Here is a 72089-nt window from a genome sequence, read left to right on the forward strand (position 1 = left end):
TAAGTAGGGATTATCATGGGAGATCCAAGATAGTATGGTATGAGCCAAGAGGTAGGATGAAGTATGGAATTTGAATCGCTACTTCCATGCCATCCTATCTTGTGGACCATATGGAGAAAAAAGAGAGTTCATGCTAGAAGTAGATATACAAGTCAGTAATTTTGTTGATGAATGTGAGAATTTGAGGTTCTGGGTTGCAAAAGTAGAGGATGTTAAGTAGGGATGATCATGGGAGATCCAAGACACATTAAAGCAGTATGGTATGAGCCAAGAGGTAGGATGAAGAATATGGATAACAACATATTGTATACCAATTGTAAAAAAAATAATGGCTCCTAAACAATGAACTGGTATAAGAGCCACCAATAGAAACAATTAGAGTGGCTTCGAAAGCAAAGGCTAAGAAAACTAAGAGAGACATTCAGAAGCATTATGTGGTTGAAGAAAAATAGAATATTAGAATACTATGTGGGTGTATACAAGAGCTTTTAAGATGCTGGTTATAGTCATCCCTCCATAATGGGTGCTCCCATTATAAGCCTGCATTATTTGTTATTATTGAAAAAAAAAAATATTAAAAAAAAAGTCAACTCATGATTGTGAGAATTATGTATGAAATATGAGAGGATTCTTTAAATGGCTTTTTGTTTCTTTTATTTATTTATTAATTACAAGAAAATAATTGCAATTGTGATGATGTGAACTATGTCTGCAATATAAGAGAATTATTTGGATGGCTTTTAATTTAATTTATTTATTCAATTATTTAAAAAAATCACAACCACAACCACGTGGATTCTTTAAATGTAAGAGAATTCTCTTAAAGAATTCTTTAAATTTATTTATTCAATTACAAAATATAAGAGAATTCTTTAAATGTAATTTTATGTATTTTATTTATTTTAATATTTATCCTTTAAAAACATGAAGACATATGTGGTCAAAGACAAAATAAAACTGATGAATATTGTGTAGGGCATAGATAAAATTTTTAAGATGCTTGCGAAGGAGGAAGCAAGGCCTATACAAGCATTTTTAAGATCACTAGAATATTATGTAGAGCATATACAAGAGTTTTTTAGGATGCTCGTAAAGGAAAGTCTTATACTTCCAATTGTGGGATTCTAAAAACTTCTCGACTAGTGCTCTCGGCTAGAGTAGGAGTACCTTGTGAGCTACATGCTTGCTGCATCCTCGATGGTAGTTCGCACATCTCTTATTCCTATCGATGGAGTGAGGTCCATATTCCTTACAGAGGTGGGCCTTACAACACTCATTTAGGGGTGGCTTAGTGCAGGTTTTGATGTAGGAGAGTTTTTCATGAATAAAATGACACCTTTTTCTATATAAATCTATGTCTTGTTTTTTTTAACAATCACTTTAAAATTTCCCTTCTATGATTGTATTGTAAAATTTCCTTGTAAATTTAAATTACAAAAGTGCTTCATTTGAACTCACATGTTGACTTACACATTTTTAGGTGAACCCTCGAGATTGATGAATCTACAATTGCAATTCAACAATTCACACCAGTTAAACCCTAAAGAAAATGTTGATCAAGGGAGAAAGAAAGAAAGAAATGCCACCTAAGGGGGCCAACCTATGTCTTGAGATCTGGATATACATTGCACTACTACCATTAGCTCCTTTTACGATGCTTTTTTTTAATGCATATTACTTAGTTTTTTGGCCAAGAAGCGTTTCGTTTTGATATTACAGCCAAAAAGTCATAACATCCATATTAGCATTATCTACTTGGGTTAACATCAATATTTCAGTTTGAAAAAGCCTCCAAAAAATACACAGCGTCAAAATAAGTGTGGATAGTCATCCTTGCCAAACCTTGTAAAATTATAATCAAAATTTTCACATAATTTGCAACATATATTAGATCAATGTTCTCCACTTCTTGATCAATTGAAATGTCACTGGAATATTCATTGTGAACAGCACATGATATGCTTATACCATAGGTGTATATTGTTAATGGTCACAAAACTTTGCAAATATTTTCTAATGAGTAAGACTCTTATGCTTGCAAACATTCTTAATAATAGAAATTCATTTATATGGAAATACATGCGTCTCACACATCTTCAGCATGTAGATGGAGGTCTCCCAAATCAATATCCAAGAAACCCTCTAAGGAGCTCAAACTATATTCACTTTCCAAAACTCTGATAGAAGGGGTATTGGAAGTGCTAGCATCCAACCCATCCATTTCTTGCTCTTCCATTTCATTCTCTAGTTTCACATCTTGAAATACATTTTGAGTTTCTAGGTGCCACTTGAATCACAAACCACCACCACTAGATCAGGTCTAAAGACCACCTAAAACAAAAATCCATAATATGTTCATACAATCTTTGATGAAGTTGAAAGAAAATGATGTGGACCTACAAGAAATGCTTACTTGCTCGCAGTGCATGGGTAGCACAAATATGTCACTAAGGTCATCCAAGATTTTGTTGAGTCAATGGCAAAAAATCCACTTGGATCCTTCCTAACCTGAGAACCTCTACAAACAACTTTGAACCATTTCATATCAAGTATAAATACTTAAAATTTCCTAAATTTCCCTTGCAAAATATATAGTATGGTTCCAACATAATCCATTTAGCCTATGATGAGATTTGTACCCCCTCTCTTATGAAAAATTGGCCATGACTCGATCAAATGTGTTGTGCCTTACATCAATTTTCTCTACTCAATAATGATTACCATATGCCCACGTTGCATTGAACAAAACAGTACTACAAAGGTCTCTTTAGATTATACAAAAAGGATGTAAACGAATGTTAATAAAAGAAAAATGATTACATACCTTTAGATCATAGCCTCGTGCAAATTCTGCCTCACTATCTATCACAATCTCCCCTCTTCGACTAGTAGCTTCAAGAGCATCTTCCAATCAATCAATGGTGCATTTGCATGTCTGATAACTCCGGGGGATACTTCTTACCTCTATTGGACCTTCGTCAATAGAGGCAAGAAGCCACAATCTCCCCTCGTGCAAATTGTGCCTCACTTTCTATCACAATCTCCCCTCTTCGACTAGCAACTTCAAGAGCATCTTCCCAACTAATCAATGGTGACAAATTGACTACATAGTGCCATAGCCTTTTGATTAAGCTCCTTCAAATGAGGACTTCTTGTCTTGTAATGGCCTTGCATTTGCTTTATAATAAGCTGAGAATCTCCTCTTACTTCCAATTCTTTAACTTGACTTTGAAGACAACCCTCCAAACCAAGAATCGAAGCATTATACTCAGTTGCATTGTTAGTTGTGATACCTGGAAGCTCTTGTCCTCTTCCCCACACCTCTTGACCTTTAGAATTCATCAAGACTATCCCCCCTGCTCCTTGTTGGCATGAAGGACTAAAAGCCCCATCAAAATACAAGACAAAAGCTATTGGTGGTGTCTCCCTTTCATCATTAATATTCTCCTTATATTTCTTTTCTTCTCTTAGATCCTACCGTCCTATGAGCAAATCTGCCATAGTGGACCTAGTGGTATTTTCAGTGACAAAAGAGAAAGAGGACTCTTGAAGCTCTAACAACCATTTTCCAAATCTCCCTCCAGGATTAGGCTTGCAAACTAGATATGCTAATACAAACTGAGAGGTAAGGAAGAAAAATGGCCAAGGTAATAAATAGGAGTGAAACTTTCTGATTGAAAACACCGAAGAGAGGGCTTGCTGCTCCATTTCTTCATACCTTGTTTCCACCTCTATAAGCTATCGGCTGGCATAATAGATGGGTTGCATTCTACCTGCCTCTCCTTTTTGTAGAATACAGCACCAACTGAATGCAAAGATATACTTGGATTTACATAAAAGTCTTGAGACCAATTAGGGGGCTTCAATATTGGGCCCTTACTCATGGCCTCCTTAAGTTGCTGAAAAGGCTCTTGTTGCTCCACACCCCATTAGAAAGAAACTCCTTTTCTTGTCAAGAAGTTCATGGGATGCACTATCTCTATGAAATCATCACAAAAGCTTGATAATACTTGCTCTTTCCTAGAATTCTACGAACACCAATGACTCTTAGGACTTGGCAATGCCATGATTGCTTGAACCTTGTCAGGATCCATTTGCAAGCCTTCTTCAGACACAATATGCCCCAACAAGACTACTTTTGTTTGAGCCAAATGACACTTGCTAGGATTTGGACACCCTTTAGCTTCATCAATCCTAGCTAAGGCCATCTTTAACTTCTCCATGTGATTTATGCACCGAGAATAAATGCAAAAATCATCCAAAAACACCCTTATGAACTTTCCCAAGTAAGGCTCGAGCACTTGACTCATAAACCTTTGAAATGTAGCTAGTGCATTGGTCAACCCAAAAGGCATGACTCTATAAGCAAAAACTTCCCAAGGTGTGACAAGTGATGTCTTCTTTTGATCTTCCTCCCGAATACAAATTTGAAAGTACCCAGAATACCCATCACATACAGAATACATCTCATGCCCTGCTACTTGGTCTAGTATTTCATCTTGGAATGGCAAAGGAAAATGATCCCTCTTAATGCATGCATTCAAAGGACGAAAGTTCACACAAACCCGCCACTTATTTCCTTTCTTTGGTGTGACAACTATAGGAGATATCCATTCTGAATCATCAACAGGAAAGATGAATCCCGCCTCAAGTAGTTGTGTTACCTCTTTCTTTAGTGCCTTAGCTTGGATCACCCCCAATCGCCTTAAGTGTTGCACAACTGGCTTGCTTTCTGGCTTCAATTCAATCTTGTGCTCCACAAGAGAGACTGGTCAAACATGTGAATAGCTTGTTGCAAAGGGATATGAAAAATCATCTAACATATCCAAGTACTGGATCTTCTTACTACTTGATAGAGAATCACCAAGAAGCTCTTCATTGCGTTGGCATCGTTTAGTGTGCTCCACATCCCCCACATGAAGTGTCTCTACAGGATCTTCTTGCACCATCACCTTGTTCCTTCCTGACCAAAGGCCACTCCTTCCACATCACCCTTTGAGCTAGTCTCCTCGGAGCTACACCCTGTCTCTTCTTCTTCATCGGTTAAGTCAGAGCTTGAACTCTCTGATGTTGAATACTCCTCCTTGAGAACTTCCTTTTTGCGCCTTCTGATGTTGTAGCGCACCTTCTTATCATTTCCCTGCAAAATAAATTCTCCAGTATCCCACTTTTGAATAGCCTTTGCCTTGCATAGCCAGGGCCTTCCCAAAATCAATGGATAGGCACGTGCATTTGGCTTGGTAGGGATCACCTGAAAAGTAGTTGCCACAGAAATTCCACATACATCCACTTCTAGATTCTTCACAACTCCCAAGGTCTTTACCCTAGTGTTGTTTGCCAATTTGATACGATAAGGAGAGGTAGTACTAGAGTATTTTAAATCAGCATCTATCATGGTCTTCTCACTCATGACATTAATCGATGCACCTCCATCAATGTACACATTAGAAATCACTTGACCATCAATGATCACATCAACCACAGGTACATCATCACCAACATCTATATCTACCTTTTGAACAATAGGAATGGCACTTTTCTTCTTTTTCTTCTTTGACATTCTTGTGCTTGCTAGCTTTCTCCATTCTTTCCGTAGTTTTGGAGACAAATCAAGTAATTGACCAAAGGTGATATGAGCTTCCTTTTCTTTAAGTTCGGACAAAAAGTCATAACTTCCAATGCCTTGTCCTAAAGGAAATTCTGACTGGCTAATTATGCTTCTAGATGCCCCCTTTTTCTTAATACGGTGTTCCTCTTCCTAATGTTCCTCATCCACTTCTTCCTTGCTTTCTTCTTCTTCTTTTCCTTTACCATGCCCCTGTTTAGCCATCATTACCTCTCTTTCCTCATCCCCTGAAAAGCCCTCTAACAAGGATACTTGTTTTTCTTCTTTCTTTCTCAATCTAGGACACTTGGGGCGATAGTGACCTTTTTCATTACATTCATAGCAAGTGACCCCACTCTTATCTCAAGGCCTATCTTCACTCTTTGGTGCTCCAGGTTGTCATGCATTAACCAAATGCAATTTCAAATCAGCAAACTGTGGCAGCAATTGGGAGATATTATGATATAACTCAGAGGACTTTGGTACCTAAGGATTGCCCATTACCTCCACCTTAGAAGTTGAAGCTGTTGAAGACACAAAAGAGGATTTGATCTTTAGAGAAGCTTCTTTCTTGGTTGCAATGCAAAGTGCCTCCATGTATGTTGTTGGATCTTTACTCATTACTTTCGAGCAAAGATTAGGCTCCAAACAAATTTGCTCATCTTTAAGTGCTCCATCCCTACAAGACTTTGAGGGCTAATGATGCAGATGCCATAGCTCGCAAAGCTACCCTTTCATACTTTGTCCATAAATTTTCATATCGGATTGCCAAGGTAGAGGCCATCTCACCCTCTCCTTGATAGAACTGGTCTAACTGCAGCATCAAAGCATTTCGTAACTCCACTGCCCCAAATCTCTGCTTCATTGTAGCCACCACTTGGTCCTTGGTAGAGTTTGGCAAGGCCTCATGCCAACTCAAGCCTACATCTTCAAGAAAATTAGGCAAAATCTCCGCCCGATCCTTCATTGACCATCCATAAAGCCGGCATCCTCGAACAAAATCTTGAAGATAAGACTCTGGGTCTTCCTCTTGGGTCCCTTGAAACATTGGAATCTTCACCATGATGAAACACCAAAAGGAAACACCAAGATCCAAATAATATCCCAAAAAAGATCCAAATAAGATCCTACAGAGCCTTAGTATACCAAGACCAACTTATTATGCATAACCACTTATTGAAAGCCCTTCACAATGTGATCCTCAACAAAATCTTCAAAAATAAGTGACCAACCAGCACGATGAAAACATTGTGTATACATGCATTTAAGAATCACCCTTGTCACAATTGGAAGTGCACATAATAGCTTCAAGATATTGTAGTCTTCATCATTTGCATAGCAAAAGAAATTGAAAGCATTGAGAATCACCACTCCACTATTATAGTCAAAAACTACCCAAAGACTCAACTTTTCTTCACACCAAGCTGCCAGTGCATGAAACAATCCCCAATATATCATTGTGCCTACTGTCGGCATTGTCCATTCACCGACATATTCAAGAGTGCAAACATAAAGGATATGATCATAATGACCATGCGAATAGCTTGAGCATCACCTTCACAATCTTTTATTACTCTTAAACTAGCTGCAATCTCTTCTAACAGAGTTCTTCTAGGCATCTTCTTTATCACATCAAAAAACACATGCCTATACTAGGCATAACATGCAATCCAGTACACCCAAGACCATTTAGTGAGGTGGGATGAATCCAATACCAAACATACTCAGCGTCTCCACCAAAAAGATGTGACATGAAGTTGGGGGTAATAAACTTCACGCACCTCTTCACTTCTTGCTGCTTTCGAGCTAAGTGATAGAGATATTCATCACTGGAAAAGGGACATTAAAAATAAGCTTTTATAACAAGAGACCACACCATACTATCCTCCCTTATATGCGAATGAAGATGGTAACATCCCAAGTGATGTTGTACTCAAGCATAGGGAGAAGGAAAGGATCAGCGGAGGCCATAATCTCAACAAGCTGGTCTGCACCAAAGAGAAGAGTGATACATTGTTGAAAGAAGACTCGGGGGGGTCACTCATCATATGTAACCCTATCACGTGAGTTCAACAGAAGGATATTTTTTATTTTTAAAATTTACAGAAATAAATATACATAAGGGACTATTTAAAATAGTTTTGGAAAAAATTTACAGATTTGTATAGAAAAGGGGTACATTTTATTAATGAAAAAATTTACAGATAAGGGATTTTAAATATAGGCCTTGAACGCACATGATATAGAGGGTTTATACATAGTGACCCCCCTGAGAAAGAAGATCTTACAGCTCAACATAACATGAAGTGATATATATCGAGGAGTTTGAAGGGTCTGATTGGGTCAGATGGGTAGGTTTCGAGGAAACATTGCACTTCCTTCATAGACACCTTTACACTTAGCTCAAAACACTCTCCAAACTATCATAAGACACAGAGACCCATAACTTCCAGTAGAGACATGATATAAAATATTAAATCACATATTGATATGTGCCTTGAAATGGGCTTCGCTCTGATATAAGTTTCGTAAGAAATAGAGAAGCGGTCGGAAAGATATGGGCAGTTTACTAGACCAGGGTAAAAACTATATGAAAAAAAATAGTCACACACAAAGAGTCATATATTTTTAATTCTCGGGGGGGTCACTCATCATATGTAACCCTATCACGTGAGTTCAACAGAAGCATAATTTTTATTTCTAAAATTTACAGAAATAAATATACATAAGGGACTATTTTAAATAGTTTTGGAAAAAATTTACAGATTTGTATAAAAAAGGGGTACATTTTATTAATGAAAAATTTACAGATAAGGGATTTTAGAAATATGCCTTGAACGCATGTGGTATAGAGGGTTTATACATAGTGACCCCCCCGAGTTTTAATTTGACATCTAATATAATAGCTGAAGACACTAGATGATGCTCCTTGAAGAGATCTTCATGCTGATATAAGTTTCAAACCACCGAGCAGAAAGTTATGAGCAAAATAAGTGAGAATCCACTCTAATGCAACTCAAAATACTACAAACACAAGGGAGAAGAAGAGGTTTCATACGTACAAGAGGGAGCAGAAACTCCAAGACTATTCATAGAGAGAGAATAAACTAGAGAGAGATGGACTCAAGAGTCTACATAAGAGAATCTCGGGGGGGTCACTCATCATATGTAACCCTATCACGTGAGTTCAACAGAAGGATATTTTTTATTTCTAAAATTTACAGAAATAAATATACATAAGGGAATATTTAAAATAGTTTTGGAAAAAATTTACAGATTTGTATAGAAAAGGGGTACATTTTATTAATGAAAAAATTTACAGATAAGGGATTTTAAATATAGGCCTTGAACGCACGTGATATAAAGGGTTTATACATAGTGACCCCCCTGAGAAGAGAATATCTACAAGAGGGAGAGAAGGCTCATGGAAGAGGCTTGAGGGGACTAGAGCTACAGCAACATGAGGCTTAATGGTGGAAGATATGATGAACAAGGGAGAGGAGGGCTCCTTTTATAGAGATTTTGTCACCCTCCTTCACCCATTTACAATTGCTACCTGTAGATTCCTTTCCCCATCAATCACATAAGCCTGTATGTCACCATCCTTGTCCTTTTTGGCTAATCTTACCATGTGTCCCATCAAAAGATGCTCAAGACTTTTAAAATATTGAGCTCGGGGGGGTCACTATGTATAAACCCTCTATATCACGTGCGTTCAAGGCCTATATTTAAAATCCCTTATCTGTAAATTTTTTCATTAATAAAATGTACCCCTTTTCTATACAAATCTGTAAATTTTTTCCAAAACTATTTTAAATAGTCCCTTATGTATATTTATTTCTGTAAATTTTAGGAATAAAAAATATCCTTCTGTTGAACTCACGTGATAGGGTTACATATGATGAGTGACCCCCCCGAGATATTGAGAAAGTCAAGAGTCTCCCCACATGGAGCCCATAGGGACCCTCTCTTTTCCATATGTCCACATCCTCCTTATTCCACATAGGAAATCTAGAAGGATTCCTCTTGACTCCACACTCCTCCACATGCCTTCCACACGCTTGGCATGTGACCTCTCTTATATTATTAGAATACATGGACATGAGCCCATCTCTTTATATGACTCACTCTTCCTATTTTCCAAAAATCCCATAATATCCTATACACAAATAACTATCACCTGATACCAAGGTATTTATAATTCATACCTATGGTATTTACAATGATCCATTCCACTCATCCTCTCAATCCCATACAATATCTTAGAAAATAGAAATAAGTGAGAGCCCCTAGGCTATCACCTGATACTCAAACTCTTATCAAACATAGAGAAAAACAATACCAATGTCAAACAATACCGAGCAAAAAGTTATGAGCAAAATACTAACATGGGGTTAAACTATCATGAAAAACACCTACTCCTTCTACTAGTGCCGACTTGGGAGAATACTACCTCCATGCTTAGACTTCATCAACGATCCAAGTCCCATAGAGGTCACCTAGGAGGGAAAAAAGAGCCCCCTTTGTGGCTTGGGAAATAGATAAACCATGTATGCACAATGAGCGGCCAAATAGACAACACTTCTAAGCACTTTGGAAGAGAAAGCAATGGAAAAAGGGAAGAGACACTCAAGAGAGAGAACCTGAAGTGACCTTCATTACCAATAAAGTGAGAATCCACTCTAATGCAACTCAAAATACTACAAACACAAGGGAGAAGAAGAGGTTTCATACGTACAAGAGGGAGCGGAAACTCCAAGACTATTCATAGAGAGAGAATAAACTAGAGAGAGATGGACTCAAGAGTCTACATAAGAGAATATCTACAAGAGGGAGAGAAGGCTCATGGAAGAGGCTTGAGGGGACTAGAGCTACAGCAACATGAGGCTTAATGGTGGAAGATATGATGAACAAGGGAGAGGAGGGCTCCTTTTATAGAGATTTTGTCACCCTCCTTCACCCATTTACAATTGCTACCTGTAGATTCCTTTCCCCATCAATCACATAAGCCTATATGTCACCATCCTTGTCCTTTTTGGCTAATCTTACCATGTGTCCCATCAAAAGATGCTCAAGACTTTTAAAATATTGAGAAAGTCAAGAGTCTCCCCACATGGAGCCCATAGGGACCCTCTCTTTTCCATATGTCCACATCCTCCTTATTCCACATAGGAAATCTAGAAGGATTCCTTTTGACTCCACACTCCTCCACATGCCTTCCACACGCTTGGCATGTGACCTCTCTTATATTATTAGAATACATGGACATGAGCCCATCTCTTTATATGACTCACTCTTCCTATTTTCCAAAAATCCCATAATATCCTATACACAAATAACTATCACCTGATACCAAGGTATTTATAATTCATACCTATGGTATTTACAATGATCCATTCCACTCATCCTCTCAATCCCATACAATATCTTAGAAAATAGAAATAAGTGAGAGCCCCTAGGCTATCACCTGATACTCAAACTCTTATCAAACATAGAGAAAAACAATACCAATGTCAAATAAAAAGTATCAATTTTTGGCGTCACACCATCCCTTCCCTTCTCTTCTCTTTTCTGCTTGTTCTATTTTTTCCTTTTCTCATTTTCTCTCTTCTTCCCTCGGCCTTTCATTATTCCCTTCTCCCTTATCTTTTCTCTTTCTTCTCTTTTGTCCATATTCTCCCTTTTCTTTTCCCCTTTTCTCTTTTCTCCCTTCCCTCTCTTTCCCTTTTATCTTTTTCTATTTTCTCTTTCCTCCCTTTGTTTCAAAATATATGTATGTATAATTAATTGAATTTACAAATTACAATGAGTGTTAGGCTTTATGAATGTATGCTTTTTAGAAATAGGCTTGGAAAATATGATTTCCCTTTCTTTCCAAAATGCACGCTTCCATATCGCTCCATCTGGATCCGCCGTTGTGCCTCCATGTGCTGTATGAATGTGTGTTTCATAAGCTGAATTTACAAGGCCTATAGGCTCAAAGCATATGCATATGCATTTAGCATATGCTTTAAATCTTTAATCTTTATGCATAAAGCTTTAAGCATATGCTTCAAAGATTTATGCATATTCTTTAAAGATTTAAATCCTTTCAAAGCATATGCATATGGCATAAAGCTTTAATGCTTTAAAGTTGTAAGCATATGCTTCAAGCCTATATGCTTCTCGAATCTGGAAGCATATGCATAAAGCATATTATTTAAATATTTAAGCTTTATTCATATGCATAAAGCATATGATCCAAGCTTATATGCTTCTCGAAGCTTTAATAATATGCTTTAAGCATATGATTACCTTCCCTCTTGTTCTGCTTTATGAATATATGTTTTTAAAAATTAGCTTAAAGCATGCTTTTTGAGTTGCGTGTTGCAGTTCTTTTTTATTTATTAATGTTTTTTTAATTTTGTGTTTGAGACTGGCACTCATCTCTCCTATGAGATTTGTGTGTTGCAGTTTCACTTTCTATATAAAGATTTTTTTTTAATCTGAGGCTAGCACTCATCTCTCTTGAGAGAGTTGTGTGTTGTAGTCTCAATTTTGATAGACATAATAGTTTGTAGGATCTCTTAGTATGGCACTCATCTCTCTTACAAGAGATATGTGATGCAATATAAGCTTAAAAATGTTTTCATAGATGGTTATTCTGGCACTCATCTCTCTCGTGAGAGTTGTATGATGCAGTCTAAGTTTAGAGATGTTTTCATAGACACTTATTCTGGCACTCATTTCTCTCTTGATAGTTGTGTGATGCAATCTAAGTTTGATATCATGCGATGTACTCATAGACACTTAGTCTGGCACTCAACTATCCCTTGATAGTTGTGTGTTGCAATTGAAGCCTAGTGTTAGATGTGAAGAAATGGTTAGTGAGTGTTACACACTCAATGTCACACATTAACTAGATTTTTTATGATTTGATTTATTGTAGTCTGTTACATGAGTTGAGTTTAAGTTGAGAGATTATATCTAAGTCATTTTTGGAATTTCTTGCATTGTTAATTGTCATTGCTTGCTCAGTTTTTTATCATACCTAGGACTGAATTGTTTTTTAAATTATGTGTTGCACCTTGTTGCATACATGATACTAGATGGCTCATGTGGGTGAGAAGAGAAAGTCTCAACATCCTAAATCTCAGTCAAGCTAAGAAGAAGGTGTAGAAAAATAAGAATGCGCACTTCTTAATGAATGTTGATTAGAACATCATTGAGATGGCTTTCAACAATGGTGAAAGTGGTATACAAAATCCTCGGGGGGGTCACTATGTATAAACCCTCTATATCACGTGCGTTCAAGGCCTATATTTAAAATCCCTTATCTGTAAATTTTTTCATTAATAAAATGTACCCCTTTTCTATACAAATCTGTAAATTTTTTCCAAAACTATTTTAAATAGTCCCTTATGTATATTTATTTATGTAAATTTTAGGAATAAAAAATATCCTTTTGTCGAACTCACGTGATAGGGTTACATATGATGAGTGACCCCCCCGAGACAAAATCTGGCTAGGACCAGCGTGGAGTGAGGATCCTAGGTGAACGATTTCTAGATGTTTTTCCAGCTGAATCTATAGATCAATTCATGCACCACTTCACCTTGGATATTCGATGATGTCTTAGTCAAATAGATCGAGACCACCTCTTGTGACACGAAGTGGGAGGGTCCTATTGTAGAAGCCAGGGTCGCATACATTAAGAAGGTGTGGCGAGGTTTCAAAGGCAAAGGAGTTGCCTCATCCTCCCTTCCACCAATGCATCTATGCTTGCAAGTACCACCACATCCACAAGCATCACTACAGCCATGATGTCCACATGCACCAATGCATCCACCACAACCCATCTTCTCTCGCATCGCTTTCCCCGAAGTTCTTCCTATGCACGGTCTCCCCTATCCGACCCCATCATATCCATACCCACAAGAAACTACTCCACTTTTGTTCCATGTCTCCCATCACATTCACATCCAAATTTTGCAACTTCTTTTGCACATCCATTTGTGCCTCCTACCACACGCGCTGACCAAGTTCCCTCTCTTTCATACTCACTTGCACCACAAATGAACAATCCTACTGCACGTGTTGATAGGCTAGCCTCTCCATCAATCTCGTCTTCATACTCACCTGCACAAGCACCACCAATAGCACCCGCACCACATGGCATGCATGAACCTGAACAAGTGGCAACACCCATGTGACCCACACTGCTTCAACAATGTGACGTTCGATTCACACTCAATGCAGCTATGGGCACATGCGCACATGGAACTGTAAACATGTGCAATATTCTCATCTCACTATTTGATCCCTGTACAATTTATGCATGCAAGGTGTTGAAGAACTCTGTGTCTACCGATGAGTTGAAGGCAAAAGCCTTGGAGGAAGCCACATGCCTGGGCAATGTCGTATATCCGGGCATCATCCGAGCTATAGGTTTAGTACATGACAATAATCCAATGATAATATTTCCACTTTGGAATGGACATCATTTGGAAAGATGCTTGACCTACCTTGGACATGATGCAAAGCAACTCTTTGGTGGGATACAAAAATGCCTACTAGAGCTCCACGAGTCCCCTCACACGTTTTTGATATTTTAAGTGCACTTTATGCACTATTCATTACATGCACCAACACAATGTCCTACATAATGATTTGCATGCTCAAAACATTATGCTACATTTCTCCGAGTCATCTAAGGAAGTGTATCTGGGCATTTGTGATTGGGGAATGATGACACCGACAAGAACTAGCAAGCATTATCTAGCATTACTCAGTATAACAGTCCCACCACAGTGTCGACTTCCTGTCAAAGATTTTGCCATGTCGCTCCAAAGTGCATATGCACCAAGCCATGACCTTTTGATGTTACACAAGATGTGTACGCAATGCCCCACCACATTTTGAATTTCATGGACATTTGAGGACCATCTACTAGTACTAGACCTGCAAAAGCTTTAATAGGGTGGCTACTATGACTTGCAACTCAAGGAAAGTCTACACAACCAAACAATTGTCCAAACATTGCTGAATTTTGTGGTGTTTTTGGTATTGCTATACATCTCAGTCCCCACCAAGGACTTAGATGAGAAAATGACTGAGTCTCTCCTGAACAATTTGTAATAGCTATTTTGGAACATGATTACTTGAAAATTACTATTTTTGTATATCATTGAGTCTCCCATTCCATGATTTAATGTGTATTATTTAAATATTTAGAGGATAAGTGTCATGTTGGATTTAATTATTTAATTTGGTATACATGATATAAAACAATTCTATCTTCATGTCATTTTTAATGTTGGATTTAAATATTTAGAGGATAAGTGTCATGTTGGTAAATTGTAATATTTAAGGCGATAAGTGTCATATCATTGCTGGATTTAATGTTGGATTAACTATTTAGAGGATAAGTGTCATGTTGGTAATATTCAAGGCGATAAGTGTCATGTTGATTTTAATTGTTTAATTCGGTATACATGATATAAAACAATTCTATCTACATGTCATTTTTTAGGTTAAATATGAGTAGGGAGGGAGAGAACGTTCTCCCACAGGATCCTCCCCAACCACAAGCACAACCAGAGGATCCTCTAATTCATGAGGATCTAGAAGCACCATTTGTGCCTCAAGAGGCCAATTTAGTGGACTAACTACATCACGCTGAGGCTCAAGCTATCTTGTAGGCCCAAAGCCTAGCCCAAGAGAGATGTTAGGGAGGGAGGGAGTGGGTATGTTTGCCATCACTGCTCTAGTGGATGATGACACCATGCAAGGCGACACGCTCTCTCTTTGACAAGTATAAAGGCTTTGTCCATTGAAGTTCCTAAGAAAATATACCTTGTTTCTTTGAACCAGAAATGCTAGAAACAAATATGCATAGCCCAAGTTGTCACACCTGCGGTACAAAAACCTTGCCCACATCGTACCAATATTCTTCATTCATCAGGTGTACGTTGGTGACATCTTGCATCAATGTGTGGATTGGAATGACAAGAATGACCTATCAGGAATAGGAAAAGGACATCTTACCAAGCACAAGCAAGCAAGAGAAGAGAACAGAGAGCCCATGTCTCAAAGGCCTTACGTGCTAGCTCCCCAGGCACATAGTGACCTTGCTAGCCTGGCAACATCTGTCAATATTCTTCATTTAGCCGGTGTATGTTCGCGACATCTTGCATCGATGTGTGGATTAGAATGATAGGTATGACCTATCAAGAACAGGAAAAGGACGTCTTGCTAAGCATAAGCAAGCAAGAGAAGGGAACAGAGAGCCCATGTCTCAAAGGCCTTACGTGCTAACTCCCCAGGCACATAGTGACCTTGCTAACCTGGCAACATCTGCCATACCTCTTTGTCAACAAGGTGTTATTGCCGAGGAGTTACAAGCCCGCCTTGCATCTCAAGCCAAAGAGATTGAGGACTTGCAAACATGCATATACATGATGCAGGCTGATCTTGCGTGCTACAGAGATTCTTTTGGGAACTTGGATGCCATTGACACATTTGATTTTGAGGACCTCACCAATCTAGATTCTCAAGTTGACGAACCAAGCACTCACGGAATGGCAGATGTGGGACCTAGTCTTGATGAGGTCTCGACCTAGTACATCTGACCTTGCTGAGGATTTTATGCACCAATTGTAATACAAACCAATTGTACTTCATACATAACTCTGTAAAGTTCATCTTGAAATATTTAAATCCGGATTAAGTGCATAGTGTGGATTAAGCAGATTCTGTGGATTAAGATGGATTATGTGGACTAAGTGGATTATGTGGATTAATTGGAATTAGTGGACTAAGTGCATAATGTGAATTAATTAGATTAAGTGGTTTAAGTGGTTTAAGTGGATTAAGTGGATTAAGTGGATCAAGTGGATCAAGTGACTTAAGTGTATTAAGTGGATTAAAATGGATTAAGTGGACTAAATGGACTACATGGATTAAGTGGATTATGTGGATTAAGTGAATTAAGTGGATTATGTGGACTTTGTAAAGTTAATGTTGAAATGTTGAAATATATTGAAGTGGATTAGTGCACATTAGATCGACCCTTGTGACTTGAAAATATAAACTTCGATTGTACATATATGATTGTTCTCCTCTTTCTCTCGATGTTCCCTTCAATGTTGCCTTGAAAGTATATGCAAGTCACAAGGTTATATCTAGCTATTATGTATACCAAATCATCCACAAACTGAATAATTACAACATAACAACATAACTCATAGCCCATAAGTCATTAGCTTTCAAGTACAAAATGAGACAAGATGGATATGAGCATATGTGCTTTTCCATCGCTTAACATCTTCTCTTATCCATCCCCTCACATTCAACATAACAACCTACATATTTAGAGCTTCATCCCTTCACTTTCAAGTACAAAATGAGACAAGATGGATATGAGCATATGTGGTCTTTCATCGCTTAACTTATTCTCCCATCCATCCCCTCATGAGCAACATACCAACCTACATATTTAGAGCTTCATCCCTTTTCTTTCAAGTACAAAATGAGATGAGATGGATATGAGCTTATGGTTATTCAATCACCTAACATATTCTCCTATCCATCCCCTCACGTGTAACATACAACACTCTCTATTACATTTAACATAGGTATGATATCGTTGATCTCTTCGACTTCATTGTTGTCACTCAGTAGCTCAAGCTCATCTTCTTCTTCGCTAAATGCTCCCTCAGTAACTATTTTTGTAGTCAACCGTTGCCCAACAATTCTCATTACATTGGATCCGCTTGCTGCCCTAGCTGCAACATTGAACCCTTTCAACAATCGTAGATTCCCAAAGCAAAAAACCAAATCTATGACTTTTGATGGCTTTAACAGATTGCATCTCTTCGCATGAATAAAATCATATGCACTCCGATTTTGTTCACATGCACGCAATGATGTAGCAACAGAGAGCACACGTGTTGCAACATGTTGTAAATCCAATGTCTCTCCGCCATATTTCTTTTACCAAGTAGGTGCAATCATCATCTTAATAGCATCAAGATTCCAAGGATCTCCAAAAGATCCTTCATGGTTCGTATACCTCACTCGTTGTTGGTAGGCCAATTTGTCTTAATCTCCTAGAAGCAAGTTCTTACTAACCTCTCGAAAGTTATTTATGACTTCTGGATTCTGCAATTGAGCATGCATTTGATATTGTGGATGTAATGAAAATGTGGCTCCATGCAAAGGGGTGTGCATTTGCTTCCATCTCTTATTAGCCAAATATACCAACTATTACTTTTCCCTACGTCCAAAGTGCATGAATTCTTTAACCTATCGTATTGCTTTGGATATTTTCCAATACACTTTACCCGTAACAAAGGCATCGGAATCAACCATGTTCAACACTATCACAAATGGCTCTACACCTTCTTTTATTCTTTCTACATTTTTCCATAATGCTGATGATTACGCAAGATGTACACATTTACTGCCTGGTGTTGTGTACTGCGTATTTTTCTCGAGCCAATTTACCCATCATCTATGAGCAAACAGTCTCCACTAAAGCTTGCCACACTTTCAAAAATCTAGCAAGAACCAGAAAAGAAGTGGCAAATCTATTTTGACAAAACTACCTTAGTTGCTTCATAGAGTGCTCTCTAAATACTGCATGCAAGTATTGATGGATCTTTATAAAACTAACTACATTGTTAGCACCTTATAGCATTGGTTGCACAAATGAAAATCATCCAATATCTTTCAACAATAAGTTGAGAGTATGAGCACCACATGGCACCCATGTCAGAGTGGGATAATTTTCCATGATCATCTCATGTGCAGTCTTATAATTCGATGCATTATCTGTTACTTATAATGTAGTAACATTTTCACTGCCACCAACTTTATAAATTGCTCTTTCATATATTTTTAAAATATATGCTGAAGTTTTTTTCTTTTAGAGATGTATTAATACTCTCAAAAAACCTTGTTTCCTTGGGAGTAATGCACATTACATTTATCAAGGGTATGGCTTGCTTGCTAGCCCATCCATCAAAAGCAAGAGTGCACCCATATGTAGGAATAAAGTCTAATATCTTTTTCTTTAAGCAATCTGCCATAGTCTGTTTAACTCTATCAAGATGATCCGTATGCATTTTTTTATAATCCGGCAAAACAAATCCTAGTCTAGCACATGACTTCAAGGCATTACAAAATGTCTCATCTCTCATGACATTGAATGGTATGCCATTTTTTACAAACGCTTCTGTCCATCTTAAGTGCTCTTCATGCACTTGTTGTCAAAGAAAACCATCCTCCATAGATCATTGTTCTTCCCTTTTTCTCTTCTTTACCTGACTAACATTAGTCATATCAAAACTCACATGCGACCCACTTGCTAGTAAACATATATCCCCTTCATGTACCGATGCATCCATCACATTTAAAGATGCTTCTCCTTTAATGGTTGCATTATAGAAGAACATCAGACGGAGTGCATGAGCAAGCTTCAACATCACCTGCCAATTCCTAGAAATATTTCTTGATGCGAGTAGAACTACTCATGAGCTTGTGTCCACAATATTTACATTGCACAAAAGTGACCGAGACATGCACTTTCCATATCTCCATCACATATGCTCAAATCTTGCCGTGCACCATGCTTTTGAAGTTTCAAGGAAAAACATAAACCTAAAAAATTAATTCACTTATGCAAAAGAAACATACTGCAATACATATTATTTTGAAAGCAACAAATATGCTTTCAAAAGGACTTTCAAGAATGCAATATATTAATTGCCATTCATTCACGTACCATTATTAAAAAATAAGACTATTTTCATTCATCAAAAATTATATTTCATTCACATAAGATTATATCCTTAGTGGATAATTATATTTAATTTTCTAACATTCTTTTAAAAGAATATAAAATATTCTTTCAAAAAAAAGGGCAAGAATGAGTAAATGCAAATTGTATTTAATTCATTCACATTATTTTAAAGACTATAAAGCATTCACTCAAAAGAAAGTGTAAGAATTAGTATGAAAATTGAGAGACATGCATTCATATTCTTTTGAAAGAATATTAAATGATTCATTCAAAAGAAAGTGTAAAAATGAGACTGTAGGTGTTCTAATCAACTAAGACACAAAGCAACAAATTTATTCCTTTCAAACTCTAAAATCATAGACACAAAAAAGAACAAAATTACATTTAGAGATCTAAGAAATTCTTTGTATTCATTCACATTCTATTGAAAGAATATTAAATATCCATTCAAAAGAAAGTGTAAGAATGAGACTCTAGGTATTCTAATAAACTAAGACACAAAGCAACAAAGTTATTCTAAGATCATAGAAATGAACAAAGAACAAAATCACATTTCCCACAAGAGATCTAAGGAACTCAACAAAGAGATCCCAGAACTCCCACAAATAAATTCCATAGACACAAACAAAGACCAAAAGCACATTTCTCACACGAGATCTAAGGAACTCAACAAAGAGAACCTAGAACTCCCACAAACAAATTTGATCTTAGTTCAGACCTTCTAGATTGCTTTTGCAACCTTTGAGGGTCTTCCTTCTTTCTTTTCCTTGTTTGATCTCTTTTGCTCGGCTAGAGAACCAAGCATGAGATAAAGTAAACTGGCAAATTGTGAGCTTAAATACAGGAAAAGAAGCCCATAATCGTCCTAATACAAACTTATTCATACAAATAAGCTATTCATATAAATATGTATTCGTACAAATAATCTTGATTTATACGAATATGTATTCGTACAAATATGATTGGATGATGTATTGATTTATGAAAAAATGTGATGTGTCAGTGCTTTTTTGCACGATTTCCCCCCCTTCGAATCATTTGTGTCTAATCTAGTCTAAGACTTAGTGCATAACATCATGTGAGTGCAAAATACAATGTCATCATTTTATGGCTACATGCTAGGGCTAGGAACCCATCAAGTATAACATCATCCATACATGTTGATAGAGAATGAAAATATAGAACCACATGAACATATGAGTATGTCTAGACTCCATAATCATGGAGTAGACATGGTGTAGGCATAGCACTACTAATAAAAGTATGTTGATGAATCACGAATAGCTGAAACATAAGTATCCATAAGATCCATGAGAGCCATACATGCATCATAAGAAAAATCTCCATCAATCAGCTCCATCTTCCTCATGCGCTGGCATGCATGAGGGAGGTCTTCAATCAACACAAGTGTTGAAGGCATGATAATACCCTCATCAAAAGATATAGACACATAAATCCATAAATATATCATGTATGCATGCCAATAGCAGAGGAAAATCCATGCTATCCCACCATGCCATATCATGCATAAGCATGATCCTGAACATTCATCCATATGTAGCATGATACAAATAGACAAATCATCCTTATCATGGCTACTCAAACAATGGTAGAGATCCTCAATATCATGGTGTAAACCAACAACCTACATCTCATCATGCATGGAATATATATTATCAAGAATCATGTCATATCCTTGAGAAACAATGACCATATGCTGAGAAATGGCATCATCACATCATCCTCATGTAAAGCATAATCCAATGGAACATCAACACATAAAGGCATATCAACCAAATCATAAACAACAATATCCATGTGAGAAACATGAGAATAATCCTCATGAGCATGAGAAACCTGTAATATTTCCTCATCATGTGACACATGCATATTAGTTGAAAGTATAATTGTACAAATCATATCATCGTGGTGATCTCATAATCATCTACCAAGTCATGGGAACTATCCAATGTGAAGGTGGATACCACTGAGATACCTTCTTGTCTCTTTTGGCTCATTGGGTTCTCTTGGGTACTCTCATCCATCATCATGGGGCTGGCCCAACGTATTGGTAAACAAAGTAATCATCCTCTCTATCATCACTATCATCATCACTGGAATATGTGTCCTCTCACTCCTTTATGGTTGATTGCAATGTTTCTATTTTGCTCAAACTTGAACATCATTTGTGTTTATGTTCATCAACATAAGCATAAGCATGACACAATGTTTCAGAAAAATCTGCCAACTTGCTTTTGGCTTTTTCCAACTTCCTAGATGAAGAAACTTTTCTCACTACCTTTGATGATGCAATACAGTTCTTCAACCAATTTAGCAAAGCAAAAATACTTGCATTTATCCCCTTTTCGTCATGGTTTTCTCAAATATGAACATGTGGAAGTCCTAATAAGATTCTTTTGCAAACAAAGACTGTATTTTTTCTTTCCCCTTTCACCAAAAATAAAAAAATATTGAGGTTGAGAAAAACCTTCAACAATTGTTGTAGTATTGACCTCAGGGGGGTCACTATGTACAAACCCTCTATATCACGTGCGTTCAAGGCCTATATTTAAAATCCCTTATCTGTAAAATTTTTCATTAATAAAATGTACCCCCTTTCTATACAAATCTGTAATTTTTTTCCAAAACTATTTAAAATAGTCCCTTATGTATATTTATTTCTGTAAATTTTAGAAATAAAAAATATCCTTTTGTTGAACTCACGTGATAGAGTTACATATGATGAGTGACCCCCCCGAGGTATTGACCTTCACTCTCAGTTTTCTACCTTAGAAAATAGTCTACATTTTGTCAGAACAGTGTCGGACTGCAATCAAAATAATGTCGGACCTCTTTTTATCCAAACATGGTTGGAATGTTGCTTAGATCAGGCCAGATATGTCTCCCTCATAAAATTGAATTTGATTCTTCCTCATGGTTGGATTTGATCCTTTAATTCTGACACCATTTTTTGTCGATCTGTAGCTACGTAGGCTTTCATGGGTTGCTCTTCTTGTTTCTACATATGCAGACATATTTCTCCACAAATTTGTAGATCAAACTATTGAAATACATGAGAAGACTCATGGCATACTAGAATGAATCTGTCAAATGAGTAGATGAATCTCTTGGCACACTTGGACTGAGTAGACAATTGCCTTATGCTGAGTTTATAGAAGACACACAAGAACAGGGAACTCGGCCCATTTCTTCATTCTATAGGTGGATTCGGCACATCATGGCTGCTCCTTACTGAGAATGAACCGAATTGAGGCTGATGATGTCCAAGCAAGGTTTTGATAGCTTTTGAACCAAACATATCAACCAAGGTATGCATTCTAGCTCTTCTACCACATGGGAATAAAAATTAGTTGGGGCTATAAGTCTTTCACATTATCCAATTTAGTTACAAATGCCTTGCATTCAAGATGCAAAATACCATTCTCAACATGCTCGTCCATTTCTTTGTGGTTACCTTTCAAATAAACACTTGGGAGAGCTTACAAAAGATCCTTGGAATGCTTTCTGAGAAATCCTCAACCTCCACCGTTGTCAACGAATATCGCCCGAGCTAGCTTCACCTAACATTTGCACATGAGAACCATTCTTTGAAATGAATTGTTTGCTTTATATTATCCCACACAAAGGATGTGGGATTGAGAGACCTCGAGCACTGCAGAGCCCGAGGGTGAGGAAGGTTGAATAGCATGGTAGGCCAGCTGCATTGAGAATGGGGTTTCAAGGCAAATTTTCCATGAAAGATGTCTCTACTCAACTTTGGTGACTTTAAATCTGGAGAAGCAAATCAAGATAAAATCAGGGTGCCCTTAATCGATGATTAATCCTTTAGATGGATATTAATAATTTCCCATACCATTGTATCACGGTGTCCTCAAGACATTCATTTCTTGGTCCTCCCATAAATTGCCCTTCTTGCGCATCCAAAAGAGTTTTGAAGCTTTAAACCATTTGCATGGATGCTCTTCACAAATGCATCTCTCTTCTGTTTCTTCTAGGTTATTCAACAAATAGGCCGACCGACCTTCACCTACATCTTCTTCATGTGCTCTTAAGATGCCTTGCACTGTAGGTAGTTGTTGCCAGGATAAACTTGCCGCACCTCTTCTTCCACAGCATCCTTGCACTAGCAACTCTTATGCTCCTTTCTGAAGCAGAACAACGACAAGTCAACAATATTCACAGTAATAGGCTCTTGATTTGACTCCATTCTTGTAGCAATCTTCATTTTGTAGCATCTTTCTTCCAACAATAACCTTGGTTTCTTTGCACCAGCAACTCAAAATCTACAGCAACAATTTCATCAGTTTAACATCTTATGGGCTACTTCTCCTTCTTTTCAACATCATGTTCCACATGCTTGTTCCTTGCAACCATGAAGGTCACAATCCAACACACTCCAAGATCAAGGAACTCGACATATAGTAGGATCACCAAGGTGTTTAGCTTGCTACAACATAGAGAAAACGTTGAGACATGGAAGAGGGAGGAGAAGGGGGAAGCTTGCTTACTTGCTGGAAGAAGAGGCCAATCCCCAAGAAAGATACAAGTTCCAAGAATTTACCCCCAAAAGTTATATGTACCCATGGCCCAATCTCCAAGATGCCCCACAACCCATGGCTATTGTAACTTTCTTCATTACTCCACTAGTGCTAGGACCTTTGACCAAGACCACAATCATACTCTATCTATGCCCTAAGTGTGGTGGCTAAAATCCCCTTAACAAGTGGTGGCAATAAAGAGTAAAGTGGGACAATTCCACATGGGCTCTTGCGAAAGGGCCACCTTCGAAAACTTTTTTGTAAGTACCTCTTCTTTCACTATTTTAGTGTATAATTTTTGTAGCATGTCAATCACTAAACTGATGTGTATTCTTATAATGTTAGTTTATGAAAATGGGCCGGGAATGTACGGATAAGTAGTATAGGTATGCATGCAATAAGAACCGTGAAGCTCTAATGGACCTACTTGAGGAGAGAGGAGACTTTATACCATTCCTCAATGTAAGTCCTTATTACATTTATTGTTTTTTAAATGCTCTCCAAGATATATATATAATAACCATGCAAATCGTGTGTCTGTTGGTTGAACAGGAGGATAGAGATGAATACTTGAGAGAAGCTCACCAAGAGAATGCTACAGCACATGGAGAGTGTGCCACTGGGGATGATGATACTGGAGAGGGCACCAATGGGAGTGGAGAGGATGAGGATGAGTATGGGAGCAACGAGGACTAGCACTACATTCTACCCATCTACTTGTTGATAATAGACATATGGAGATAGTGTAAACGAGTATATAGTGTCAATATTTTACCTCACACGATGTAATAGGATAATTTTGTAATGAACAATCTTAAATAATGCAATACAATGGCCACTATAGTGTAATACACACCTTTATAAAAGGGCAGATTAGGGCTGGTCAAGCCGTAATCTGCCCTTAAAAAAATTTGTCAAAAAAAAGCATTGATATTAGCGTAGATAAACCTTCAAGATGTTTTACCAGCATTCATGTCAGCATCGATATTTCTATCAAAAACTGTGTCCCAGAGTCGATATTACCATCAAAAAAAGTGTCGAAAAAAGAAGTTGAGGAATCGTCGATATTACCATTGCTATTAGCATCGAATAGATATATATCGAGTGAATGACGTAAATAATGATGCTAATATCGATGCTAATAAAGACATTTTTCTCGACGAATATCAAAGTTTGGGGAAAAGCATTGAAAATGAGGTGAATTGTTGTAGTGTTGGGTTGGCTTATTTGTAAGGTGGTTTCTATCAAGTATTAATAGAAGTTTCTTTTTTCTTTTTTCTTTTTGAAAAGGTGACACTGTCGATTAGTTGGGAAAAAGCTCAAATAGTGCACTTTTGAATGAAGACTTACTTACATGTATGTAAAGAGTAAACTTTTATTGTTTGAACAAATTGTTATATCCTATATAGTCTAGGCTACAAATTTCACATGTAATATCGCATTTACAATGGCTTAATGGTCTTATTCAAGAAGAAAATTCCATAAGAAGATACTAAAGAAGAAGAAACTACCTCATCAGAAGAAGATGAGGATGATGATGAATATTCCAAGAAGAAAAAGAAAGAGAAGAAGCAGAAAAACAAAGAAAAATCCACAGCAAAAAAGACAGCAGATAAAATCTCCAAGCTGGAGAAAATGATCAAGGAGCAGCTTCAAAGTTTGAAGCCACCACCTCAAGCACCACAGCCTTAAAAGATTCCATGTGAATTTTGCAAGAAAGATAACCATGACAAACAAAGATGTTGGTACAACCCAAACTACACATGGAGGGTACCACCTTATGTACAATGACACAATCAAGAGCCAGCTGTACCTACCAATCAAGTAGCAGTAGTAAGGCCAACCCAAAAAAGATATCTAAATGCAGCCCCTAGAAGGCAATTTCAGCAACAATGGGGAAATCAACAACAACAACAACAAGGACAAACCCAGGCATGCACTTATTGTGGCATGGATGGCCGTAGGCAAGGCCCATAACAAGTTTGGAAGATGTAGACTAGTTTATGCACCAAGTTTATCAAGATCCATTGAGCAATGCATAAGTTATGGATAGAGCAAGTTACCCATATGCAATATATTCCTTCAATGTCACAAAAGATGGCTAGACCCCATATGCTTTGGCCATATTGCCTACAACCAATTATATAGATAGTTTGTGCCTAAAAACTACTGTGTTTGTATTTTTGGATCACTTATTCTTTTTGTCTTTTGAAGAGACATTAAATTATGATCCCCCTATTGAACCACCCTTTCTAACCACTTTTATCATTTATGATAGAGCTCATCTTTTCATGGTAAACACAATCTTATCACATTTAATGTTGTGTTGACCTTCTTCTCTTTACATATTTATTTCTTTCCTTTGAAGCTAGTGGGTGATGTTAGCAAGTGTTTCTTCTAAGAGTATATAATAGCTCTCTCTAGGCTTTGAGTTCTTGCTTCAACATGTTTATTGGTCCAACAACAATTTTGCCAAACTAACTCTCTCTCTCTCTCTCTCTCTCTCTCTCTCTCTCTCACACACACGTGTGTGTGTGTGTGTGTGTGAGAGAGAGAGAGAGAGAGAGAGAGAGAGAGAGAGAGATCAAAGGCTTTTCATTGTGATGGGGCAATGGTTTGTATATTGAAACTAGGCCTAGTGTTTACAGTTAACTCTTTCGTGACTACTATGGCGACAAACATTGGAATATACATATTCTGCGAGGGATCCTCTTCTCTCAAGGGTGGGAAGAAGAGATAGCCTCGGGCTTCCTTAAATTGGCCGTTTCATACTAGCGGGCGTGCTTAGGCGGTGGCGTCTTGTAGGGAGGAGGAGTAGAGACAGAAGGTTTTGAATGATATGGAGGTATTTCATGGTGAGATGGCGGACTGGGCGAGTAATGGGCAGGAATAGGAGGATACTTGTGAGAATATATTGGTGCAGAGGGTTGCTTGCAAGAGCGAGGGGCGAATGCGAAGGGTCCAACAGAGTAGAGGATCTCGTCAGGAAACACCCTCTGCCGTGTTAGTGGCGATCCTATCATGCCCGAGTTGATGTTGGTAAGCTTGTAGCACGACTGACTTGGAGAAGAAACCAAGTAGACAATGCAGCTCCTGACTCCCGAATGCTTTCTGAAGTCGTAATCCTCAACGCGGATCAAGAAGTATCCCTGAGTGTTCGTGTAGGCCGTCTCGTAGACGAAGGTTTTGTAGCGCAGATCTCTACACGCCAGTCGAACCTTGGCACCTGCAACAGAGCCCATGGAATCGTAAAGAACCAATCCAGAAAGACGCAGAATATAGTCGAATAACAATGCGAAACGTAGGTGTGATTTATGTTTGTACCGGTTTCGCAGAAATTATAAGCCCTGGGTTTTTCAGCCTCTAAAGGTTTTGTCATACCAATTAAGCATCTAAGATTTCTACGGATGAGGACCATCTAAGATGTCTACGAAGCTCAGTTTACGGTACGAGAACGTCTTCGTTTATCAAAGACCGAGTTGAGCTCACACGTGAGCTGTTTATCCAAAGAATCACAGATTGAAAGCAGTTGCATTCGCTTGGTTTTTGCAGAAGCTCGAAATGCTTACCAGCCAGGGGCTTAGCGTCTTGTAAAGAACCGCCGCCCACATACTTGCAGTTCTGGCATTCCACCACGCCCTCTACGGCCAAAGAGAATCCCGTTCTCGGCTTTGGCTTGTCAGAAAAGGGGACAGCAGCTTTGGGGAGCGGAGGAGCCGGGTATGGGCTGTGCGCACCAAAGCCGTGATGGGCGTCGTGGTATTTCCCGAAGTTGTGATGGCGGGAGATGGAGCCGTAAAGGGGCCGGAGGTCGCCATGTTTCATGGTGTAATGGTGCGAGGGGGGGGGTTGAGGGGAGACGAGGGGGGAGGCCAAGAGGAAGAAGAGCAGAGAAAGGAGGAGGGAGGAGGCCATGCCTTTGGCGTTGGAAGAATACAAGGGATGCGAGGAAGGTGGCGATGCAAAGATTTTGTAGGGGAACAATTTTGTCGCGCACGACGGCAGCCAGCGTCGTCGTGCAAACGTGATTGGTGGGTCATCTCCACCAATCACGCTTCCCCAATTCCATGCGCACACACACCTTTTTGGGGTCGACGTGAGCTCAAGTGGCCAAGCAAATCTCTCGAGAGCCTACATGCCAACGCTCAAGCATCACACCCTCCTCCCACCCCACGAATCTGCATGATGTTACATGCTTGCCCCCCCCCCATAAGACATCATTCCCACACGTAGCAAACTGTGCAAATCTGCCAAGAAATGCTTGCGTTCGAGTTATCCCCACAGGAAGCCCTTGGACAGGTTGGATTGTAGGCAAGCTTCGGAATGTCGAGCTGGAGAGTGAAATTTCCCATCTCCATCAAGGCCTGCAAATGCTAGAGTTTGGCATCGCATTTCCAGTGCCTGTTCAGCCTAACGAGGGAGGTCCTACACTCGGGGGGATCACTCATCATATGTAACCCTATCACCTGAGTTCAATAGAACGATTTTTTTTATTTCTAAAATTTACAAAAATAAATATACATAAGGGAATATTTAAAATAGTTTTGGAAAAAATTTACAGATTTGTATAGGAAAGGGGTACATTTTATTAATGAAATTTTTTACAGATAAGGGACTTTAAATATAGGCCTTGAACGCACGTGATATAGAGGGTTTATACATAGTGACCCCCCCGAGGTCCTACACAAAAGAAGGGAGAAATGGGCAGGCACCAAGGTCCCCCTCTGTGCTATTGCAGCCAGTATGGTGTAGCAAGCACTTCGTGGGGATGGATGCCAATCCAAGCTCCCCAATGCCAAGATGATTAGCATATATGCCAGTTCGGTGGGATGCAGGAATGACCTCAAGCAACCTAGCCACATCCCTTCAGGAGAGCTTCAAGTGGGTACACCACCCCGTGTCCACACACATGAGAAAAGGGAAGAGTAGTGTGTGGTTACACACTATGTGCACAACAAAAATAAAATGTTAAAAAAAGGTAATCATAATAAGCAACCCAACATGACTAAGGTGCAGGCTTTCTATTGGCTAGGAAGGTTTAGATCCCCTCATCAGAGCATTTTTTAGATGGGCCAGGGGTGGGTAGCGAGCTAAGGCTACCTAGTTGCATGGGCACTCCCCATTTTACACAACAAATCTGTTAATGATGCATGGTCAACACGTGAACCCAAGCCCCTATCCTGTAAAGTCCCTTAGAGAAGGGAAAACTAGAGCTCGCTGGAAATGATTCAAAATTCATCTTGATGAGATACAAGGGTGTGGGCCATGCGACTTGTTGGATTATATTAGATGGCTCCATTGGATAACTCCTTTCCTCAACATCTCCCCTAGCTTTCAAGCATCCATATTGAGGCTCTTACAAAGTATCATGGCCATTGGGTCCCATTTGCATGGTCATTTCCTTAATTTTGTCCATGCGTCCTCTCTAATGGTATACAAAATGCCTCGGTGGTCTTCTAGTCATGAAAATGGAACCTGATGGCCACGACACTTTGCAAGGGCCTTAAACTCATCTATATTGAGGCCCGTACAAAGTATCATGGCCATCGAGTCCCATTCACATGGTCAAGAAGAATATTTCCATGATTCTGCCCATGTATCCTCTCTGATGGTACAAAAATAATCCTAATATAATACCGCCGTAATGCTATGATTTATGCATCAAATTGCATACTAAGTACATGTTATGGAACCCCCATTAGGTCCCCATTAGTTCAATGTGGTAGATTAACATTTTATTGGATGATAAAATCGAGTGCTCAAAGTCTTATCTATAAAGTAGGTTTTCGATGCTTATTTCGCGTCGAAATAATCAACTCTAGTAAATTTCCATTTAAATGTTTTTCGATGGAAATTTTGATGGAAATAGAGCATTTTCAATTATTAAAAAATATGGGTTCACTTTTTGGCATGTTTTTATCATGTATGGATTATACAACATATAGTGTTGTAACCTTGGATTATGTGTGAACTTTGTAGATGTCTTCAAGCTCATGAGAGTCCAAAGAATAGACTAGTAGAGCAAATCTTTGTCAGCGAATCTTGTGTGATTGTGCATGATGCAAAGGACAAATAAGCAACATATCAATAGCATAGATAAAGAGATGTTCACTTTGAACCTTTACCTGAGATGTACAGTTGAACGATGAGTAGAAGTCTCATTTTAGCTTGTTTGTGAGTGAATTCATTAAATTCATTTCATGTAGTAAATTTCATGCCTCAATATGTGACTTTTTTAGTCGATCAATTAAATTCTTTTCATCTAGGGAGATGGAATTTTTTTGGGAAGTTTGAGAGTACACGCATTGCATAACAATCCTCAAGAGTCAATGTTGACCCAAGGATATCGAGACAATCTAAGGGAAGATGGAGAGCCAAAAGAGCAACATGGGAGAAGCATCAAAGAGGAGGATGCTTTGAATGAGGACAAAATAATGCAAGATATGATAAACACATACTTCAATGCTCCTTCCGAGCACAAAATGAAAGAGATGAAGATGTGGAAGTGAATAGGGAGGATTATGTGAGTCCTGAAGAGGAAAGATTGCAATGTGAAGCAACCCCCATGTTGTATGAAGGGGCAAGCAATTCTGGTCTTGCGACCATTCTTCTGATCTTGAATTTACAAGCGACTTATGGATGGTTAGACACTAGCATTACATCCCTCTTTCAGTAAGAGTTTTGATGTAGTCTAAACTATACTTTCATGCATGTACTTCCAAATTGTTTCTTCAAATTAATTGAATGAATCAATGTCCCAGGTTACTCGAAACACTACTTCCAAAATAAAATACAATGCCCAACTCAAGAAAGGATGGTGGAATCATTAGGGATGGATTACAAGTGAATTCATGCATGTCCCAATGATTGCATCCTTTACAGAGGAACATACGAGCACTCTACAAGTTGTCCACAATGTGGTTCATCTCAATACCGACAAGACACACAAGGAGACAAGATTCTGAAAAAGATACTATGACACATGCTGATCCTAACATGCATCATACACTTGTTTTGTGGTGAATCATTAGCTAGACTTATGAAGTGGCATTCTTCCAACCGCTTGACAGATGAAATATTATGGATCCTTGTGGATGGAAAGGCTAGGAGACACGTAGAGAAGAAGTGGCCAGATTTTGGGCTTGAGCCTCATCATTTGCATCTTGGGTTGGCTATGGATGGTTGGACATCTTTCCACATCCTCAGCGGGTGCACTACTAAGAAACCCTATGTATCATGTGCGTTCAAAGGGTATTAAGAAAACCCCTCAACTAAAATTTCTCACACAATAAAAACACTGGGCCTCTTTACTTATGAACTAAGTGTTTTTTTTTTTTAAATTGAATGAAAAACCCGCTCTTGGTATTGTGATTCTGTTAAATTTTTCCAAAAAGTTGGATTAAAATACACCTCCTTTTGAATGCACGTGGCACACCAAATTTTTTTAGGTGAAACCCCCGAGTCCACATCGTGCTCCAGGTGCAAGTAGTAGTCACAATGTATAATATTCGTCCTTGGATGACCATAAAGAAGGGGCATTTGATGTTGGCACTAATTGTGATTGGAAAGCACAAGGTAAAAAACATGCATATGTATCTAGCCCCTTTGTGGACAAGTTGCAAATTTTATGGAATGGCATGGAGGTTTATGACATTTCAAAGCCTTTGGTTCAACTTTATTTTTGAGTGAAAGGTGGTCTACTTTGTAATGTGGACCATGGATTATTATCCCAGATTGCATGACTGCTCAGGCAAGAAATTTCTATTCCTCCAGATTCTCTTCTGCCTTGGTGGTCTTTCATTTTTGCAAGATGTAACTTGTGTCCTTGTAGTTTCATAGGTCTCCAAGTGTCTAGATACTTTGGGGATACTTTGCATGTCCAAATTGTGGAGACAATTTGTGTAGTCAACACTCAAAAGATCTTTCGAAGGTGGTATATGAGAAGCACATGTGGTTTCTTCCTGTGGACCATCCATATCGAGTGGATCCATTTTTCGGGAATGTTGAACTAGACCCTATTCCTCCAGTAATGAGATCCCCTGATTGGGAGTGACTTTGGCATGATCGACAAGTCAAAACACATCCATATGGCATGCAACATCTCTCCATAATTTACACTCTTCCTTATTAGAGACAACACAAAGTCACATATCTGTAGGACCCAATGCATATATTCAAAAATTTGCCTTTTGGCCAAGACAAAACCATGCCGGCAAGGTGATTTTACCAAAGGCACACTGGGTTTTTACAAAATCAAAGGAAACCTGGGTGAAGAGCATTATTGCAGGTATGAAAACCCCAATCGGGTATATGCATAACTATTAGGGTGCCTTTACTTCAAATGGAAAACTAGAAGTGGTGTGAATTCACATGATTGGTACAAAATGATTCAGGTAACATTATTTCCACTTCATTTTGATCCATTTTTGAACTCTTGTTTGAATTTGATTAACACAACATTGTTTCTATAGTATGTACTTGCAATTGCTTTGCAGGGATGTATCATCCCTTTTGCAAATGAGACTTGTCACAATTGAAGGTGTATGTTTGATTGAAAATGCATTTCCAACGAGTATCATGGATAGAATGTGCACAATTATGAATGAGTGTATGAAAGTGCAAGAAGGGAGAGGACAAGTAGAATCTCGCTTAGGAATGACATGTGGCAAATCTATGCAAGGGCTTAATCCCACATATGAAATGGGTAGCCCAATATCAAGGTATATGACGCCTTGATAGAGAAGATTTTGAATGCCCTAGATCCTTTTAAGTGGATTAGGTCTCTTGAAGTGATAGGTGGTCGAGGATTGGGGATGCCCTTAGTCATGGATCCACTATTGTATATTGTCACATGTCCAAAATATTAACATTGGTCACCTATAGGACAAGAAAAATGACTCTAAAAACATTGGCCACATTTGGCAACCTATACGACAACTAAAATGACTCCAAACTTCCCAACAAATGGTCCTTGTTGACTTGGTCACATTCGATGCTATTGATATCCATGGCCCCCAAACCCTTAGGTACCAAGATAACTCAATGGGAACTCAACAGTATCAAGGGGCATCTTGGTAAGGCTGAAGCAAGGAGTGCTAAGATATGGTGCCATGAGCACATAGATTAAAGGCTAAGGTATGTGCTAAGGAAAGAATTAAAGTAGCCACCCTAGGATGTGGACTACATGATGTGGAGGTGTGGATTGAGGATATCCAAAAGGAGAGATGTAGATGAGAGGATCCCACATGGTTTCACTATTCAAAGGGCACTGTCTATATAAGAGGCCTATCATGTATTGTTGAGAACACACATTGCAAGAGATATAGATTTGCTATCTCCCTCTCATGTCTTACTTAGTGTGCTTTGATCCTCCTTAGTTCTTCTGCTGATCTTGTGTGCACTAGGCTAAGTACGATCCGCACTTTGTCATGGTATCAGAGCATAGGTTTAGCTCTCCTAGTTTAGCTTATTAGTAGTTCACTAGGATTGCTCCCATTCCTAGATTAGTTTTAGAATGTAAGATTAGTTTTAGATCTTGAGAGTTCTTCACTTAGAGAGATTCATTCTGAGTAAGAGATATGTTTAGAGGTTCTTAGAGAATTTCGAGAGAAAGAGAGAAAGGATCTCAGATCTTATAGAGATCTAAGCAAGCTTCAAGACCTTCCGCACACGGGCTGGCAACCTAGCTACAAGGTAAGGCAGCTTCTACTACCATCAATAAGGCAGCCTTCTTCAAAGGCCCTCCTTCAGAATTGAAGCTCTTGCAGCCTCTAAAAACTCCTACATCGACATACTCATAGTAGGCCATCTGCCTCGGGGAGGTCACTATGTATAAACCCTCTATACCATGTGCGTTCAAGTCCTATTTCTAAAATCCCTTATCTGTAAAATTTTCAGTAATAAAATGTACCCATTTTCTATACAAATCTGTAAATTTTTCCCAAAACTATTTTAAATAGTCCCTTATGTATATTTATTTTTGTAAATTTAATTAGAAATAAAAAATATCCTTCTGTTGAACTCACGTGATAGGGTTACATATGATAAGTGACCCCCGGGAGCCATCTGCCTCCCACCATCAGTGTATCCAAAGCCTCTCGGCTCCCAATTATCAATCTCCAAATCCTCCAGCCCATCAATTCCATCTGCATCTACTACGAACGGATCTCCTCCCACGGGCCACTGAAACAGTAGGGAATTGTTGTGCAAATAAGAGAATACCCCAAACACTCCATCGTACAATTGAAGTTCCTTACGCTTAATCATTGCTCTAGGTCGAGACTCCCACGGTGCAGTGACATCGATAGTTCCATTGCCACTCCATTGCCATTCTCTTCTGAATCACCATTATCATCAATGAAGCTCTCGACATTGAGTTCCCTAATACTATAGGAAGGAGATTCACCATAATCAATATCTAATGAATCAGCGTTCCTCTCCTCGCTTTCATCATGCTCATTGCACGTCTTTCTAGGATGTCTATTATTGCCGTGATGAATCGATCTTTTTGGTAATAAGCTAATGAACGATTCACAGATGCAATTCGACTGAGGAGTCCTGCACTCAGTGCAATTGTATGGCTACTGCTGTCCTCAAGTCTGCTCAAACTCTCATGATGCTGCTCCCCTCGCGCTACTACTGACTCCCGGCCTGAATAGCACTACCAAAGCTTCAGCCAAAGTAGTGCTCCTCAATGCCACACAACCAAAGAATTGCCACCAACAACCAACCATGCAGGCAGTCAACAGAATGGCGACCCATGAGTTCCCATAGCTTCGACCTTGGTTTCTGGCATCACAGATTTAAGCAGTAGGTCTCATCTCTAAGCATTGTGATGGCTAACAGGACCCACACCAGCAAACCCACCTCCACAGCGCAAACTCCATCACGGGCAACCCTACTGCTTGACGACCAAACTCCATGCAAGTTGAACACCCGGCTTCTACTCCATACTCCGCCATAGCCAACACGACCGTCAGGACTCAGAATAGCTCGTTCATCAACAGTAGCAACTCCAAGCAGGAAAAACAAAGGCAGATTGCATGAAAGAAACAACAACGGGATAGGCAAAGTATCAAACATGAAGCGGCGTACTTTATCAACAATGATGATAGAAGAAAATGATTTTGCATCCTGCAACCTTCACAAGGTCTCTAGACCTTAGAAAACGACACGTGGCATCACTTTAGCCAACCATGAAGAGATAGGGTTAGTTAAGTTACTTGGGGGCTTAGTCAAGTTAAATTACTTTGATAGTGGTTAAGTAAATCTAACCTTGGTTAGCCAAGGTTTGTTGGTCAATGGTTAGATTTAACCATAGTTCAATTAACCATGTGTTAAAAGGGTTGGTATCCACAGGTGCCATGTCATCATACACAGTCATCAGTTGCCCAATCAGCAACACAATTAGCAAAGTGCCACTTAAGCACACAGAATCCCTTACTAAGCACAGTTTGAATTTTGCATGTGAATCCCTGTGCCACATCATCAAGCCCCCTCTTCTTCACAAAAACTTCGACAAGCCGTAACTTGCAATCCAAGAGGAATTTGCACACGCTCCCGAAAAGAAAAGTGATTGCCTTTTCAAGCTCTACATGCCTATTAAGTCAATATTATTGTATGCAATTAGACAATGCAATTAGACATTGCCAATATTGAAAGAAATAAATTGGTAAGACCTTTGCAACAAATGGAAAAGCGAAGCATGAATGCACACATCACTGTCATAAGCATGCCAAAAGCACAAGTGCATGAGATGACCATAGCACAAAGCATGGCATCCACACATAAAGCATCAAGGAACATGGAAGAACAAAGCATCATGCATCAAGCTACATCGAGTAAAGATGCGAACACCATCGACATCAAGCATTGAGAAGCAACAATCTTGCCACCTTTAGCCCACACGTTTGTAATCAAGCCTGTCCACCTGAGAGTAGCTATGAAAGCACCTAGGGGAGGTATTGACATGTAAACCACACTTGACCACCTTAAGTAGGAATGCATGCACTAAGGGGAGGTGATGGATTTGTAACTCACATTTGGCCACCTTGCAGTAGCCAAAAGATCATAGCACCAAGGGGAGGTGTTGAGATATGGTGCCATGAGCACATAGATTAAAGGCTAAGGTATGTGCTAAGGAAAGAATTAAAGTAGCCACCCTAGGATGTGGACTACATGATGTGGAGGTGTGGATTGAGGATATCCACAAGGAGAGATGTGGATGAGAGGATCCCACATGGTTTCACTATTCAAAGGGCACTCTCTATATAAGAGGCCTATCATGTATTGTTGAGAACACACATTGCAAGAGATACAGATTTGCTATCTCCCTCTCATGTCTTACTTAGTGTGCTTTGATCCTCCTTAGTTCTTCTACAGATCTTGTGTGCACTAGGCTAAGTACGATTCGCACTTTGTCAAGGAGCCTATTTCATCCATGAGACAAAATGAGTGTCTTTAAGTAATGGGATTTTTTTTGTGATTGGCAATGAATGTGTAGTTTATTTTTTAAATGATACACAAGGACAAGGATAACAAAATCCAAAAAGAAAGGGAAAATCTACAAACTTGAAGAAGGTAGAGAAAATTCATAGCACAATTTTATTTATGTATGACTAGTGTCACAATTTAATTTTAGTATGACTAGTATCCCACATGTTTACGAGCCTATTAAGAACAATTTTTTACATGTTTATCATGCCTTCATCTCAACAATCCTCAGCCATTACTTGTGAACAAACTATGCATGAGATTTTTAGCGAGTTTTTAGCATGCCTACATCTAAAGGAGAAGAGAAAAAAATGTATTTGTGCAATCTAGCCTCAAGAGCCCCTAGTCTTTTGACATGGTATGTAATTCCTTTTGTAAAATGCTTGTGAAAATTAGTTCACCTCATTGAAGTACATTTGTATAATCTACTCTAGTCTTTTGGCATGGTCGATAATGTTCTAGGAAAATTGCTTATGAAAATCAATTCATCTCATTAGACTTTATTTGCACAATCTAGCCTCAAGAGCACTCTAATATTTTGACATGATCTATGACTCCCTTGGCAAAATGCTTGTGATAATCAATACATCCCATTGAAGTGTATTTGCACAATCTAGTCTCGGGAGAACTCCATCCTTTTGACATTGTCTTCACTTCCCATAGTAGAATGCTTGTGAAAACGAATTCTTATCATTGAAGTATATTTGTGCAACAAGAGGAGTGGATGATGATGGTGTGGCGATGCATTGGATGAGGTGCACCAGTGGTTTCTTAGGAGCACTCTGAGTCTTTTTACATGGTATGTGCTTCACTTTGTAGATTGCTTGTGAAAATCAATTGCATCTCATTGAACTGTATTGGTGCAACACTCCACTCTTTATACATGGTTTGCAATTTCCCTAGTAGAATGCTTGTAAAAATCAATTCATCACCTTTGAAAAATTTATGCATTGTATACTTTATACCATCCATAAGGTTTGCTAGTTCATGCATTTTTGGATCATGCCCTATGAAATGATAAAAAGTGGTAGCTCTTGTTATGATTGATTATTTCTATGACTGTGAAATTGGCACCTTCCACGTGTCCATCTTGCACATGATACGATCATTAGTCCCAAATACCCCAGTGCTTGAAGGCAAGTGACTGGCTATAAGCATGGAGAGAGAATGCAAAGCATCCCCCGCCCAATACTTCCATGAGCTAACTATTGGAGTGAGTTATAACTCAATCACCTCTTAGACCCCTTGCATGTCCTCGAGAATGTGGGATTCGACACTACAAGGCACAAATCGTTTTTCGACGTAAATACCGATCTTTTTTATACTTTTTTTTTTAAACGGGTGTAAAGGTCGGTATTTACGTTGCTATTAGCGTTGGAAAAGAACGGTCACTATATAGCGACACTAGTAAACATCGCTATATAGTGATGATTAACAGAAGCTTTAAAAAACATTAGTGGGGCTAAAGAGGGCCACAGCAAGCCTTGTTTCGCCCCACTAATGTTTTTTTTTTAGCAATTACAAAAGAATGTTGTTTGTTACAAAATTTCTCTTGTGAAAGGGGTGATACAAAATTGCTCAAATGAGCCGAGCGACAGAAGCATATACATGCCGAAGATATATAACATTGTTTGTTACAAAATTACCCTTTCGAAAAGGGTGATACAAAATCGCTCAAACAAGCCGACATACAGAAGCATATACATGCCAAAGTATATACAAACTACTACTACTACTACTGCTCATCAGAATCATCATCATCGTCCTCGTCCTCATCGCACTGGCCTGATCCCTAGCCCTCGTGAGCTGCGCCTAATCCCTGGCCCTCGTCGAAGCCATGTAAGCCTAATCCCTCATCATCACTGCTCACCTCCACTTGCTCACCTCCACTGATGGGACGTTCAAGCTTGCATTCTAAGAGTGAAACCATATTAATTGAAAATTAGATTGGAACTTAAAGAATAAAACAATTTAAAAAGTGAGATTATAAGTAGGAGTAGACTTATACCGTGCGAGTAGCCACCTTAGCCCAATCGACCATCGCTCCCAATGCCTCCTGCTCAATAAACCTATGGAGTCCAGCTGTCTCCTTGCAGCCCTCCTCTGACCCTCGACATTTCAAGGTGGTCCCTATGCTGCTTCTTGAAAAACTTCCAGTCAGCTTTGTGTGCCAATCTAGGTTTAGCCTTCCCCTTTGTGATGGAAGCATGCAAGGTTGACCTACGATGGCTCAAGACCCCACCCATGTGCTCTCGCATGTAATCCTCATTTAACTCCCAATTTGGGGAGTTAGGGTATTGTCTTTTCAATCCATCGATGATTGCTTGCTTCTTTTGGTCATCGTGGTACCGCCAGCCAGTAGCTATGCTGCTCCTGAAGTGGTGGCTCAATAACCACCTCATGGTGGCCATCACTGCTGAGCCCTTTTTATTTTCTATTCTCTCTCCAGCAACCATGATTTCATAGGATAGGTTCTCAATCGGGTAAGGAGGACTCATGGTAGTGGCAGAGCCAGAGCAAGTGGTGTTACTGCGAGCGCTTACATAGTGAGGAGTAGCAGTGGGAGTAGGAGAGGGCAAGGGACCTAACTGGTACTAGGTCTCATGACCAAGTGGAGACCTATAGGGATGTGAATGTGCTGACTTGTCTATATCTCTCCCGAGTCAGCACAACATAAGTGACCCTTCCTACTCTTCCTTCCCTTAAGAGAGCCTTAAGATGGGCACGCCCAGGTGATGACCCCTCAATCAAAGGGGCTAGAGGGGACGGCTAGACAATAGGTCCAGCCGTCGGTGTAGGAGAGGGATTTGCTAAGGTCCTCTAGGATAGCAGAGAGAAGAATCTCACTGCCTCCGCATCAGTCATCTATGCGACAAACTCATTGGGACTCTCCCGACAAAGCCATGGGCTGCTAGCAAAGGAATTCCCCGAGGGGTAGTCATAGTCTCAGGGGGGTCACTATGTATAAACCCTCTATATCACGTGCGTTTAAGGCCTATTTTTAAAATCCCTTATCTGTAAACTTTTCATTAATAAAATGTATCCCATTTCTCTACAAATCCATAAATTTTTTCCAAAACCATTTTAAATAGTCTCTTATGTATATTTATTTCTATAAATTTTAGAAATAAAAAATATCCCTCTGTTGAACTCATGTGATAGTGTTACATATTATGAGTGACCCCCCCAAGGTCGCAGTGTTAGGTCCAAGAGGAGTCAGGCCAGGGTTAGTCGCAAGGGTAGGCCCCTGAGGTGTTGCCCAAGTGGAATCAAAGTCCTCTGGAGAGTAGAGATCATGATGTCTCCTCCTACGAGGGTTTCCATACTCATCGGATGTGCAACATGATCCCATGTCTAATTTGGGGGGATTGGACAAACGTAGACAAACACGAAGACAAAAAACAAAAAACAAGAGTGGGTAAGAAGCGGAAAGATAATTAATTACTTAAGACAATTATGAAATTCAAACTCAAGAAAGTATGAAAAGGCAATTAATCACTTGTGAAAATTATGAAATGACATCAACGCATAAAGGGTAAATCTAAGGAAAAGGGATCGAAAGAAAGATGAGCGAAGAGAAAATGGAGATGCATGGACATAATAGTCTCCCCTGAAGATCCCACCTCATATCATCGACACTTTGCCTCCTCACAACAAGCATAGGGAAACATATGTGGGTGTGGCACTACATCCTATATCAAATTAGAAAAGGATCATAAATCAAACACTTGAACAACTATAGGTATCTCAATCAACCTCAGTGCTTTAACACTTACCATGGATATGGTCACATTCCATTCTCCGTACTTTGAGATGTGACTAAGTGTAACGTGCATGATACATGTTCCCTCGACATCAATCACACATACATTTGATTTTTCGCTCCAACCACATTTCTCCATGGTGGAGATGGAGGGATTCATCCTCAATGGAGGTTCTTGTTGAAGATGAAGACATCCTACAAATAATAACAACTCAAAATCTTAGTCCAAAATGTTAGTAAAGCCAACCCTTGAAGTTTTTACCCCAAAAATGTGTAACTCTTCTATTAGCATGTTTGGACCGTGAAATGCATCTATAGGTATATCTATTATACATCATAGGCATGCTAAGAGATGCATTTTTAGATGCACTAACAGGTTTTAAAACCTACATGAACAAAACATTTTCCTCACTTTGCTGCGCAAGCTCACTTTTCCACCCTTCTTTATGGTCCTCTACTTTTTGTTGTGGCCATGCAAAGTACTCCATACCTGTAGTCTTTTTAGAAAATCACGAATCCTTTTTCATTGCCTCAGTGATCAGTTTCGTTAAGAAGCAAAAATTTTATATTGGCATCGAAACTTTATATGCCCTAATCAAAATAAATGTTCGAAACATTCACCAGGATTTGAATATTTTATGGAAAAAAATACAAAGTTTTGCTAGGATTTACACCGTTTACTTCAAAATTCCAACAAAAATATATATAAGCATATCATGTTCTAACAGCATTGCAAAACTAAAATAATTAGCTCAATAAACTTTTGCTAGGACTTTATATTAATATATAAGTATAGCTTTGATAAAAACATCCCTGATGATCACCCCCTTCATCATCCATTCCATGTACCAAAGGAAAGATCCACATCCAAGCTCTCATGGCTATCCAATCATCAATTTGGTTGCAAGGTTCTTTTCATTATTTCCTACAACCAGGGTTCTCCATACAAGTGCATAATTACTTTCAAAATATAAAAATAGAGGAGGCCAATGTCATGGTATTTTCTAGTTACTATCTTCTACCCTATCCATGCTAGCTACATGTGCACCTATTAGTGCTACTGCCTCCTACACATGAGTACTCTTATCTATGATTTACATAGCATTTTTTATCCGATAAAAAAAGATACCAATCGCACAAAAAAAGCCCATCATATTTTGCCCTCCCCCCAACTGCTAGAGCATGCACATGCTCAGTAGCACATGTCCTATCCTCCTATTGTCATCCTAGATCAAAAGGAAAAGATGCACTCAACCAATGCTTTAGCTGAATAGAGGAAGTAGATCCTCCTAGATCAAAGACCTGCTGCTCAAGGCTTAACACTTTCCTGCTTCCAATTCTTGCCTTCGTGATGCCATATCTTGCCATGCTTCACTTCATCTTCAATATGTTCCTTCACTGAGTGACCACTTGTATCTTTCTTCTCAACAACATCAAGAAATCTCTCTTTATATATTCTGCTTCAGTGTCTTCCTAATAAAATCATGCCATCGAGCTGATTCCCGTTTTCTCTAGGGCTGCAACGATCTCTTCCTCTGCCCCCCACCTTCCTACACCATGAGTAAGGGAAAGGGTGCATGAGCTATCCAAACACTACCAGGGAAAGGGTTGCTTCTTAGGCGGGGGTTGAGACCACCTGCCCGAATGACTTCGAAAAAGGAATAGGAGGGGCGCTATCTTTCGTGGACGAATGAGTATCACAGGCTCGGATAAGGAAAAACAAAATAGTCGTCTTCCGTAGTGAGGCCGCCTAGACGATGGCCAATTCAAAAAGAAATCGCAAGACGCGATCTCACTAGGTATTGAACCCGCGACGTAGGGGCCAAAAAAATTTCTCCAACCACCAGCATTCATTTGCGTAATAGCTTGTCCACCAGTGGTGTGAATCCACACCCTGTGGCAAACAAGTTCCTTCTTTATTTTCACAAGACCCTCTTCGAGGGGTGGTGTGAAACCACCCTTAGTACCTTCTAATTAGGAGATGATGTAGGGAGTTAGATGGCTTCACCTATCGTTGGACGGTTGTAAATCCCCCGAATTGTAGCGAGATTTTGGAGCACATTTCTCTTGCTTGCATGGGTTTATTAGTATACTAGTGGGTGATGAGATCATGCAAAAAGGGACGTGCACCCTCGCCCTGTCCACGACCTTCAGCTACTCACGCTTACTGATCGCCTTCATTTCCATGATACCAATTTGCACTCCTCATGCAGTCTACGTGCATCCTCGCCCCGCCCACGACCTTCATTCTTCTCACGCTTATTTATCGCCTTCATCCTCTCATTTTCTCCTTGTAACTGTATTTTCTGTCTACGTTCTTGGGAATCATGACCACCTCCATCTCCCGCCTTCCCGTGCCTGCTTCGACGCTGCTATTTCGATCCAGCTTTTGTCTTCTCATCCTGCTCATCTTGGCCACTCCCCATGCGGCTCTGATCCCCTCTCGAGCCCTGATCTTCCCCTATCACAAGCAACTCGGCCTGCTTGTCCAAGGCAAAGTTCTCTGCCAGGATTGCCAGCGGATGGTTTTTGGGTCAGGAGCTACGCCCACCACCCAGACTGCCCTCGAAGGTAATACGCACTATGTGGAAGAATTGCTTTTGCCATTTGCCTCTCGAGCTATCGAAGAATTGATAAACGCTACATCTTTATCAAACTGATCAGTTAACTGTGCGGTAAATCTTTCAGGCGCGTTCGTAGCAATCAAATGCTACAACAGGGCCAAAAGGCTCGTTAAGTACTCAATAGCTAAAACAAGTAAGTCCGGCGCCTTCTCTGCCAATCTGCACAGCTACGGGCACCCTTTGACGAGCTGTAGGGCAACGCTCCTCTCTTCCCCTCTCAAAAGATGTAGTGTGAAGACAGACTTAAACAACGGCCTGGCGGGAGCGACTCCTGTATTCAAAGAGGAGATCTCAGGCAGGCGTGTATACCTTGTAGGGCCGTTTGCTTTCAAGCCATACTACTGTAAATCATCGCCATAAGCACATGCACCTTACTCTTCAGAATACATTGCGCTAAGAAGGCAAGATGTGGATGCCCTTATAGAACGACGCACCATAGTTTACAGCTCCATGGAGGAAAACCAGATGCTGGGGACTCACCCAAAATGTACAGCGGCAGTAACACTGAAAAAGATCTATTTGTTGCAGCTCGGGATCTCTCTCTCTCTCTCTCCCCCCACATACATGCATGCGCGCCACAAGGAACTTTTGACCAATCTCTATATAGTGAAGTGGTTCCAAACTACGAAATTCATGCATATTTGTTAGATAGAACTAACCATTTTGTCCCCCTTGTCTAGAGAATTGTATTTGCTATATAGGTATCGAGTAAATGTGAGCCTTTATATGGAGAATCAAGTGGATTTTGCCTTTCTTATATAGGAAATTTGATTACCTATATTATGCTATCTAGTAAATGTGAGTTTGAATATGGAGAATAGATTGGATTTTAAGTTTGTTATATAGTGAATTGTATTTCCCATATAGTACAAGTATATTGCTATGTAGGAAATGCAAGATTTTATATGGAGAATAATGTGAGTTTTTAGTTTTCTATGTGGGGAAGTGTATTTCCTATGTAGCCCAAGTATGTTGCTATCTAGGAAATGTGAGTTTGCATATGGAGAATGAATTAGGATCTATGATTTCCATATAGAAAATAAGGTTTCTATCAAACAAATTGGAGAGAATATATCTATCTATTACCTATTAACCGTGGACAAAGGAAAAAAGAAGCAAGGACACATGGCAACTTGGAGACCAAGAGCATGCCACATATCCAAAATTTGAGCCTTTGGACCTTTGAAATACTCTCCTTTATTTGAGAAGTCTGAATATGCTTGAAACTACCTTCATGGTTTTTGAATTTGAAGCAGCGCTTATCTCATGACTGTTTACAAAAATTGGCGTTTTAATAGTTAATGAAGTATTTGAAACTTTGCAACATTAAATGTTAGTCTTTCGTGAACACTCCCTGTTCTTGGACATGTGTGCATGTAAGCAAGATAGACCTAGATGGGGTACTTAGCTCAGATGTGAACTATACGTATAAGTGGCAGCTTCGTTTTCTTTTCAACATCTCAAGGTTTCCTCTGTCTTAGACATTAGATATGCCACACTACATTATTCATGACAACTCAATGGGTGTGTAAGGACAATATTTTTAAAAGAAAATAAAACCGTGTCATCTATCTTAGACACCAGATATTCCACAATATGTTAGTCATGATGCTTAATATATTAATACCTTCATGCACCTAGAGGCATCACATCCGTCCATAAAAATAACCAAGGTTGGATGCATATATATCCATTTATGACATTGAAGGGACAAAACGTGGGTTTTGTAAGAGATATAACTAGATTGCATGTGTTTTGTAAGAGACATAACTAGATTCAAGGATGATTCCTTGATGATTCACGTTTGAAACATGCATAATGTGACTTCCTATCTAGTGTTGTAATGATTTACATGTTGAATGTGCATAATGCAACTTCATAACTTAATCCAATTCTACAATGTCATTCAAGATTGATTTCTTAACCCTCTATTCAATTCACCTTGTATCACAAATAGCCTCGAGGGGTCCAACTTGGGAAATGTAAGTGTACCATGAGAGTTCAAAATGTGGGGTATTTTTATTTTTCAAACTCACATAAATATATTAATGACGAGTAATTTTATGCAATATTTTAAAATTAACAGGTAGGGTGCATTTATTCCCCAAGTCCCAGAAGCAAAAAACTTGAACTTTTCGTCTTCAAAGCACTTCGATAAGCCAAACTGTTGAAATTTTTGCTGAGTTGACCTTCATTTTACACCACCACCAAAGACATTGAACTCTTGGGATTCATACTATTGATGATGTGCAATGCTAGTAGTTTTAAGGATGAAACTTTGACTTTGAGTGCCTTCACAAGGTTGCCAAAAATCCTTCGACTCTTTATTTATGAATTGCTTAATTTTATTTTTTTCAGATCACAAAGTTGAATGGGTTCCAAATATTTATATTCTTTTTCACATGAAAATGGACTTGACAATTTTATTATCTAAATAAATATTTGTGTGTGTGTGTGTGTGTGTGTGTGTGTGTGTGTGGAGATGGAGAGAGAGAGAGAGAGAGGGGGGGGGAGGTACATATGTTAACACATGCACGTGTTTAAATTAAAAGAGATTTCCATTTTCTTCTAGCATAAGGATAGGTCATAAACAATTGGAAGATACCCTATTTTGTATGCTTGAAATCTTTCGCACATCCCATTTCCCTTCAACATCCCAAAATAATAGAATTTGTCATTACGATATATTCTTTACTTCAAACATATGTCTATATCTTCCACTCATGAACTATATGGAAGCTTGGCCATCCATGCATTATTCAAGCATCCTTGTCATAAGCTTACTTGTCTCATGCCATAAGTATGCATAAGTACTCTTATGTCTCTTTGAGGGAGAGCCTGTTGTTTTGAGAGAAGGTTAGCTTGCTCCTTTGCAACAAATACCTCTCCAACGAATGCCCATGCACAAGCTTTCTCTTCAAATGACCGCTTCAAAGGCAGCCTCAAAGGTCTTCTACACAATAACAACATCTCCAGCAACATCTACAGCGGGCAACCTTCATCAACCAGCTCCGCTCATGAACCAGCAATCCCAGCTCTCTAATGCTCGACACCTCTAATTCGGCTCCTGACCTTGGTGTCCAGCGGCCCCAACAAGCTTAGCCTTCTACGCCAAGCTTCAACAAACGGATTAAGAGCATCGATCAACCCGCCTATGTTCTACAACGAACAAGGCTAGCACAATCATCGAACAAGGTAGTCATCGACTAAGGCAAGCAAGACTAGCAGAGCCACGGGTTGCTCTGCAGAGCCAAAGCTATGAACTTCTGAGACTGTTTCGAATGCAGCATCGCACATCGAAGCTAAGGCTCCACCGCTGGCCTTCGCTCCATCGACCTGCTCTCCAAGCGACTCATCGCATGCAACCACAATGCTACAAACGATCAACAGGTCCCTCTGAATGAGCTCCCGTAGCCATGAGTCGGCCACGCTTCACCCACGAGCTACGCTAGTCTTGGCAACGACGCCTCCATCCGAAAGGAGCTCCCTCAACACAGCTCCTTCAACGCAGCAACGCCCTTGACTTGGCTAGTCCAAAGATGGGACTCAGAAATGACCTCTACAATGCCTCGTAGCTCCAAAGCAATCGACGCAACGGACGACTACGGTACCTTCAACGATTGCCTCCAATGAAGCATCACGTCCAACAGTAGTAGCTCCGATGGCTCCTCGATGATCAGCGCCAAGCCCACCGACGGCTCCTTCAAACAGCAGCCCGCAACGGGCTCGACGGCCGCCTCCATCGATGGAGAAGACGACGGAATCCCCAAGATTTTGTTAGAATCTTCGATAGATTTTGGTGCCTCGCGTTCCAACACGTGGTAGATAGAGTTTTGCCATGTGGCAACCTTATCTTAACCATTGCCACATCATCAGCTTATCCATAGTGCCACATCATCAGTGCCACATCATCAAGCCACGTCATCACTGACTACCACATCACTTGCCACATCATCAGGTACATGTCATCAGTGCCACGTCAGCATTGCCATGTCACCCTACTGACATCATTTGTGCCACCTCAGCACTACCCCTCAGTAGTCTAGTCAGCACTGACCCTCTGCAGGCACAGTCCCTTGCCAGGCACACTATGCACACACTGCATGTGCACACTCCTGCCACCTCAGCACAGAGCTTCACTGGCACACCTCTTGCTAAGCACAGTGCCACATCATCACTGCATGTGACTCACAGTGACACATCATCATTGAGCACATTTGCACTCCTTTTGCCCCTCCACCTAGATCAAGTCATATCTCTTGATCTAGGAAGAATTTGAGGGCGGTCCAAAAAGGAAAGTCGCTTGTTTTTTCGTGCTCTATGTGCTCGTTACATCATGTGCACATTTCGGTGCAAGTTACACTCACATTTGAGCCTCGCCGACAAAACCACTTCCTTCACACACATTTGCCTCTACATCGACGCATCTGACCCAGCACTTAAAAAGAACAAAAGAAAAGGAATTATTTGCTGTTCTTTCATCGATCGATGGTTGGTTTCGATCTAGATCAAAGTAGACTAGATCGCCATAGAGGGGACGCTTTGAATTTCCCCAAGTTGCCAATCTAAGCCATGCCCGAAATTCCCGACTAGTACCTACGCTCACATCCGATTTCACATCATTACATTACCTGAAACCTTACGTTCATCAGTTCAGTGAGCAGACTTCAGAGTTCAGAGGCATTGCAGATTGATTCAGTGGGCAGATAGCACTTAATTTCACACACACACATGCCACCATTGTAAATCCTATTCGGCTATCTCATGGCATCGTGCACATCATTTTTAGCCTTGTAAAGCCTCTTGGCTATTCCCGACATCATTGCCACAAGCCTTGTAACACAGATCAAATTTTATATACTACAGTTCTATCTTCACCGACGGTACAGAGATTTCACTTAGCATCTTCAGTGTATTTGCAGTTGATTCATACAAAGTTTTTCAGGACACTTTTTGAGTACATTTTTTGCACCATGTCGGCTAGCAACCTCAATCTGGAGGCATCTGCTAAGTTAGACAACTCCAATTATGGTACATGGAAATACCGAACGGAGACCATTCTTATGCTTTAGGACAAATGGGAGTATGTTGATGGGTCTACACCTAGACCATTGGCCGATCCAGCCACCAGTAGCTCTACTCCATCTGTTGTCACAGCACCAGCAATGGAATCTACATCGGGATCTACATCTACACAGTCAAGACATCAAAAGAAGCATGGGATATGTTCGCAGCTCAACACAGTCAAGACATCAAAAGAAGCATGGGATATGTTCGCAGCTCTCTACGAGTCCAAGAACACATCCAGGATTCTCACCCTGAGAAACCAGATCAACCAGAGTTTCCGCAACAGTAGTGAAACCGGTCATGCTTATGTACTCCACATCAAAGACTACAACAATCAACTTGCAGCAGTAGGAGAGACTATGAATCCCACAGAAATGGTTCAAGTAATCCTGAATGGACTAGGAGAAGGATATGAGAATCTAGTCCAGAGTATTGCCATCCAACGGCAAATTCCAACACTGGAAGAACTTCAGTCAGTTCTACTTGGTGAAGAACTCAGGAATCACGCCATTCAAGCATGTAAAGGTTATTCTAATGATCAGGCTTTCACAGCTTCAAATAGAAGCCGAGGCAAAGGTAGAAACAGAGGTAGGTCATACCAGAAAAGTGGTCATCATCAACAAAATCAAAGTCAGAATCAGCATCAGCATCAGCAACATCCTCAACAACATCAAAATCAGCAAAGAGGAAATCATTCCAACCGAGGAAGACTTCAGGGACGAGGGAATGCATCCACCAATGTGTCAAACATCCAGTGCAACTACTGTCACAAGTTTGGACACTATGAAAGAGATTGCTGCAAGAAGCAGTATGACCAAGGCGGTCAATCCAGCAATAATCCCCGAGGGAATTCCCGAGGAAGAGGAAATCATCGTGGTGGACATTCTAGTCACAGTCATTTTGCAAATGAACATGGAAATATGTTTCTTGCAAGTGAAGAATTGCATCAGACTGATACAATGCACCTAGACACTGATTTCAATCCCAAAGAGGATTACAGCTATCAAGTCGACCAAGTGGAATAGGATCCTTGGTACATCGACAGCGGTGCATTATCTCATATGACAAATCATCAGGAATGGTTCACAGAAATGAAGCCATTAGAAGGACAAAAGAATGTCATCCACACAGCAGACAATACACCGAATCCAGTTCAAGGGACAGGTATTATCCCTATGAACAATTTCACTGGTACAAAAGGATTAGTCAAAGATGTGCTCTATGTTCCGAAGCTCAACAAGAACCTTTTGTCAGTAGGTCAAATGACGGAACACAACTACAAAGTCATCTTCGATGGTGATGAATGCACTATCAGAGACAAATCCAAAAGAGGTCAGCTAGTAGCAAAAGGTGTCAAGGAAGGACGCTTATACAGGATGCTAGCTACAGTACGAGATAAGCATGCCATGTCATCTCAAATGCAACAGATGCCACTATCTGCAAGATGGCACAAGAGATATGCTCATGTCAACTTCAAGTACTTGTTAGATCTCAGGAATCAGAATATGGCAATTGGGATTCCGAAGCTACAGTTTCTTGGAAAGCTTTGTGAAGCATGCTGCTTCGGCAAACAAAAGCGAACCAACTTTGTCAGAAGTACCTCTCATGCACGAGGTATTCTTGATTTGATACATACAGATGTATGGGGTTATGCCCAGACCCGCAGCATCAATGGTTCACTTTACTACTTGACCTTCATCGACGACCACAGCAAATATTGTTGGGTCTACTTTCTGAAAGAGAAATCTGAAGTGTTTGCCAAATTTCAAGAATTCAAAGCCATGGTAGAAAACCAAACAGGCAGAAAGATCAAGGTCATAAGATCAGACAGAGGAGGTGAATACATGTCTTCAGCATTCATGAACTTTTGCAAAAATCACGGCATTCGAAGACAATTCACATGTGCAGATACTCCTCAGCAGAATGCAAGAGCTGAAAGGAAGAATGGGACTTTAGCAGACAGTGCTAGAGCAATGCTTAGTGAAAAGCATCTTCCGAATCAGTATTGGGCAAAAGCAATAGCTACAGCTAACTACTTGCTTAACCGGCTTCCTACCGAACCGATACAAGGTATGACTCCTTATGAAGCATTCACTGGACACAAGCCATGCATTGGGCATCTCCGCATATTTGGTTGCATAGCATATGCCCACATACATGATGATCATCACAGGAAATTGGATGCGAAGTCACGCAAATGCATCATGGTTGGCTACAATGAAGAAAGCAAAGCATACAAATTGTATGCTCCCATCAACCGCAAAGTCATTATCTCCAAAGATGTAATCTTTGATGAGGAATCAGAATGGAAAACCTCACCTACACAGGAGATAGAAGCATCGACTTCATAGTCATCTACAGAACAGGTTGATGAAGAAGAGCAAGAAATGCCAGCAACACCCCAAGCAGCGCCACAGCAACTCAGATGGTCTACTAGGGAAAGCAGACCACCAGCTAGATTGACATATGCTCAGAAAGGCAAAGCAATTCAGGTGGAAACCACCAACTATGCTCTTATGACTACCATCATGGCTACAGAAGAGCCAGTGTACTTTGAAGACGCAGTAGACAAGCCAGAATGGCAAACTGCTATGAATGAAGAAATGGATGCTTTATATAAAAATAACACTTGGGAATTATGTGACCTTCCACCAGGAAAGAAGGCCATAGCCAACAAATGGGTATATAAAGTGAAGTATAATCCAGATGGCAGTATTCAAAGATATAAAGCTAGACTAGTTGCAAAAGGATTTGCACAACAATATGGTCAAGATTATGATGAGACTTATGCTCCAGTAGCAAAGATGGATTCCATACGGTTCTTGATATCACTAGCAACACTCAGTAAATGGAATGTGTATCAGCTTGATGTCAAGAATGCATTTCTCAATGGTTATCTAGACGAGGAAGTCTACATGCAACAACCAGTAGGTTATGTTGAACCAAGAAAGGAGGAAAAGGTTTGCCATCTCAAGAAAAGTCTCTATAGCTTAAAGCAAGCACCCAGAAGTTGGTACAGCAGAATTGACAAGTATTTTGCTAATCTGGGATACATGAAGTCCAATGCAAATCATACTCTCTACTACAAAGTTCAAGTGAAGACATTACTATTGCACTCTTGTACGTAGATGATCTGATTGTGACAGGAAGCAAGGATAGCTTCATCAGAAAATTAAAACAAGAGTTATCTGCAGAGTTCGACATGAAAGATCTTGGACTTATGCACTATTGTCTTGGAATTGAGTTCTGGAGAGATTCAGATAGCACATTTATGAGTCAACTCAAGTATGTTGATAGTCTCCTGAAGAAGTTTCATATGGCAGATTGCAAGATTGCAGCCACTTCCATGGAACAGAGTTTGAAACTTACTAAAGATTCAGAAAAGCCTATAGTCAATGACAGATACTACAAGCAGCTCATTGGATCTCTTATATATTTGACAATCACATGGCTAGATATTTGTTATGCAGTAAGCTCACAAGCACAGTTTATGGCAAATCCAAAACAGTCTCATTGGAATGCAGCCAAAAGAGTCTTGAGATACATAAGAGGTACAAGACAGTTTGGGATAGAATACAGAGGAAGTCATCCACGGTTGCATGGATACTGTGATAGTGACTATGCCGGAGATCATGAGACCAGGAGATCGACACAGGGATATGCATTTTTCCTTGGTCAAGGTGCTATATCATGGTTGTCAAACAAACAACCAACTGTTTCTTTGTCTTCGACTGAAGCAAAATATAGGGCACTCACTACAGGTGCATGTGAGGCTATATGGCTCAGAAGACTATTGTCAGAAACAGATTACTTTGATGAGTCAAAGCCAATAACAATATACTGTGATAATCAATCGGCTCAAGCATTGGTTAAAAATCCAGTATATCACTCCAGGACAAAGCACATTGATGTCAAAGAGCACTTCATTAGAGAAAGAGTGTTACTTGGTGACATCACACTGCAGCATTGTGATAGCAAAGAAAATGTTGCAGACATCTTTACCAAACCACTCGGTAGCTATTCGAGAAACACCGACTAGCTCTTGGTTTGATGCAGAGGAAGGACATTCCCATTAAAGGGGTGTGATGGAATGTAATGCTCAGTCCTTCTTCGATTCCCCAGAATCATCATCTTGAGGGAAGGCCTACTTCATGATGTTGATCTTGAGGGAAGGTGTTGAGAGTTCACGCTCAACATCATGTGATCATGTGTGCATAGCACCATCACGTGATCATATGTGCATAGCACTAACCTTATAGAGTGCTATAAAGGAAAGGGTTAGATCCCCTAACCCTAATCCTAAAAGGGTTTGTATATATTCTATTTTTTCAACTAAATCTAGTGTACAGTTAGTCATTTGTGGTGTGCTCTCTAGCTGTGCCCTCTCTCCTCATCTCCACTCTTCTCCTCTCCCCTCAGGGGGCCGACGGGAGGGGAGGCGGGGAAGGGGGAGGGGGCGACGGGAGGGCGGGAGGAGAGGAGGGAGGGGGGTTTAACAGCCCGGGAAGGGGGAGGGGAGGCGGGGAAGGTAGGACGGGGAGGGGGCGAGAGGGAGGGGAGGCGAGGAAGGGAGGGCGGGGAGGGGGTGAGAGGGCGGGGAGGGGGCGAGACGGCAGGGGGGTTTACCCCCACTTGTTGCATGCGCAATAGGTGGGGTGGGGGTATTATTACCCCCATGGGTGGGTTTAACCCTCCCCCTCCCTCCTCTCGTCCCCCCTCCCCCCACCCTCCCGCCTCCCCTCCCCCTTCCCCGCGCCTCACCCCCCCCACCCCACCATAGGTGGGGGGGAAATCCCCTCCCACCCACCTGTTGCATGCACAACAGGTGGGGGGGGGGGGGGTAACCCCCCCTCCCCGTGCCCTGCCCCTCCCCACCTCCCCTCCCCGTGCCCTCCCCCTCCCCCGCCTCCCCTCCCCCTCCCCCTTCCCCCTCGCCCTCCCCCTCTCCCTTCCCCCTCCCCCTTCCCCTCCTCGCGCCCCTCCCCCTTCCCCTCCTCCACCCCCGCCCCTTCCCTGCGCCCCTCCCCCTTCCCCTCCCCTGCCCCTTCCCCGCGCCCCTCCCCCTTCCCTGCGCCCCTCCCCTCCCCCTTCCCCGCGCCCCTCCCCCTTTCCCTTCCCTGCGCCCCTCCCCCTCCCCCTTCCCCGTGCCCTCCCCCTTCACTGGCGGGGAGGGGAAGGGAAGGGGAAGGGAGGGAAGGGGAAGGGAGGGACGGCGGGGAAGGGGAGAAAGGGGCCGCGGGGAGGGGGAGGGGGAGGGGAAGGGAGGGACGGCGGGGAGGGAGGGGCCAACGCGGAGGGGGGGTGGGGAAGGGAGGGGCCGGCGGGGAGGGGAAGGGGGAGGGAGAGGAGGGAAAGGGAGGGGGAAGGGCCGGCAGGGAGGGGGAGGGGGAGGGAGAGGAGGGGAAGGGAGGGGCCGGTGGGGAGGGGGAGGCGGGGAAGGGGAGGGGAAGGGAGGGCAGGGAGGAGAGAGGAAGGGGAAGGGGGAGGAGAGGGGAAGGGAGGGGGAGGGGAGGAGAGGAAGCCGGAGGAGGGAGGGGAGAAGCGGGGGGAGAGGGGAAGGGAGGGGGAGAGAGGAAGCGGGAGAAGAAGGGAGAGGAGAGAGGAAGGGAGGGGGAGGGGAGGGCAAGGGAGGGGAGGGAGGAGAGGGGAAGGGAGGGGAGAGAGGAAGCAGGAGGAGAGGGGATGGGAAGCAGGAGGGGAGGGACGAGAGGGAGGGAGGGAGTACCTAGGTGGAGAGGTGGTGGAGCTCCAGGAAAGTTGTGAGAGAGAATGAGGAGAAATAGAGTTTTATAGGAAATAGGTAGCTTTTAGGTCAAGTCAGCTTTTTTTAGTTTTTAAGGTTTTTTTAGTTCTTTTAGGTTCACTATAAGTAGTCTAAGAACATTCTTCATTCTCTCTTTCATTCAAAGATCATTCTTTTACACTCCACGCTTCTCTCCTCTCATCAACCTGTTGCAGGATTCTCAAAAATTTTCAAAATGTTGCAAGAGGTGAGTTCATTTCTAACCTATTGCGTACGCAAGAACTTCTAAGAATCAAGTTTTTGTAAATTTGAATTTTTTTTCAAATCCGATTCTTTTCTCAAAAACTTGTGTGTACGCAACAACTTCAAAAAACCATTTTTGCATTAAATCTTTTTTCCCACAAATTTTCCTCTTTACCTCAAACTCTCACAACCTATTTTCAGAAATTTCTCTCCTAGCATATTGGGCATGCAACAATTTTTCAAAAAAAAAAAAGTCTATTACAAATTTCTCTCTCAACCTCAAAACCACTCAAACCTCCCTACCTATTGCGTACACAACTTCAAAACAAAATTTAATCATAAATCTCTCCAAAAAACTCCTCAACAAAAAAAAAAACAATCTATTACAAATTTCTCTCTCAACCTCAAGACCACTCAAACCCTACCTATTGCGTATGCAATAACTTCAAAACAAAATTTAATCATAAATCTCTCCAAAAAACTCCTCAACAAAAAAAAACAATCTATTACAAATTTCTCTCTCAATCTCAAAACCACTCAAACCTCCCTACCTATTGTGTACGCAACAACTTCGAAACTCCAAAAAACTCTTCTCACGACACTTTATTACAAATTTCTCTCTCAACCTCAAAACCACTCAAACCTCCCTACCTATTGCATACGCAACAACTTCAAAACAAAATTTAATCATAAATCTTTCCAAAAAACTCTTCTCACGACACTTTATTAATATAAAAATCCATTTATAATATTTTTACTCCATAATATAATAAATTTTTATTAACTAATGTTAAAATATAATTTTGCTAAAAATATATATTATTAATCTATAAATTAATATAAATATTATATAATTATTATATAAATAAATATATAAATACATTAATTTTAAAAAATATAACTTGAAAGGGAGGTCTTCTAGCATATGTGCTTTATATAATACTTATTCTTAAAACAATGAAAAATTAGTGAATATATTGCTATTCTATATATTATGAACTTAAAAACTATATAAATTAAATATTATATAAATTTAAATAAATATATAAATTATTAATATTATACATTAATAACATTTAAAATTATGTAGATTATATACTAATAACCTTTCAATTTTAAAAAGTAGTCAATCAAAGAATTGAATTAATTTAAAAAATAAGAAAATATTAAATTTTACACACTTACTTTTAGCATGTACGCTTTTCTTCCATGTGTATAATACTTGTTAGTTAGCCAAAGAATGAAAAATTAGATAATAAATTTGTAAGGTAGGTATTTAAAACCATAGAATCTAGAAGAGGTTTAGCATACTTACTTATCTTTATTACTATGTGTAATACTTTGCAAAAACCTTAAACAAAGTTTAAGGCTTTGCACAAAACTACAGTATCATCAGGGAAAAGCTCAAAAAATGACTTTTTCTTTGAAACCACTTAACAGGCTCTCAAAACCACTTCGTAAAGCCAAAATGACTTTTCCAAAGGTTCCTCCAAGGTCACCTTGGCATATCACGAGTGGAGCTCAATACCTCAACGACCAGTGCCATTCTCTATGTGGGATTGTGGAGAATGGCACCGGTGCCATTCTCCATGTGAGTTTGGCTTTCCTATGGACATTGGCACTAGTGTCGATCTCCATGAATTGAACCCAAGACCTCCCCATTCACAAAAGGAAGACTTACCAATGGGCCAGCAAATAGGAAGTGAAGAAAGTGTTATGATATTCTTATATGGTGAAATCTCATGAACTGTAACTCTCTAACCGTACGGAGTTTCCTCTTATTGTAAAAAGAAAAAGTGCTTCATTTCATGTGCTCTATTCATATCTCATACTAGATCGCAGATTCTGAACTTTTTAAGTTCAATCCTTGGACACACACCACACGAGGAGGGTGGATATTTATGTCACTTCTCGATGAGTTCAAGGATTTGGTGCTTGGTCCTCCACTCATTACGGCTACCAATTGGCGAGATCTCTTTCTTGATCTTCATGTTGATCTTCAACAATTGATTGTACAATGCATTGCTCAAGAGACGACGGGTGGGATGATACACCGTGGATGATTCAAGGTGAAGAACTAGTGATACACTGGGAGGATTTTGATTTCAATTCTACTCATTATGCGGTGATCAAGTTACTTGCTGCATCGGAGGTAATTAAAAGGGTGGGATGTTCCCCAAGCTTGGGGGGAGATTTGGCGCATTTGCTTATTAATTCCTGTGGATAAGCTCGTCTTGAATTATTTCTTCTCGATCTCACTACAAAGGTTTCTAGGGCTCAGCTAGGTAATGTTTCAACCAAGGAATCCCTTTGTACCTAATCAACCCTTTGTGCCTCATTTTGAGCTTCAAGTTGTAATTCTTTTTGGTCTAAAGATAAAGGATTGCAAGTTTATTTGGTGCTGAAAGTCTTGCCCAAGTATTGAATTCTCCCCACCCTCTCCTTTTACCTATCTTGGACTACCAAGAAACTTGGGATGTGTGGATTTTAGTCTTGGTGTGATGACATCTTGGCTCCTCCAATTTGACGACGCATACAAACCTTCGACCAAGGCTACTAGTGTGGGTGTGAAGCTCACTTCACCAAGGGGTGAAGTGTATTGTTATAGCAAGTCTACACTAGCAAGTACTTACAACCAAGCTAAGTACTCAACACTCATTTTTGGGCTACAAAAGGCACAAGAACATCGGATCAAGCAACTTGAGGTGCAAGGAGATTCTCAACTCATGTGTGAACAAGTTAGTGGAAGGTGGAAGGTGCGGAGCAAAGGCTTGGTTCCATGACATCAACAAGCATTGGAACTTTGCCAACAATTTGAAGAGGTAAAAATTCAACATATCCCTCGAGCTCAAAATCTAGTTGCTGATTTCTTGGCACGTGAAGCTTGTACTTCAATCACGCATGAAGCAAGTGGAAGCACCGCCCCAACAAAGCCTCCAATCTACGTGTCTTTGACTCACGGTTCTTCGTCTCCGTAGCTATAAAACCTCTCTGTTTCTACACCTCCATCCTGCGTGTGATTCCTATGCATTTTCTATGCGCTTCCATGCAAAATTGCTCCTGTGCATCTTCTATGCGTCGCCACGCAAAACTGCTCCTATGCATCTTCAATAGACCTCGCGCCCCCCCCCCTCTATCTTCTTCTTCTCCTTCTCCCTCTCTTCTCTTCTCCTCTCCTCTCCTCTCCTCTCTTTTTATTAAAGAGTGGGAATTGAACCCAAGACCTCCCCATTCACAAAAGGAAGACTTACCAATGGGCCAACAAATAGGAAGTGAAGAAAGTGTTATGATATTCTTATATGGTGAAATATCATGAACTGTAACTCTCTAACCATAGGGAGTTTCCTCTTGTTGTAAAAAGAAAAAGTGCTTCATTTCATGTGCTCTATTCATATCTCATACTAGATCACAGGTTCTGAACTTTTTTAAGTTCAATCCTTGGACACACGTCACACGAGGAGGGTGGATATTTATGTCACTTCTCGACAAGTTCAAGAATTTGGTGCTTGGTCCTCCACTCATTATGGCTACCAATTGGTGAGATCTCTTTCTTGATCTTCATGTCAACCTTCAACAACTGATTGTATAATGCATTGCTCAAGAGATGACGGGTGGGATGATACACCGTGGATGATTCAAGGTGAAGAACTAGTGATACACTGGGAGGATTTTTATTTCAATTCTACTCATTATGCGGTGATCAAGCTACTTGCTGCATCGGAGGTAATTAAAAGGGTGGTATGTTCCCCAAGCTTGGGGGGAGATTTGGCACATCTGCTTATTAATTCCTATGGATAAGCTCGTCTTGAATGATTTCTTCTCGATCTCACTACAAAGGTTTCTAGGGCTCAGGTAGGTAATGTTTCGACCAAGGAATCCCTTTGTACCTAATCAACCCTTTGTGCCTCATTTTGAGCTTCAAGTTGTAATTCTTTTTAGTCTAAAGATAAACTATCAAAAAAGGATTGCAAGTTTATTTGGTGCTGAATGTCTTGCTCAAGTATTGAATTCACCCCACCCTCTCCTTCTACCTATCTTGGACTATCGAGAAACTTGGGATGTCTGGATTTTAGTCTTGGTGTGATGACATCTTGGCTCCTCCAATTTGATGGCGCATACAAACCTTCGACCAAGGCTGCTAGTGTGGGTGTGAAGCTCACTTCACCAAGGGGTGAGGTGTATTATTATAGCAAGTCTGCACTAGCAAGTACTTGCAACCAAGTTGAGTACTCGGCACTCATTTTTGGGCTACAAAAGGTGCAAGAACATCGGATCAAGCAACTTGAGGTGCAAGGAGATTCTCAACTCGTGTGTGAACAGTGTAAAGAAGGATGCAATATCATGCCTCGACCAATAAGGGTTGGTCCTTTTAAGATTGTTTATGAGCTATTCTATGCTGAAGATTCTTCCCATATAGTATTTCACAATACACCAGTCACACCCTACCCTGCCTATGTGTGCTTTGTGGATGTATCTTCACCTGATTTTCAGTTCAAGCTACCTCTTTCCATTGTTTGCCACTAGATAAGCCTCATTTCATCTCTCTCTTTTCCATTTTTCAAGCGTGACTGACATTCCCGTGTTCTATGGATGGGTTGAAGAAAATCCAAATGAGTATCTTGTGGCCTTCAAGCGCCGTTGTGTTTCTCTCAACTTTCTTACTGAAGATAGATGGCTGTTGGTTCTTCCCACATTTCTAAAGGGTTTGGCTCAAGTGTGGTATGAGAAGCAGAAGACGTTCGCCAAAGCTAGCCAAGGTTGACAGCAGCGATGATTGAGTATTTCGGCAAAGAAGAGGAGCCAAAGAATGTGTACCTACATGTGGCAAACTTGAAGCAGTCAGAAGGTGAGATGGCGCGTCGATATGTGGATCGAGTGACCATGCTCTTGGACCGTTTAATTGCCATGCAGGAGGACAATGCCGAATTTTGAGTTAGAATGACTCAACATGTGCTGGGCTATCTTGTAGCAAGAGCAAGTGATGAATTCTGCCTTAAGCTTAAATGGGAGAATCCAAAAATCATGGTGCTAGCACATGAGATTGTTCAAAAGTTTAATAAAGTTCAGTCTGACCCTGCTTCAAAGAAGATGGTTGTCCCTCCGCATCCCCCTCAATACTTGCAACAACAACCTAGGGGGTTCCAACTCAAGGGCATACCCCCACCCCCCATCAGGGATGTATCCACTGCCTCCACCTGAAATGTTTGGTCCTCCCTTAGGTGCTTACCCTCAACAAGGTGTATATCCTCACCCTCCACTTGGAAGATTTCCCCAGCCTTGCCCACGAGCCCTCCTCCTTTCTACTCCCGCGTCCCCTCCTACTAAAGAACCCAGAGTCAATGACCTAGCCAAGGCCCTGAATGGTCTTTGGCTTGAGGTGGTAGGCATCAGAAATAAATCCAATCGCCCTCCAAGAGAATGTGCCAATGTTGTGTGGTACGAGTGCCACCAGAAGGGTCACTATCGCACCAAATGTCCCAATATTCCAAGGGTGAATCTTCTAAGTGGATTAGGCACTGAGGATTCTGACATAGAGGTCCTTGACCTCGGGAAGAGAAGTCGAACCACCTCGAACCCCTCTCCAAACCATGGACCGGGCCGCCCCAAGAAGAAGGTGTCCTTCTCAGAGCCCTCAAATGCTGAGATGGCAGACCCACCAACAGAGAAGACTAAAAGATCTCGTAGGAGTAAGTGGTCACCCTCGGATTTTCCTATCGGCTCAGGGCAAGAAGACTATTCGGTTGTTCAGGACCTTGCTCATCGGTCTTTCAGCATCACGCTTCCTCAACTAATATCATTAAGCCCTAAGGTGAGATGTGAGCTGCAACAAGGGCTCTCAACAAGGAAAAGCAAGAAAAAGGGAAAGGTAAGAGATATTTCTTCTATCTCTAAAGAAGTTGATCGGCACCTGCATACAGTAGATGTCATCATGGATAACTGCCGTGTCAAGAGTGTGTGTGTTGATGGGGGAGCTGCATGTAACATCATGGTGCTCGATATCATGAAGAAGTTGAATTTGAAATGCACCAGGCGTTCCTCCACTCGAATCAAGGTAGCAAATGGTCGATGACTCGCCACCCTGGGAGTCATTGAGGATTTGCCCATCACTGTCAATGGGTTCACCACCACTGTCAATTTCTATGTAGTGGACATTGAAGATACAGGCAGGAGTTACCCAGCCATACTTGGGAGACCGTGGTTGAGAAAGAGTGATGTAGTCAGCTATTGGAAGACAGGACACATGTCTTTTGGTGCTTCGAAGGAGAAGATCCCAATGCAACTAGGTGCCACTAAACCAGAAGAAGAAGAGGAGTAGGACAGTGATACTCGCTCATCCTCGGTGTCTGAGTCAATCGAAGATTCAGACGGGGGGAGGAGTTCTCAGAAGAAGAATTTTACATGATGGGGGTGTCTCCGACCCCGCCACTCATTGAAAAGGTAACAGCTAGTCCTCAACAGCTTGAATCTATGCTTTCCCCTGACCTCACTCCAAGTGAGAAAGATGAGTTCCTAGTAATATTCAAAGATTTCCCTGACCTCTTCGCAACTAGCTACCACCACCTTCGCCATGTGACTACCATACAACACAAGATAGAGCTGAAGCCTGATGATAAGCCAGTGGCTCAGAAGTATCGAAGGTTAGGGCCCCTATAGACCGACGCTTTGCGCTCAGAGTTGTGAAAGCTTGTAGAAGCTAGGTTTATTGTTCTAGTCCACAATACTGAATGGGTAAAAAAAAACCAACAAGTGGTGGGTCTGCATTGACTATAAAAAAACTCAATGCAGCCACCAAGAGGGACCATCATCCTCTTCCCTTTCAAGACCTCATTTTCAGAAGGTAAGTGGTCATGAGATGTATACTTTTTGTGATGGTTACTTCGGGTTTTATCAAATCAAAATTGCTAAGGAGGATGTGCTCAAAACCACATTTGCCACACCCTGGGGGACGTTTGCATTCAAAGTAATGCCATTTGGCCTCACCAATGCTCCTGCTACCTTTCAAAGATTTATGCAGATGGTGTTTGCTCCTTATTTGGGGGTTTTCTTGGAGGTGTTTTTAGATGATTTTTGTATATTCTCGACACATAAGGAGCACATCATGAAGGTTAGGTTGGCCTTCCAAAGGGTCAATGATGTAAATGGCAGTCTCAAGCCTGATAAATGCACCATTGGGGCCACTCAAGGGAGGTTACTGGGGCATATTGTCTCATCCGAGGGCATCAAGCCTGACCCCGAGAAGGTAGAAGCTCTCCTCACCAACAACAAAATGTCAGGTACGCTCATTTATCAATCTAGCAGGATACTATCACCCCTTCATTGATGATCAATATGCTTCTTTGATGTGACCCATGACTATGCTATTAAAAGATGGGGTTGATTTCTCTTGGGATGAGGATTGTGATCATGGGTTTGTACAAATCAAGAGTGCTCTGGCTTCAGAACCCATTCTACACAATCTTGATTGGTCAAAGATTTTCTATATCAATCCTGGGTTTGGTGAGCACACTCTGGCAGGTATTCTTCTGCAGTAAGGGGAGGATCGGTTCATGTATCCCATCCGATTTGCTTCTCGACAATTGCTCGAAACTGAATGATGCTACTCTGAAGCTGACAAGCATGCCTTGTCTTTGGTGTTCTGCATTGAGAAATTTAAGCATTATGTGGCTGGAAAGTCCTTCATTATAATCTCTAGCAATGGTCTTGCAAAGCAGGTTCTTCAATCACCAAATCCCATGGGCCGGTTGGCCAAATGGTTGGCAGTTCTACAAGAATATGATTTTTCTTTCAAAATTGTAAAGGGGGTTGTTCCAACTTGAAGAATGCTTTGATTGATTTAGAGGAGTGCCTCGATGTAACCCTTGTAGTAGCATAGAAGTTGGGAATCCATGGTATAGTGCTATCTATAGATTTCTGACCACTTTCTCCTTTCCTCCAGAAAGTACTAGCTATGAGAGAAAGAAGATCCGTAGAGATAGTAGGTGCTACACTCTCTTTGATGGGATGTACTGTCAAGGCATGGATGGGGTACTAAGATGGGCCATTGATGTAGATGTACCTAAGGTATTGAAGCATTGTCATGATGGATTTTGTGGAGACCACTATGCCAGTGACTATACAGCTAAGAAGACTTTACATGCTGGGTACTATTGGCCGACCTTGTTCAAAGATGTCACTATGTATTGTAAAACTTGTGAACCATGCCAATTCTTTGGTAGGAAGGATTTGCGTCCTGGGCAACATCACCTAGTGATGTCCATCCATCCATTTCAAAAGTGGGGAATAGATTTTGTTGGGCCCCTACCCATGACTACCTGCAAAAAGAAGTATCTACTGGTAGCCACTCAGTATGTCACTAAGTGGGCTGAAGCTATCACCCTCCCCACTGCAAATGGTAAGGCAGTTTCAAATTTCATATTTGAATGTATCTAGACAAGGTTTGGGACACCCATGGAAATAGTATCTGACCATGGGAGTCCATTCTTAAATGAAGCAGTGGAGTTGCTCATGGATCGCATGGGTATTGATCACCGCGCTTCTAGCATCTATCATCTAGCTAAGAAGACTTTACATGCTGGGTACTATTGGCTGACCTTGTTCAAAGATGTCACTATGTATTGCAAAACTTGTGAACCATGCCAATTCTTTGGCAGGAAGGATTTGCGTCCTGGGCAACATCACCCAGTGATGTCCATCCATCCATTTCAAAAGTGGGGAATAGATTTTGTTGGGCCCCTACCCATGACTACCTGCAAAAAGAAATATCTGCTGGTAGCCACTCAGTATGTCACTAAGTGGGCTAAAGCTATCACCCTCCCCACTGCAAATGGTAAGGCAGTTTCAAATTTCATATTTGAATGTATCTACACAAGGTTTGGGACACCCATGGAAATAGTATCTGACCATGGGAGTCCATTCTTAAATGAAGCAGTGGAGTTGCTCATGGATTGCATGGGTATTGATCACTGCGCTTCTAGCATCTATCATCCAGCATCCATGGGACAAACGGAGCAAACCAATGGCCTCCTTTGTAAAACCATGGAGAAAATGGCCATAGGGAACAGGAGCCAGTGGGATCAAAAGGTCACCGAAGCCATGTGGGCTTACATCACTCGTAAAACGTCTACAAGTCACACTCCTTTTGAGTTGGTGTACGGTATTGAGGTAGTTTTACCAATAGAGATAGAAATTATGGCCTTGATATTGGCATGAGAACAAAGGATGACAGAAGATGAACATGTAAAGGTTAGGTTGGTACAACTTGAGAAGCTAGATGAAACCCGATGCCTTGCACTCCATCAAATAGAGATCCAAAAGAACCGACAAAAGGCCCACATGGATGCTAAGATTCACAAGAAATGGGAAAGACACTTTGCTAAGCACGATGTGGCATGCTTTGATAATAGATTGGACCACCAGATGGATAAAAAGTTCCTTCCACTCTGGACCAGTCCATACAAAGTCATCAAGGAACATAGCAATGGGTCTGTACAAGTACAGGAGCTGCATGAGCCATATGGCAAGAAGGTGATCAACAAGCGTTATCTCAAGCCCTTCTTTGTTCATGACGGTCCCAGGCATGGAAATGCTGTGCATTCCCTGCCTGGGGGGGAACTGTTATGAATAAATTTGACCAAGGTAAAAGGCATAAATATATGTGTGTGCTTGTATGTGTGGCAATAGTATAATAAAATATGGTGTGCATAGGGCCTAGGGTTGAGGTGGCAGGGCATGACCATGTGCCACCCTTCCACGTAAGAGGACTCATAAGGTGTGTTGTACATAATCCATGGTAGTTATATTATAAAATGGTAAGGTGGCACGGTTCCTCCATGTGCCACCCCTCCACCTAGGCGGCCCCATGCCTGCATTTAGTGAGACATGGCCCAAGGACCATGGGAGAAGTAATATAAAATAGGTGGAGATGGATATTATATTGGATTATTCCCTCCATGTAGGATAGGCCCATGTGGGGGGGGTGTAGATAGTCAAAGAATGCAAGTTAAATAGTGGGGAAAGTAGGATGAGGTGGCAAGACTTCTTGTGCCAACCCTCCACTTGTCCTCCTAGATGTTTGAACGAATTATAAAATTGGGAGGAGACCAAGAGAGTATCTTAGACTTGGTATATGGGGTTTGATTTATGTGGAAAAATGAGGCAAAGGGTTGTCGCACACAATTGAGCATGTGTACCCACCTAGCCCACATGGGAGACTCTTCCACACACACCATGCATGTGGGAGGATGCATTTATTGGGAGAGACCCCCTCTCTTGGCTATAAAAGGAGGGGGCTATTCCTTGATAATACACGCTCATTCTTGTAAAGCCACCTAGCTAGTACTTTGATTTCCCCCATCCTTCCTTTCAAATAAAGCATGACTCTCTTCCCTTGATGTCTCCATCTCTACATTCCACCTCCCATCATGTACATGCTCCTCTTCCCCCTCTTCCTTCCCCCTTGTGCCATAGTCCCCCTCTTCATTCCCACCCCACGTTCCCTTTTCCTCCATGGCCCTCGAGTGTCACCATGCCTAGCGCCTAGCCTCATGCCTTGATTTCTTTTCTAGTTAATAGTGCCAATCTCAATATAATCATATGGTGTTGTGGACAATGGCACTAGTGCCATTCTCTAACCATCATCTGTGACAATTTGACATACATGGAATCATTTGAATTCTATATGAGTTGAAGTTTGGAAAGTGGCACTGGTGCCATTATCCACAAACTCATGTGAATATTTGAAGAATGGCACCGATGTCATTCATACATGGAGAATGGAGAATGGCACTAGTGCCATTCTCCTCAATCCTTGTGATTAAGGGCACAAGTGCCAGTCTTAATATTATAATCATATGGTGTGGTGGAAAATGTCACCAGTGCCATTCTCCAATCATCATCTATGAAAACATCAATTGACATCTAGGGAATGGGACCAAAACCATCATGTGCAATCCACAAGATTAATCACTATATGGCTAAAGTTTTGACCATCTAGCTTGATTTTTAGACCTTTTTAGACCTTTGAGATCATTGGCAACATATGACTATTTGCAAATCACAAATCACAAGATCATTGGCACTGGTTTCATGATCCACATAATCATATGATATTGTGGACAATGGTACCAATTTCTTTCTCCAACCATGATCTGTAACAACCTTGACATCTGGAGGATGGCACCAATGCCATATTGTGCACCAAATCCATATTGTGCAATGCCATATTGGTGCCATATTATGCACGGCACCAATGCCATTCGACACACTCACATAGGTATTGGAATCAATGCCATTCTCTAAAAGCTCATATGATGGCACTAGTGCCATTGTCCGCAAACTTACTATTCATTTGTTCAATGGCATTGGTGGCACTCTTCACAACATCATATAATTGTTGGAGGATGGCTATAATACCATCCTTCATCATAACCATCTTAACTTTGATAATGTGTTTATTTGGTTTTAGTATGGATGTAGTTTTTCATAATGCATATATAAAGTTGCATCACCTAGGTTCTTTTGTTAATAGAAGTTTGCAATGTGGTTATAATATTTCCTACTACATTTATGATTTTCTATAATTGTACATTTCATTGTTGTTCTATCTATTTGGATTGTTCATTTTTGTAATGTATTTTCCCTTGGTTATTTTGTTAACAGAAGATTGCAATAATGGCTAGCAAGGGGAATAGAAAGGTTCGAGAGGTGTCAGTTTATGATGGAGTTAGTTCTGGAAGAGGATGGTATTTAGACATATACAATAACAAACTCCAAAGACTCCATAAAGCACATTGTTTTGTGAACATCCAAGGAACGACTTTTGAAGATGTTGGACAAGTTAACGAGATTGAAGATGCCAAATTTGAGAAAAATAATGTTCCTTGTCTCAAAATTCAGACATTTGGTGGCAATGTGTATCAATTGGGTCCTGCTTGTTTTGATCATGCGAGGATGAATGCTACTAGAGAGGATACGATGATAACTAGGGGTTGAAATATTCAGCCATAAAATTATACCAACCAACAAATATTATAAGGCTTTGATTTGGTAACAAAATGGATAAAGCAAGATAATAATAAGAAGAGAAAAGTTTCAAAAAGAACCAAGAAAAATGATGTTGAGGGATCAAGCTCTCAAGTGTCTCACAACGTAGTGCAAGAGAAGGCTAAAGGGACCGTTGAGGAGGAAACAACAGGTAAGAAGAAAATAAGGTCAGATGGAACAACAAACATTGGGGATAAAGAGACAGCTTTGGGAGGAGAATGGGGAGGTGCCGAAACAGGAAGTGGAGGTGATGAAACGAGGAGTGGTGGGACACAAATCAGGGGAGATGGTGAGAAGTCAACTGGAACAACCATTGGCACTAGTACCATTCTATGGTCATCATGTGTTAGGTTCCTATACATATTAGTTGGGAAGACTCTAATATGATAATCGTGAGATCATGTTTTGTGTTCCACTGGTAGGATGATCAACATTCACAATATCATATGGTAATTTGGAAAATGACACTAGTACCATTATCCTACCATCATGAGTTAGAACCATTATCACCAAAAGATCAAATGTAGTTTTAGAGAATGGCACTGATGCCATTGTCCACAACATTATATGAATATTTGAGGAATGGCACCGGTTCCATTTAGCACACGAAGAATGGAGAAAGGCATTGGTTCCATCCTCCACAAGCCATGTGATGAATGGCACTGGTGCCATTCTTCAAGTAAGCATAAAGTGTTGTGGACAATGGCACTAGTACCTTTCTATAGGCATCATGTGTTAGGTTCCTATACATATTAATTAGGAATGGACCTTCTGCCACTCTCAGCAATCCATGTGATGAATGGCACTAGTGTGATTCTCCATAAGGTCATGTAGGATGGCACCACCAGCAATCTCCACAAGCTCTCGTGGAGTATGGCACCGGTGCCATTCTCCACAAACTCCCATTGAGATTGGTATTAGTTCTCATATGAATTTGAGGACAATGGCACTTGTGCCATTCTCCAAATGCCATTCTCCAAAACATCTTGTGGTTACTTGGAGCATGGCATCAATACAAAATGGCATTGGTGCCATCCTCCATAGTCCATGTGGTGAATGTCACTGGTGCCATTCTTCCAAAAATCAGATGGTGTCGTGGGCAATGGTACCAGTGCAATTGACCAAATAATTATATGATTTGGTTGAGTATGACATCAGTGCCATTCATCACATGGAGAACAGATAATAGCACTGGTGACATTCTTTGAATAATCATATGGTATTAAGGAGAATGGCATCGGCTCCATTCTCCAACCATCATGTGTTGTGGAGAACGGAATCAGTGCCATTGTCCATAATATCATATGAGTTTTTGGACAATGGCACCAGTGCCATTCTCCAACCATCATGTGTTATGTTCCACTGGCATTATAATGGACATTTTAGACATCTTATGATTATTTGGAAAATGACACTAGTACCATTATCCTAACATCATGAGTTAGAACCATCATCACCAAAAGATCAGATGTAGTTTTAGAGAAGGGCTTTCGTGCCATTGTCCACAACACTATATGAATAGTTGGGGAATGGCACCAATTCCATTCATCACATGGAGAATGGATAATGGCATTGGCTCCATCCTCCACAATCCATGTGATGAATGGCACTAGTGCCATTGTCCAAAAAATCATAAAGTGTTGTGGACAATGGCACTAGTACCATTCTATAGTCATCATGTGTTAGGTTCCTATACATTTTATTTGAGAAGACTCTAATGTGATAACCCTGACATCATGTTTTGTCTTCCATTGGTAGGATAACATTGACATCTAGAGAATGGAACTTGTGCTATTCTCAGTAATCCATGTGATGAATGGCACTACTGTCATTCTCCATAAGGTCATGTAGGATAGCACCACTAGCAATCCCCACAAGCTCTCATGCAGTATGGCACCGGTGCCATTCTCCACAAACTCCCATTGAGATTGGCATTAGTTCTCATATGAATTTGAGGAGAATGGAATTGGTGCCATTCTCCAAAACATCATGTGGTTACTTGGAGAATAGCATCAATGCCATTCATCACATGGAGAATGGAGAATGGCATTGGTGCCATCCTCCACAGTCCATGTGATGAATGTCACTGGTGCCATTCTCCAAAAAATCAGATGGTGTTGTGGGCAATGGTACAAGTGCAATTGACCAAATAATCATATGATGTGGCTGAGAATGACATCAGTGCCATTCATCACATGGAGAATAGAGAATAGCACTGGTGACATTCTCCAAATAATCGTATGCTATTGTGGAGAATGGTACCAGTGCCATTATCCAACCATCATGTGTTGTGGAGAATGGAATCAGTTCCATTGTCCACAATATCATATGATTTTTTGGAAAATGGCACCAGTGCCATTCTCCAACCATCATTTGTTATGTTCCACTGGGATGATAATGGACATTCTTCACAATAGCAGATGATTATTTGGAAAATAAGACTAGAACCATTATCCTACCATTATGAGTTAGAGCAATTATCACCAAAAGATCACATGTAGTTTTAGAGAATGGCACTGGTGCCATTGTCCACAACACTATATGAATATTTGGGGAATGGCACCAGTGCCATCGATCACATGGAGAATGGAGAATGGCATTGGTTCCATCCTCTGGTTCCATTCTCCAAATAATCATAAAGAGTTATGGACAATGGCACTAGTACCATTCTATAGTCATCATGTGTTAGGTTCTTATACATATTAGTGGGGAGGACTCTAATGTGATAACATTATCTGGAGAATGGAGCTTGTGCGATTCTTGGCAATCTTGGTGATAGCATTAGTGTCATTCTCCACAAGGTCATGTAGGATGGCACCACTTACAATCTCCACTTGCTCTCATGGAGAATGGCACCGGTGCCATTCTCCATAAACATTGAGATTGGCATTAGTCCACAAATGAATTTGAGGAGGTGCCATTCTCCAAAACATCATGTGGTTACTTTGAGAATGGCACTCGTGCCATTCATCACATGGAGAATGGAGAATGGCATTGGTGCCATCCTCCATAATTCATGTGATGATAGTCACTACTGCCATTCTGCAAATAATCAGATGGTGTTGTGGGAAATGGTAACAATTCCATTGATCAAATTATCATATGATGTGATTGAGAATGGCATCAGTGCCATTCATCACATGGAGAATAGGGAATAGCACTAGTGACATTCTCCAAATAGTTCATATGATGTTTTGGAGAATGGCACCAGTGCCATTCTCGAACCATCATGTGTTGTGGAGAATGGTACTACTAACATTCTCCAACCATTATGTGTTAGGTTCTTCTCAAATTTCCTATGAGAAAACTCTCATGTGTCAATCTTGGCAGTTGGAGAATGGCACTAGTGCCATCGTCTAAAATCCATGGTTGAATGGGCCTGGTGCCATTCTCGACAACATCATGGAGGATGGCACCAATTACACTATCCACAAAATCTCATGCATGATTCTCCACATACTCTCATGGAGTATGCCACTAATTCCATTCTTCACAAACTTCCATTGAGATTGGCATTATGGTCAGATGAATTTGCAGAGAATGGCACTGGTGCCATTCTCCAAAACATCATTTGGTTACTTGGGGAATGGAACCACTCCCATTAATCAAATGGAGAATGGAGAACGGCATTGGTTCCATCCTCCCCAATCCATGTGATGAATGGAACTGGTGCCATTCTCCAAATAATCAAATGGTGTTGTGTACAATGGCACCAATACCATTTTATAGTCATCATTTATTAGGTTCCTATACATATTATTTGGGAAGACTCTAATACTATAACCTTGACATCATGTGTTATGTTCCACTAGCAGGATAATGAACATTCTACACAACATCATATGATTATTTAGAAAATGAAACTAGTACCATTATCCTACCATTTTGTAGTCGGTTTATGTAGGCCTTAGCAATGTGTTTCGTGATATAGCAACCTTTTTACCCTAGGTCTATAGCCAATTGAGAAACTTGCATAGCATTCATGCTGGAGAATTGTAGAGCATTCCTTAAAAGTCTTATTTGGGATGCATTGAGTTCAGGCACCTGGCCATCACCAATATGGGTTTCCCTAGGGTGTACACCCTTTGGTTCTGTATTAGCACCTATAGCCCTCTCTCTTAGTTGGTCTGCAAGAGGAAGATTTCTTGTTTTATTTTCCATTCTTGACCATGCATGCTTTTCCTCCCTCCATTCATCAATGACTTTTTGGACGAGGTTGAAATCCCTATGCCCCTCCATCATAGGTAATTGTCCATACCGATTTGTCTCGATCATGCTGCACACATCATTAGCTTCATTGAGTTGTAGCAAATAAGTCATCAACTCTCCCAGTATAATATTATCATCCTTGTGATCTTGTACATCAAACGTAGAAGGAAATATGCAATTTGATGGAGGACTGACGTAAGCCTTGTATGGGGAGTCATCAACAAGGATTGTCCTAGCATCCTTGCTGAGACCATATAACAAAGAAAGGGAGGCTCTTATTTGCATAATTTTGCAGCTTTCCTACCATATCAAGTATGTTATGCTGAGGTTATGCTCCATCATAGTTGACTAGATACCTACATTAAATCTATGTAGCAAGATTTTTAGGAATTCTATGCACCCAGGACGAACAACCATATAACTATTTTTTTCGTGCATAATAGATGGATGTATTGGTGACTTGAATAGGAAGCTACTCAATAGCAAGCCATTCAGGTCTAATATGATTTTTATTTGTGGCATATCAAAGAAAATGTATGTGGATGTAGATCAAAATTCTCCTTGAAGTTGTTGGCTTCTGACTCATCCAAATTGTAAGGAGCTACATTTTCATACATGTTTGCAACAACAATACGATGATCTAGTCTTGTCCCCAATGTGAGTCACTATGTTCATCCGTGTTCTCTTCTAAAAGTATAGGATTAATGATATTCCTTGCAATTGTCTCCATTTTTGGTGTTATGTTTTCTTCTATACCTCCTGTATCCATCGCATCATTGATTATCCCCATTTTGGGTGGTATGTTCTCCTCTACATTTGATGTCTCCACATCCTTCCATGCATCATTGGTCCCTATGAAAGTTGAGGATAATATAAATATTTTCATTCTTGAGAGTGTATTCAACAATGTCGAAGCACAAAAGCATACGAAACCAATCTCAATGGGAGTTTGTGGAGAATGGCACCGATGCCATAATCCATGAGAGCAACTGAAGATTGGAAGTGGTGCCATCCTACATCACCTTGTGGAGAATGACACCAGTGCCATTCATCACATGGGATTGCCAATAATGGCACAAGTTCCATCCTCCAGATGTCAAGGAAATCACATTAGAGTCCTCCCAACTAATATGTATAAGAACCTAACACATGATAACTATAGAATGGTACCAGTGCCATTCTCCATAACTCTTTATAATTATTTGGAGAATGGAACCAGTGCCATTCGTCACATGTATTGTGGAGGATGGAACCAATGCCATTCTCCATTCTCCATGTGATCAATGGCACTCGTGCCATTCCCCAAATATTTATATATTGTTGTGTAGAATGGCACTAGTGCCATTCTCTAAAACTACTCTTGATCTTTTGGTGATAATGGTTCTAACTCGTGATGGTAGGATAATGGTGCTAGTCTCATTTTCCAAATAATCATCTGATGTTGTGTAGAATGTCCATTAGCATGCTAGTGGAACATAACAAATGATGGTTGAAGAATGGCACTGGTGCCATTGTCCAAAAAATCATATGATATTATGGACAATGGCACTAATTCCATTCTCCACAACACATGATGGTTGAAGAAAGGCATCAGTGCCATTCTCCACAACAGCATATGATTATTCAAAGAATGACACCCATGCTATTATTTGTTCTCCATGTGATGAATGGCACTGATGTCATTCTCAACCACATCATATGATTATTTGGTCAATTGGATTGGTACCATTGCCCACAACACCATCTAATTTTTTGGAGAATGGCACCAGTGACATTCAACACATGGATTGTGGAGGATGGCACCAATGCCATTCTCCATTCTCCATGAGATGAATGGCACTAATGCCATTCTCCAAGTAACCACATGATGTTTGGGCGAGTGCCATTCTCCTCAAATTCATATGAGAACTAATACCAATATCAATGGGAGTTTGTGGAGAATGGCACCGGTGCCATACT

At 40.6% G+C, this 72089-nt stretch overlaps 2 protein-coding genes across 2 annotated transcripts; one reads left to right on the forward strand and one right to left on the reverse strand.

Moving 5' to 3' along the window:
• Positions 1-26584: 26584 nt before the first annotated feature.
• Positions 26585-27772, reverse strand: LOC147904782 (protein SEED AND ROOT HAIR PROTECTIVE PROTEIN-like). Its single transcript, XM_087392385.1, has 2 exons — positions 27517-27772; positions 26585-27173 (listed from the first exon to the last, which is right to left on the reverse strand). Exons 1-2 carry the CDS (start codon positions 27770-27772, stop codon positions 26719-26721), a joined length of 711 nt encoding a protein of 236 aa, XP_087248511.1. The 3' UTR covers positions 26585-26718.
• Positions 27773-42529: 14757 nt separating this feature from the next.
• LOC147904783 (non-classical arabinogalactan protein 30-like) lies at positions 42530-43186 on the forward strand. Its single transcript, XM_087392394.1, has 2 exons — positions 42530-42773; positions 42891-43186. The coding sequence occupies exons 1-2, from the start codon at positions 42530-42532 to the stop codon at positions 43184-43186; spliced, it is 540 nt and encodes a 179-aa protein (XP_087248520.1).
• Positions 43187-72089: the final 28903 nt, after the last annotated feature.

Source organism: Dipteris shenzhenensis, chromosome 2 (genome assembly GCF_047967505.1).
Source record: "Dipteris shenzhenensis isolate YYH24624 ecotype China chromosome 2, Dip_SZ_1.0, whole genome shotgun sequence".
NCBI classification, from domain to species: domain Eukaryota; kingdom Viridiplantae; phylum Streptophyta; class Polypodiopsida; order Gleicheniales; family Dipteridaceae; genus Dipteris; species Dipteris shenzhenensis.

Coding starts and splice junctions, on each gene's coding strand:
- LOC147904782 (XM_087392385.1), bottom strand. CDS start 27,772: ATGAAACATGGCGACCTCCGGCCCCTTTACGGCTCCATCTCCCGCCAT. Junction 27,174..27,516: donor AGACGCTAAGCCCCTGGCTG/GTAAGCATTTCG, acceptor GCTCTGTTGCAG/GTGCCAAGGTTCGACTGGCG.
- LOC147904783 (XM_087392394.1), top strand. CDS start 42,530: ATGACCACCTCCATCTCCCGCCTTCCCGTGCCTGCTTCGACGCTGCTA. Junction 42,774..42,890: donor CACCCAGACTGCCCTCGAAG/GTAATACGCACT, acceptor TAAATCTTTCAG/GCGCGTTCGTAGCAATCAAA.